Source organism: Triticum urartu, chromosome 5 (assembly GCF_003073215.2).
Source record: "Triticum urartu cultivar G1812 chromosome 5, Tu2.1, whole genome shotgun sequence".
Lineage (NCBI taxonomy): Eukaryota > Viridiplantae > Streptophyta > Magnoliopsida > Poales > Poaceae > Triticum > Triticum urartu.
The window spans coordinates 331,272,245-331,344,333 of record NC_053026.1 but is presented as its reverse complement, the minus strand read 5'-3'; the positions used below and the strand labels follow the sequence as shown (position 1 = coordinate 331,344,333).

General features: G+C 45.7%; 1 protein-coding gene, 1 long non-coding RNA gene and 1 pseudogene across 23 annotated transcripts; 1 reads left to right on the top strand and 2 right to left on the bottom strand.

Moving 5' to 3' along the window:
- Positions 1–43,779: 43,779 nt before the first annotated feature.
- Positions 43,780–47,401, bottom strand: LOC125508869 (annotated as a pseudogene).
- Positions 47,402–50,347: 2,946 nt separating this feature from the next.
- LOC125508868 (polyadenylate-binding protein 8-like) lies at positions 50,348–54,993 on the bottom strand. Its single transcript, XM_048673663.1, has 9 exons — positions 54,606–54,993; positions 53,339–53,457; positions 52,586–53,242; positions 52,426–52,503; positions 52,236–52,325; positions 51,741–51,872; positions 51,188–51,358; positions 50,863–51,069; positions 50,348–50,772 (listed from the first exon to the last, which is right to left on the bottom strand). Exons 1-9 carry the CDS (start codon positions 54,859–54,861, stop codon positions 50,527–50,529), a joined length of 1,956 nt encoding a protein of 651 aa, XP_048529620.1. The 5' UTR covers positions 54,862–54,993; the 3' UTR covers positions 50,348–50,526.
- A 6,364-nt stretch (positions 54,994–61,357) lies between these two features.
- Positions 61,358–68,739, top strand: LOC125508866. Of its 22 annotated transcripts, XR_007283843.1 has the most exons (7): positions 61,363–64,637; positions 64,780–65,402; positions 65,476–66,896; positions 67,240–67,295; positions 67,384–67,413; positions 67,539–67,679; positions 68,217–68,739. It is a non-coding gene; the product is annotated as an uncharacterized LOC125508866 (long non-coding RNA). The 22 variants fall into 22 exon arrangements; XR_007283851.1 differs by having other exon boundaries at positions 61,361–64,637; positions 67,240–67,413; positions 67,571–67,679; XR_007283849.1 differs by having other exon boundaries at positions 61,362–64,637; positions 67,240–67,413; positions 68,250–68,739.
- Positions 68,740–72,089: the final 3,350 nt, after the last annotated feature.

The following is a 72,089-nucleotide window of genomic DNA, read 5'->3' as shown; positions in this document are numbered from 1 at the left end:
TATGATTTCATCAATATATGAGTGTTCTTGATCCTATCTTGCAAGTCTATAGTCACCTATTATGTGTTATGATCCGTTAACCCCGAAGTGACAATAATCGGGATACTTACCGGTGATGACCGTAGTTTGAGGAGTTCATGTATTCACTATGTGCTAATGCTTTGTTCCGGTTCTTTATTAAAAGGAGGCCATAATATCCCTTAGTTTCCATTAGGACCCCACTGCCACGGGAGGGTAGGACAAAAGATGTCATGCAAGTTCTTTTCCATCAGCACGTATGACTATGTTTGCAATACATGCCTACATTACATCAATGAACTGGAGCTAGTTCTGTGTCACCCTAGGTTATGACTGTTACATGATGAACCGCATCCGGCATAATTATCCATCACTGATCCAATGCCTACGAGCTTTCCATATACTGGTTTATGCTTATTTACTTTCCCGTTGCTATTGTTACAATCACTACATAATACCAAAAACATTACTTTGCTTTCGTTACCGTTACCATCACTATCATATTACTTTGCTACTAAATACTTTGCTGCATATATTAAGTTTCCAGGTGTGGTTGAATTGACAACTCAGCTGCTGAGAATATTCTTTGGCTCCCCTTGTGTCGAATCAATAAATTTGGGTTGAATACTCTACCCTCGAAAGCTGTTGCGATCCCCTATACTTGTGGGTTATCACCTGCGCTTGCCTCCTTTGCACCAAAGAGGAAACAAGGACATTGTGCACGCTGGCACCCGCCTGGTGTCGATCGTCATGTCTCATGTCACGAGAGCCTCGTGAGGTTCGCCTCGCCTCGGTATCTTTGCTCCTCGTGAGCCTCCCTGACTAGGCCGCTTGGGTGGAGGTCTTGCATCGTCCGCTTCGCGAGGGTCTTGGATGCTTTGTTGATGAAGATGGGCCGTACGGCTTGCTGGCTCAGCCACGCCATGGGCCGCAGGCAAGCAAGTCTGGGAACCCCCGTTCCTAGAACGCCGACAGTACCCCCAGGCCCAAGGTGCGCTCGGGCTTGGCTTCGCGGTGAAGCCGAGGGTCAAGTTCGGAGCACCGCGGGCCCCCAAAAGCCTGCGGCCTCGGTCGACACGTGGCGGTTGATTGGACGTGGGCGTATCTACTTCCCCATGCTGCCCTTGAATCCCCCTGGCTATGCGGCCCCAGCGGCCTACACAGTTATTTTTCCTTCGCCACGCCTGGTTCTTCCAATCTCCCTGCTTCCTCGACACCCTCCTCCGCCTTCCCAATCCGACCAACGCTCCGCCCGCTTCACCGCCATGGCGCCGAAGGAAGCCCAACAGGGGAAGAAACCTCTGTCCTCGCCTACTACGCCTCTATCCTTCGAGCCGGCGCTCGGCCGGCCTCGGGTGCTTAACAACGAGGCCATGGGTAAGGTGCGCCCCATGCTCGCTTCCAGCTTCAACGAATGGGGAGAGACGCTGGCCTGGCCTGCGTCTCGCTCCAGCATGGCTCGGGTAGTCACCGAGGTTCCGATCTTCATTGACGCCCTCTGGGCTAGCCTGCTTCCTCCCTTCTCCGCCTTCTTCAACGCGGTGCTTGAGCACTATCAGATCCACATGATCCATCTCAACCCTCAGTCTGTGACCCTTCTTGCCGTCTTTGCTTTCGTGTGTGAGGCCATGGTGGGCATCACCCCCTCCGTGGCACTCCTCCGCCACTTCTTCTCGCTGCATCTCACTGGTGCCCGGCAGAGCTCAGGGTGTGTGGGCTTCTAGACCGTGGCTGCGACAGTAGGCATGGGGATCGACTTCGAGCTCCCTTCATCCGCGAGCGAGTTCCGCACGCGATGGGTGTTTGTTGATGCCGGCGTGCTCAACCCTCTGCTCCAAGCTCCGGTGGGGCCTGCCATTCCAAACTCCGGCTGGGGCCATCAGAAGCTCACGAGCCCCTGCCTTGCCCCCGTCTGGGCTAGGCTGAGGTGGTTGAAGGACCTTGGCGTGACTGCGCCCATGGTGGTGAGGGAGTTCGTCAGGCGTCGAGTTGCTCCGCTTCAGCGCCATTCTCGCCCGGTGTGGGACTTGCTCAGCAGTCAGGACAACATGAGGGTTCAGGAGGAGGGACTTCCTCTCGCTGCATGGCAAACGGTGCTCATGGTCCTCTCTGGTGTCCCTCTGCCGGACGAGATGCCCAGGAAAAGCTGCATGTTGTACCGCTGCGAGAACAAGGTCACCTTTTCCGCGAACATGCCTTCCTTTGATGAGTGGGGGATGCGCCCAATTGGCTTGGTGGGGACCCGTGAGAATCCTGTCATCGCGGTCCCACTCTTCGCCGTCGGTGCCGAGCTCGCCCCAGGTGACGGTGCGGGGGGGGGGGGGCAGCGGCGACGGTGGCCGGCTGCTCAGATGTTGAGGAGCACATGCCAAGCAGTGATCCGGGGGCGTCGTCCTCGGGAGCTTGCGATGCCCCTCCTGAGGTGGCGGTCACTGATGAGATGCGGCATGAGGCTCCCGAGGCCGAGGCTCCAGGAGCCTCGGGAGGTCGCAACAAGAAGGAGCCGGGCTGTTCGCTACAGCCGGGCTCCCCTGAGGCTATCCCTCTTGGTTCTTCTTTGGCTCCGCTCCGCGCCGGCCGTCACGTCCAGCGCTTCGGTCGCCTTTGTGTGGACTTCGAGGAGCTCCGCAAGAGGAAGGGATCCCCCAGTGGCAGCAACATCTTCAGGCCGTTGAAGCGACGGAAGTACATCGCTATCGACGAGTAAGCACCTTATCTTGGAGATCTTCTATGTGCCGCCTTCCTTTCCTGACGATTGTCCCCTCAGGTCCCCTTCTGCTAAGGCCGCGAAATCTCCAGAGAAGCAGCTCCCTCTCGTACCATCACGCCCGCCAAGCTCCTGCGCTACAGGCTCGGACACTGCCCACGGCATGGGGTAAGCCAAGGGAGTTGGTCCGTCATCAAGGCGCCTCGAGCTTGTGCCTTCGCCGTCCTTTCTTCATGGCCTTGCTCGGAGCGCACCAGGCGTGCCAATGGCTCCTCCCTTGGTTACGGTTGGCAGCTGGCTAGTCTCGATCCTGGGGTATTCTTCAAGCAGCGGGCCTTATTCGGTTCGGGCCCCTCGCGAGGGTCAGTTGGCGCCTGGGGCCGTGCCAGCCCCCAGCCCCCAACCGGGAGGTGGTGTGATACGTCTCCGTCGTATCTACTTTTCCAAACACTTTTGCCCTTGTTTTGGACTCTAACTTGTATGATTTGAATGGAACTAACCCGGACTGACACTGTTTTCAGTAGAATTTCCATGGTGTTATTTTATGTGCAGAAAACAAATATTCTCGGAATGACCTGAAACTCCACGGAACATCTTAGAAAAAATAATAAAAAATCCTTGCCAAAGATGGAGACCAGGGGGCCCACACCCATCTCACGAGGGTGGGGAGTGCCCCCCCCTAGGGCGCGCCCCCTACCTCGTGGGCCCCCTGGAAACCCTCCGACGCCAACTCCAACTCTATATATTCGCTTTTGGAGAGAAAAAATAAAGGAGAAGAAATCATCGCGTTTTATGATACGAAGCCACCGCCAAGCCCTAAAACCTCTCGGGAGGGCTGATCTGGAGTCCGTTCGGGGCTCCGGAGAGGGGGACTCGTCGCCGTCGTCATCATCAACCATCCTCCATCACCAATTTCATGATGCTCACCGCCATGCGTGAGTAATTCCATCGTAGGCTTGCTGGACGGTGATGGGTTGGATGAGATTTATCATGTAATCGAGTTAGTTTTGTTAGGGTTTGATCCCTAGTATCCATTATGTTCTGAGATTGATGTTGCTATGACTTTGCTATGCCTAATGCTTGTCACTAGGGCCCGAGTGCCATGATTTCAGATCTGAACCTATTATGTTTTCATGAATATATGTGAGTTCTTGATCCTATCTTGCAAGTCTATAGTCACCTACTATGTGTTATGATCCGGCAACCCCGAAGTGACAATAATCGGGACCACTCCCGATGATGACCATGGTTTGAGGAGTTCATGTATTCACTATGTGCTAATGCTTTGTTCCGGTTCTCTATTAAATGGAGACCTTAATATCCCTAAGTTTCCAATAGGACCCCGCTGCCATGGGAGGGTAGGACAAAAGATGCCATCCAAGTTCTTTTCCATAAGCACGTATGACTATATACGGAATACATGCCTACATTACATTGATGAATTGGAGCTAGTTCTGTGTCACTCTATGTTATGACTGATACATGATGAACCGCATCCAGCATAATTATCCATCACTCATCCGGTGCCTACGAGTTTTCCATATACTGGTTCTCGCTTATTTACTTTCCCGCTGCTACTGTTACAATCACTACAAAATACCAAAAACGATACTTTTGCTGTCTTTACTTTTGTTGCCGTTACCACTACTATCATATTACTTTGCTACTAAACACTTTGCTGCAGATACTAAGTTTCCAGGTGTGGTTGAATTGACAACTCAGCTGCTAATACTTGAGAATATTCTTTGGCTCCCCTTGTGTCGAATCAATAAATTTGGGTTAAATACTCTACCCTCGAAAGCTGTTGCGATCCCCTATACTTGTGGGTTATCAAGACTAATTTCTGGCGCCGTTGCCGGGGAGCATAGCTCTATTCTTTGAGTCACTTGGGATTTATATCTGCTTATCATTATGAAGAATTTGAGATCCAAAAACCAAGATCTATCCCTCAACTACGAGGGGAGGTAAGGAACTGCCATCTAGCTCTGCACTTGATTCACCTTCTGTTATGAGTAAGCTAGCGACACCTACACCTGCTTCTGCTATTCGTTCTGATATGTCGCATGTTATTGATGATGCCACTTCTGGTATGCATGATACTTATGATGAAACTGCTTCTATGCCTGATACTACTGTGCCCCTTGGTGAATTTCTTGATGAACAAATTGCTAGGGCTAGAGAAAAAGAAATTATTGAATTTGAATACGATGATGATAGTGATGATGAAAATATGCATGTTATTCCTGAGGGCTATCTTTTTGATATGGAATCTTCTGCCGCTATTTTTGCTTGCAAAGATAGATATGAGCTGAAGAGGTTATTAATTAAATGGAACAAAGAATCACTTAGAGATAAAATGAGACCCGACCCTGCTTTTTCTACTTCACCTATATGTGTTCCTGGTAAGGATTATGAATTCTATGTTGATCCTGATATAATCACTTTGGTTGAATCTGATCCGTTTTATGGCTATGAATCTGAAACTGTTGTGGCACATCTTAGTAAGTTAAATGATATAGCTGCCCTGTTTACTAATGATGAGAGATCGCGTTACTTTTATATACTCAAAATATTTCCGTTCTCATTAAAGGGTGATGCTAAGATATGGTTTAATTCTCTTGATCCTGGTTGTGTGCGTAGTCCCCAGGATATGATTTATTACTTCTCTTCTAAATATTTCCCTGCTCGTAAGAAACAAGCTGCTTTGAGGGAAATATACAACTTTGTGCAAATTAAAGAAGAGAGTCTCCCACAAGCTTGGGGGAGGCTTCTCAAGTTACTTAATGCTTTGCCTGATCATCCTCTTAAGAAACCCGAAATACTTGATATCTTTTATAATGGACTAACCGATGCTTCCAGAGATTACCTGGACAGTTGTGCTGGTTCTCTTTTCAGGGAAAGAACACCGGATGAAGCTGAAATCTTATTGAATAATATGTTGACAAATGAAAATAATTGGGCACCTCCTGAGCCAGCTCCTGAGCCAGCTCCTGCTCCAATTACTGAGTCTATTCCTAAATCAACTCTGAAGAAGAGAGGTGTTCTATTTCTCAGTCCTGAAGATATGCAAGAGGCAAAGAAATCTATGAAAGAGAAAGGTATTAAAGCTGAAGACGTTAAGAATTTACCTCCTATTGAAGAAATACATGGTCTTAATGTATCGCCTGTTGAAGAAACATATGATCTCAATTCTTTATTTATTGAAGAACCTCCTGACCCCGATATCCTGACACAGGTAGTAATGGTAAATTCTCTCTATAGATATGATAAAGATGAAGTTCCTCCTACTAAAATTGCTAGTCAGTGCTTGGATGAGTTTGATAACTTTATGTATAAACAAGATGACTTCAATGCTTATTTTGGTAGACAATTAAAATAAAATGCTTATATGATTAGACGCTTGGGTGATTATATGGCTAATATTAAAGATGAACTTAAACTTGTTAGCAAACATGCTTCTATGGTTACCACTCAAGTAGAAAAAGTGCTTAAATCTCAAAAAGAAGTGCTTGATGAAATGAATAGTAAGAAAAATGATTATGCTGTTAGAGTGGCTACTAGAACTGGTAGAATGACTCAGGAACCTTTGTATCCTGAAGGCCACCCTAAGAGAATCGAGCAAGATTCTCAGAGAAATAATATTGATGTTCCTAGTTCTTCTAAAAAGAAGAAAAAGAAAAATGATAGAACTGTGCAAACTTCTAGTGAACCTATTGCTGAACCACCTGATAATCCAAATGATATATCTATGTCTGATGCTGAAACACAATCTGGTAATGAACATGAACCTAATGAAAATGTTAATAATGATGTTCATGATGATGCTCAACCTAGTAATGACAATGATGTAGAAATTGAACCTGCTGTTGATCTTGATAACCCACAATCAAAGAATCAACGTTATGATAAAGGAGACTTTGTTGCTAGGAAACATGGTAAAGAAAGGGAACCTTGGGTTCATAAACCCATGCCTTTTCCTCCAAAACCATCCAAGAAAAAGGATGATGAGGATTTTGAGCGCTTTGCTGAAATGATTAGGCCTATCTTTTTGCGTATGCGATTAACTGATGTGCTCAAAACAAATCCTTATGCTAAATATATGAGAGATATCATTACTAATAAAAGAAAGATACCGGAAGCTGAGATTTCCACCATGCTTGCTAATTATACTTTTAAGGGTGGAATACCAAAGAAACTTGGAGATCCCGGAGTACCTACTATACCTTGCTTCATTAAAACAAATTATATTAAAACTGCTTTATGTGATCTTGGAGCCGGTGTTAGTGTTATGCCTCTCTCTTTATATCGTAGACTTGACTTGAATAAGCTGACACCTACCGAAATATCTTTGCAAATGGCTGATAAATCAACTGCTATACCTGTCGGTATTTGTGAGGATGTGCCTGTTGTGGTTGCAAACGTTGCTATTTTAACGGACTTTGTTATTCTTGATATTCCCGAGGACGATAGTATGTCTATTATTCTTGGAAGACCTTTTCTTAATACTACAGGGGCTGTTATTGATTGCACTAAAGGCAATGCCACTTTTCATGTTAATGGTAATGAGCATACGGTACACTTTCCGAGGAAACAACCTCAAGTTCATAGTATCAATTCTATCAGAAAAATTCCATCGATTATATTTGGAGGTTTTGAATTTCCTCTTCCTACTGTCAAGAAGAAATATGATATACTTATTGTTGGGGATGTGCATATCCCCGTTGAGGTAACCTAGTGTTATTCGAAATTTCTCCAGTTTCATGTTAATCGGAATGAGTTTGTTAACAAGACTTGATCAACCTTGTTAGTGGATTCCTTTTGATGAGCATGAGATGGATGAAACTAGAAGCACAACCTTCTATACCCTCTCTATACTTTCTGTTAATTGTAGAAATAAAGTAAAAATAGTATTTATCTGTCTGTTTCCTAGCTTATCCGTGCAATATAAAAATATCCCGAAAATAAAAGTCCTTAGAATAACATGCCAATTTAATATGATTTTTTCGGGAATATTTGAGGATTTATTGTGCACAAATTACCGCAGGAGGAGCTGCCACCTGACCACGAGGGTGGTGGGCGCCCCCCTCTAGGGCGCGCCCCCTGCCTCGTGGGCCCACGGTGGCCCTCCTCCACTTATCCCAGCACCCATCTTCTTCCTCTATCTCACACAAACCCGAAAAACCAACTCAAGCACGAGTTCCAGCCACTTTTGCTGTGATTTTCGATCTCCCTACTCAAAGCACCTCTCGCAAAACTGCTTGGGGAGATTGTTCCTTGGTATGTGACTCCTCTATTGGTCCAATTAGTTTTTGTTCTAGTGCTTTATTCTTTGCAAATTTGTGTTGCATAGGTGACCATGTTCTTGAGCTTGCATGTCAAATTTATATGGTTCCAAGTAGTTCTAATGCTTGATATAGGCTCTAGGCACTTGTAGGAGTAGTTGCTATCAGTTTTATTGAAGTTGGTTCACTTTTGTTTGAAGTTACTAAAAATTTCAGAATATTTCAGAATATAATGAGGAGATTCTTGAGGGGCTCATCGAGCCAAAGCTCGAAGGAAAAGGCACCGAAGCCTAAGTATAATTTGCCACGCACCACGGAGATTCAGGCGTGTGAATGGCCCTCCGATGATTTCTTGGGAGCAGCCGGTATCTCTGAAGATTTTCATGAATTGGCTCACAATGCAGGCCTCACCTCTTTCCTCCATGACCAATGCGATCAGTATCTCTTACTCACAAATACCTTTGTGCAAAACTTTCATTTTCATTCTAGGAACTCACCACCCACGGTGGAGTTTTATTTATATGATGAGCATAAGGAGATGTCACTTTATGATTTCTGTCGGATTTGTTTAGTCCCTTTTGAGGGCAAGACAGAAGAACCACATCATGATGATGTGGAGGTATTTATTAATAATATCACTGTAGGAGAAACCAGGAAGGTTTCTGATGCACGAATCACTCGCATACATTTTCCTGTTTTACGTTACTTTGCATTATTTGCTAGTCGTTGTTTAATTGGACGCGGAAACTGTGGAAACCTTAGTATCCCTGACATAATTATTCTACTCCAAGGTTTATACAGTGATAACACTTCTAGTATGGGTGGTATTATTGCTAGACGGTTAAATATGAACCGTACTAAGGGCCCATCTTTGGAGGCATCTATGCTACACACCTAGCCGCGCATTTTAACATACCTATTAGGCATGCTGAGAAGGAAGAAAAGGTGCTACCCCGTGTTTATCTAGATCATAAAAGTATGGTGGCACATGATTTTATTGTTAAGAATTGGGCAAGAGAGCTTAAATATCAATTGTTCTTTAATAAACATCATCCTGAGACTATTACCTTGCCTGCTCCTTCTTTGTTTGATTTGACTGCACGCACGTACCTTGTTTCTTTGACGGCTATTCACGCCTACCGGAACCCTGCACCAGTCGAGGAGCCAGAACCAGAACCACAATTTGATCCTTCACGACAGTCTAACTATCAGTGGGATCAGGAGATGATTGCCAGGCAGTGGCAATCGGAGCCTTCTTCTTCCTCATCACAGTACGACCCCAACAACTATTATTATGGATATCCGCCAGGCCAGCCGTGGCCATAGACCAACTTAGGCCAAAAGCCTAAGCTTGGGGGGTACGTATTTCTCACCGACATTACATTTATGTTCACACACACTCATTACTAGATGTCGGTGCTCATACTTTTTCATTGTATCATCCATGCTAGTTTATTTCCCTTTTCCTGCTTTTTTCTTGTGTGTTTGTTAAACCTTAAGAAAAAAACAAAAAAAAATTAGTTGTAGCTTAATGTCTACTACACAACCTTCTTCTTGTAGACGATGTTGGGCCTCCAAGTGCAGAGGTTTGTAGGACAGTAGCAAATTTCCCTCAAGTGGATGACCTAAGGTTTATCAATCCGTAGGAGGCGTAGGATGAAGATGGTCTCTCTCAAGCAACCCTGCAACCAAATAACAAAGAGTCTCTTGTGTCCCCAACACACCCAATACAATGGTAAATTGTATAGGTGCACTAGTTCGGTGAAGAGATGGTGATACAAGTGGTATATGGATAGTAGATATGAGTATTTGTAATCTGAAATAATAAAAACAGCAAGGTAACAGTTGATAAAAGTGAGCGTAAACGGTATTGCAATGTGTGGAAATAAGTCCTAGGGTTCATACTTTCGCTAGTGTAAGTTCCCTCAACAATACTAACATAATTGGATCACATAACTATCCCTCAACGTGCAACAAAGAGTCACTCCAAAGTCACTAATAGCGGAGAACGAACGAAGAGATTATGGTAGGGTAAGAAACCACCTCAAAGTTATTCTTTCCAATCAATCCGTTGGGCTATTCCTGTAAGTGTCACAAACAGTCCTAGAGTTCGTACTAGAATAACACCTTAAGACACAAATCAACCAAAACCCTAATGTCACCTAGATATTCCATTGTCACCTCAAGTATCTGTGGGTATGATTATACGATATGCATCACACAATCTCAGATTCATCTATTCAACCAACACAAAGGACCTCAAAGAGTGCCCCAAAGTTTCTACCGGAGAATCACGACGAAAACGTGTGCCAACCCCTATGCATAGATTCATGAACCCGCAAGTTGGTCACCAAAACATACATCAAGTGGCACGTGGTATCCCATTGTCACCACAAATACGCACGGCAAGACATACATCAAGTGTTCTCAAATCTTTCAAGACTCAATCCGATAAGATAACTTCAAAGGGGAAACTCAATTCATTACAAGAGAGAAAAGGGGGAGGAGAAACATAAGATCCAACTATAATAGCAAAGCTCGCAATACATCAAGATCATGCCAAATCAAGAACACGAGAGAGAGAGGGATCAAACACATAGCTACTGGTACATACCCTCAGCCCCGAGGGAGAACTACTCCCTCCTTGTCATGGAGATCGTCGGGATGATGAAGATGGCCACCGGTGAGGGATCCTCCCTCCGGCAGGGTGCCGGAACAGGGTCCCGATTGACTTTTGGTGGCTACGGAGGCTTCTGGCGGTGGAACTCCCGATCTATGTTGCGTTCTGGAAGTTTTAGGGTACGTGGATATATATGGGTGCAGGAATGACGTCGGAGGAGCCACGGGGGCCCCATGAGACAGCGGGCGCGCCCTAGGGGGGGCGCGCCCCCCACCCTCGTGAGCACCTCGTGTCTCCCCTGACGTGGGGTCCAAGTCCATCACGTGTGTTTCCTTCCAAAAATAACTTCTCTAGTTGATTTTGTTCCGTTTCGACTCCGTCTGATATTCCTTTTCTTCAAAACATTGAAATAGGCATAAAACACAAAATCTGGGCTGGGCCTCCGGTTAATAGGTTAGTCCCAAAAATAATATAAAAGTGGATAATAAAGCCCAATATTGCCCAAAACAGTAGATAATATAGCATGGAGCAATCAAAAATTATAGATACGTTAGAGACGTATCAAGCATCCCCAAGCTTAATTCCTGCTCGTCCTCGAGTAGGTAAATGATAAAAAAGATATTTTTTGATGTGGAATGCTAGTTGGCATAATTTCAATGTAATTCTTCTTAATTGTGGCAAGAATATTCAGATCCATAAGATTCAAGACAAAAGTTCATATTGACATAGAAATAATAATACTTCAAGCATACTAACTAAGCAATTATGTCTTCTCAAAATAACATGGCCAAAGAAAGCTATCCCTACAAAATCATATAGTCTAGCTATGCTCCATCTTCACCACACAAAATATTTAAATCATGCACAACCCCGATGACAAGCCAAGCAATTGTTTCATACTTTAGTAATCTCAAACTTATAAACCTTCACGCAATACATGAGCGTGAGCCATGGATATAGCACTATGGGTGGAATAGAATAATGAGGGGGTTATGTGGAGAAAACAAAAAGGAGAAATTCTCACATCAACGAGGCTAATCAATGGGCTATGGAGATGCCCATCGCTTGATGTTAATGCAAGGAGTAGGGATTGCCATGCAACGGATGCACTAGAGCTGTAAATGTATGAAAGCTCAACAGAAGAAACTAATGGGTGTGCATCCAACTTGCTTGCTCACGAAGACCTAGGGCATTTGAGGAAGCCCATTGTTGGAATATACAAGCCAAGTTCTATAATGAAAATTCCCACTAGTATGTGAAAGTGATAACTCAAGAGACTCTCTATCATGAAGATCATGGTGCTACTTTGAAGCACAAGTGTGGAAAAAGGATAGTAGCATTGTCCCTTTTATTTTTTATTTATTTATTTATTTATTTATTTATTTGGCCTTTCTTCTTTTTTTGGCCTTTATATTTTTTTGGGACAATGCTCTATTGAATGATGATCATCACACTTCTATTTATTTACAACTCAATGATTACAACTCGATACTAGAACAAAGTATGACTCTATATGAATGCCTCCGGCGGTGTACCGGGATATGTAATGAATCAAGAGTGACATGTATGAAAGAATTATGAACGGTGGCTTTGCCAAAAATACGATGTCAACTACATGATCATGCAAAGCAATATGACAATGATGATGCGTGTCATGATCAACAGTAGCAATTTTGCATGGCAATATATCTCGGAATGGCTATGGAAATGCCATAATAGGTAGGTATGGTGGCTGTTTTGAGGAAGATATAAGGAGTTTTATGTGTGACAGAGCATATCATATCACGGGGTTTGGATGCACCAGCGAAGTTTGCACCAACTCTCAATGTGAGAAAGGGCAATGCACAGTACCGAAGAGGCTAGCAAGGATGGAAGGGTGAGAGTGCGTATAATCCATGGAATCAACATTAGTCATAAAGAAATCACATACTTATTGCAAAAATCTACAAGTCATCAAAAACCTTGGCACTACGGGCATGCTCCTAGGGGGGTAGATTGGTAGGAAAAGACCATCGCTCGTCCCCGACCGCCACTCATAAGGAAGACAATCAATAAATAAATCATGCCCCGACTTCATCACATAACGGTTCACCATACGTGCATGCTACGGGAATCACAAACTTCAACACAAGTATTTATCAAATTCATAATCGCTCAACTAGCATGACTCTAATATCACCATCTCCATATCTCAAAACAATCATCAAGTATCAAACTTCTCTTAGTATTCAACACACTCATAAGAGAATTTTATTATTCTTGAATACCTAGCATATTAGGATTTTAAGAAAATTAGCATGATATCAAGACTCTCAAAATAATATAAGTGAAGCATGAGAGTTCATCTATTTCTTCAAAATAAAACTACCACCATGCTCTAAAGGGTATAAGTGAAGCACTAGAGCAAACGACAAACTACTCCGAAAGATATAAGTGAAGATCAATGAGTAGTTCAATAATTATGCAACTATGTGAATACTCTATAACATTTAATAATTTCAGATCTTGGTATTTTATTCAAACATCAAGCAAAGCTAAAGAAAATAAAATGACGCTCCAAGCAAAACACATATCATGTGGCGAATAAAAATATAGCTCCAAGTAAAGTTACCGATGAACGAAGACGAAAGAGGGGATGCCTTCCGGGGCATCCCCAAGCTTAGGCTTTTGGTTGTCCTTGAATATTACCTTGGGGTGCCTTGGGAATACCCAAGCTTAGGCTCTTGCCACTCCTTATTCCATAGTCCATCGAATCCTTACCCAAAACTTGAAAACTTCACAACACAAAACTTAACAGAAAACTCGTGAGCTCCGTTAGCGAAAGAAAACAAAACACCACTTCAAGGTACTGTAATGAACTCATTCTTTATTTATATTGGTGTTAAACCTACTGTATTCCAACTTCTCTATGGTTTATAAACTATTTTACTAGCCATAGATTCATCAACATAAGCAAACAACACAATGAAAACAGAATCTGTCAAAAACAGAACAGTCTGTAGTAATATGGATCAAACGTATACTTCTGGGACTCATAAAATTCTCAAATAAATTGCTGGACCTGAGGAATTTATCTATTGATCATCTGCAAAAATAATTAACTAAATATCACTCTCCAAATAAAAATGGCAGCAATTCTCGTGAGCGCTAAAGTTTCTGTTTTTTACAGCATGATCAACAAGACTTTCCCAAAGTCTTCCCAAAGGTTCTACTTGGCACAAACACTAATTAAAAGCATAAAACCACATATAAACAGAGGCTAGATGAATTATTTATTACTAAACAGGAACAAAAATAAAATTGGGTTGCCTCCCAACAAGCGCTATCGTTTAACGCCCCTAGCTAGGCATGATGATTTCAATGATGCTCACATAAAAGATAAGAATTGTAACATAAAGAGAGCATCATGAAGAATATGACTAGCACATTTAAGTCTAACACTCTTCCTATGCATAGGTATTTTGTGAGCAAACAACTTACGGGAACAATAATCAACTAGCATAGGAAGGCATAACAAGTATAACTTCAAAACTTTAAGCACATAGAGAGGAAACTTGATATTATTGCAATTCCTACAAGCATATATTCCTCCCTCATAATAATTTTCAGTAGCATCATGCATGAATTCAACAATATAACCAGCACCTAAAGCATTCTTTTCATGATCTACAGCATAGAAATTTTATTACTCTCCACATAAGCAAAATTCTTCTCTTGAATAGTAGTGGGAGCAAACTCAACAAGGCAACTATCATGGGATTGAAAATTCAAATCAAGATGACAAGTTTCATTGTTATCATTATTTTTTAAAGCATACGTGTCATCACAATAATCATCATAGATAGGAGGCATGCTTTCATCATAATAAATTTGCTCATCAAAACTTGGGGGACAAAAAATATCATCTTCATCAAACATAGCTTCCCCAAGCTTGTGGCTTTGCATATCATTAGCATCATAGATATTCAAGGAATTCATACTAACAACAATGCAATCATGCTCATCATTCAAATACTTAGTGCCAAACATTTTATAGATTTCTTCTTCTAGCACTTGAGCACAATTATCCTTTCCATCATACTCACGAAAGATATTAAAAAGGTGAAGCGTATGAGACAAACTCAATTCCATTTTTTTATAGTTTTCTTTTATAAACTAAACTAGTGATAAAACAAGAAACTAAAAGACTCGATTGCAAGATCTAAAGATATACCTTCAAGCACTCACCTCCCCGGCAACGGCTCCAGAAAAGAGCTTGATGTCTACTACACAACCTTCTTCTTGTAGACGTTGTTGGGCCTCCAAGTGCAGAGATTTGTAGGATAGTAGCAAATTTCCCTCAAGTGGATGACCTAAGGTTTATCAATCCGTAGGAGGCGTAGGATGAAGATGGTCTCTCTCAAGCAACCCTGCAACCAAATAACAAAGAGTCTCTTGTGTCCCCAACACACCCAATACAATGGTAAATTGTATAGGTGCACTAGTTCGGCGAAGAGATGGTGATACAAGTGGTATATGGATAGTAGATATGAGTATTTGTAATCTGAAATAATAAAAACAGCAAGGTAACAAGTGATAAAAGTGAGCATAAACGGTATTGCAATGTGTGGAAATAAGGCCTAGGGTACATACTTTCGCTAGTGTAAGTTCCCTCAACAATACTAACATAATTGGATCACATAACTATCCCTCAACGTGCAACAAAGAGTCACTACAAAGTCACTAATAGCGGAGAACGAACGAAGAGATTATGGTAGGGTACGAAACCACTTCAAAGTTATTCTTTCCAATCAATCTGTTGGGCTATTCCTATAAGTGTCACAAACAGCCCTAGAGTTCGTACTAGAATAACACCTTAAGACACAAATCAACCAAAACCCTAATGTCACCTAGATACTCCATTGTCACCTCAAGTATCCGTGGGTATGATTATACGATATGCATCACACAATCTCAGATTCATCTATTCAACCAACACAAAGGACCTCAAAGAGTGCCCCAAAGTTTCTACCGGAGAATCACGACGAAAACGTGTGCCAACCCCTATGCATAGATTCATGAACCCACAAGTTGGTCACCAAAACATACATCAAGTGGCACGTGGTATCCCATTGTCACCACAGATACGCACGGCAAGACATACATCAAGTGTTCTCAAATCTTTCAAGACACAATCCGATAAGATAACTTCAAAGGGGAAACTCAATTCATTACAAGAGAGAAGAGGGGAGGAGAAACGTAAGATCCAACTATAATAGCAAAGCTCGCGATACATCAAGATCATGCCAAATCAAGAACACGAGAGAGAGAGAGAGAGAGAGAGAGAGAGAGAGATCAAGCACATAGCTACTGGTACATACCCTCAGCCCCGAGGGAGAACTACTCCCCCTCGTCATGGAGAGCGCCGGGATGATGAAGATGGCCACCGGTGAGGGATCCCCCCTCCGGCAGGGTGCCGGAACAGGGTCCCGATTGACTTTTGGTGGCTACGGAGGCTTCTGGCGGCGGAACTCCCGATCTATGTTCCGTTCTGGAAGTTTTAGGGTATGTGGATATATATGGGTGCAGGGAGGACGTCGGAGGTTGTCCTTATCTTCCGTGTTAGGCGGGTTATTCTCAAGAGGAGTGGACTCCGCTCCTCACTCACGAGAAAATGGCTGGTCACCGGGATGCCCAGTCCCATGCTTTATGCAAACCAAATCAAAATTAATTGCAAACAAAACTCCCCCTGGGACCTAATGTATGTTGGAGGCACTTGTTGTTTCGAGCAAGCCATGGATTGATGTTTTTTGGTGGAGGGGGAGTATAAACTTTACTATTCTGTTTGGGAACCTCCTATAATGTGTTTAGCATGGAAGATATCGCCATCTCTTAGTTGTTACGTTGACAATGAAAGTATACCGCTCATAATACAATTTATCTCTATTGCAAAACCGAGCTCTGGCACCTCTACAAATCCCTGCTTCCCTCTGCGAAGGGCCTATCAATTTACTTTTATGTTGAGTCATCACCCTCTTATTAAAAAGCACTAGCTGGAGAGCACAGCTGTCATTTGCATTCATCACTATTAATTTATGTTGGGTGTGACTATCATTGGATCTCTTTTACCATGAATTACAATGTCTAGTCAGTCCTTGATCTTTAAAGGTGCTCTGCATTTATGTTTTGCGGTCTCAGAAAGGGCTAGCGAGATACCATCTTGTTAGATCATATTATGATTGTTTTGAGAAAGTGTTGTCATCCGAGATTTATTATTATGACTTGCTAGTTGATTATGCTATTGATATGAGTAATTATGAGACCTGAGAATTATTGCAAATGTGGTTAGTTATGATCTATGCTGAAAACTTGAATGCTGGCTAGACATAGTTACAACAACAAGAGCAAACAGAGTTTGTAAAAGTTTTTCTTTCTTTCTTTCAGATTGTCAACTGAATTGCTTGAGGACAAGCAAGGGTTTAAGCTTGGGGGAGTTGATACGTCTCCGTCGTATCTACTTTTCCAAAACACTTTTGCCCTTGTTTTGGACTCTAACTTGTATGATTTGAATGGAACTAACCCGGACTGACGCTGTTTTCAGCAGAATTGCCATGGTGTTGTTTTATGTGCAGAAAACAAATATTCTCGGAATGACCTGAAACTCCACGGAACATCTTAGAAAAAATAATAAAAAAATCCTCACCAAAGATGAAGACCAGGGGGCCCACACCCTTCTCACGAGGGTGGGCGTGCCCCCCCCTAGGGCGCGCCCCCCTACCTCGTGGGCCCCCTGGAAACCCTCCGACGCCAACTCCAACTCTATATATTCGCTTTCGGAGAGAGAAAATAAAGGAGAAGAAATCATCGTGTTTTACGATACGGAGCCGCCGCCAAGCCCTAAAACCTCTCGGGAGGGCTGATCCGGAGTCCGTTCGGGGCTCCGGAGAGGGGGATTCATCGCCGTCATCATCATGAACCATCCTCCATCAGCAATTTCATGATGATGATGGGTTGGATGAGATTTATCATGTAATCGAGTTAGTTTTGTTAGGGTTTGATCCCTAGTATCCATTATGTTCTGAGATTGATGTTGCTATGACTTTGCTATGCCTAATGCTTGTCACTAGGGCCCGAGTGCCATGATTTCAGATCTGAACCTATTATGTTTTCATGAATATATGTGAGTTCTTGATCCTATCTTGCAAGTCTATAGTCACCTACTATGTGTTATGATCCGGCAACCCCGAAGTGACAATAATCGGGACCACTCCCGGTGATGACCGTGGTTTGAGGAGTTCATGTATTCACTACGTGCTAATGTTTTGTTCCGGTTCTCTATTAAAAGGAGGCCTTAATATCCCTAAGTTTCCAATAGGACCCCGCTGCCACGGGAGGGTAGGACAAAAGATGTCATGCAAGTTCTTTTCCATAAGCACGATGACTATATACGGAATACATGCCTACATTACATTGATGAATTGTAGCTAGTTCTGTGTCACCCTATGTTATGACTGATACATGATGAACCGCATCCGGCATAATTATCCATCACTGATCCGGTGCCTACGAGTTTTCCATATACTGGTTCTCGCTTATTTACTTTCCCGCTGCTACTGTTACAATCACTACAAAATACCAAAAACATTACTTTTGCTGTCTTTACTTTTGTTGCCGTTACCACTACTATCATATTACTTTGCTACTAAACACTTTGCTGCAGATACTAAGTTTCCAGGTACGGTTGAATTGACAACTCAGCTACTAATACTTGAGAATATTCTTTGGCTCGCATTGTGTCGAATCAATAAATTTGGGTTGAATACTCTACCCTCGAAAGCTGTTGCGATCCCCTATACTTGTGGGTTATCATGGTGCGCCACTTGATGCTCCACCCGCAGCCCCCGAGGTGGAGGACGAGGTGGACCGAGCGTTCGAGCTCGAGCGCGAGCACAGCGTGGTCCGCCACGAGCTCTTCCAGGAGGCGATGGGCGTGATGAACCGCCTTGGTGAAGAGCTTGCTGGTGTCGAGTCGCGTCTTGAGGCTGAAGGTCTTCGGTTGGTGGAGGAGCGGCGCAAGCTGCGAGTGGCCATCAACCTTGGTCGTTATCATCACGACCTCGAGAACGCGAAGGCTGAGGCGTCCCTCGAGATTGCCAATGAGGCCCGCTCGCGGGCCTTGGAGGAAGCTCACGAGGCCGATCTCCGCCACAAGGCTGCGGAGGAGCGCGCGTGGGAGCTCCAGGCCTGGGGCACGTCCCTTGAGCAACAGGTCAAGGCGCGTGGGGCCGTCCTTGCGTCGATGAGGGGGACGGCTGCGGAGGAAGAGGAGGTCCGGCAGCGCGAGGAGACGCTAGCCCTGGAAGCCGTGGAGCACAGCCTCGAGCTCGAGCAACTGGAGACGAGGGAGCGTCAAGTCGCTCAAGCTGAAGATGCCATCGGGGCCTGTGAGGCTAGAGTCAAGGAGAAGATCAACCGCCGGGTGGCCGTGGTTCGCGCAGATCTGGAGGGCAGGTACAACTTGAAGCTGAAGCTCGCCGGTCAGGAGGGTGCGGGCAGGGCCGCCGCCCTCAGGCCCAGGTTGGACGAGGCCGAGAGGCGTGCGGAAGCCACAATCGCCGCCCTGGTTACGGCGCAGGCGTACTTGGCCTCCGCCCGCGCCGAGCTGCTTTCCCTCCGGAGACGAATTGACGACGCCGAAGTCGTCGCTCGGCAAAACAGGGAGGAAGTTCTTCAACGCCAAATGCTGGAGCACGAGCATGCTCCTATGCTTCAAGACCTTCGGAACAAGGCCAACACCGCCCTGGGTTATATCTGCGACGAGAACGCACCGACCCCTCACTCAAGTGACTACGCCAGCCACCTGACCTTCTTCACCGAGGTGATGACGCGCCTGGAGGCTCAATCTGCCAGAGCTCGATGGCTCATGGAGGAGAGGGGTCGTGGCCTGCTTCAGTGCGCCTTCTCCCGTGTCTTCAGCCACCTTCTGAACGCCGACCCCAACTTCGACTTTGATGCCGCCATTGCCCCTGTACCCATGGCCGTTCGGGGCGACCTGGTGCGTTGGGTAGAGGACCATGTCGACACATTGGTCAGGGCCTTCACCTCGGATAACGATGCAGTGGTGGTCATCGCAGACGAAGGTGACGTGGTCAACGACGGCGGTGGGGGCGTCGCCGACGGTGGCGACGATTCTGACGAAGATGATGATGATGCGAGTGATGCGTCCATGGATGATGTAGCGAGCGATATCTCTGGCTGATCCCATATCCTCCTGTTGTTTTATTCTGCACGCAAAACTCGGGCGTGGCCCTTGGAAAACTTGTAAGAGCATTTTGAGAGGGGAAGCCCCTCGTGTAAGCAAATCGCAGTTTTTATTCTCCTATGCGATGTGGGTATGTGTCCTCGTGAGCCCATGAAGCTGGGGGTGAGTTTCCCGACGTGGTTTACCTTAGTCAGCGCCTACTTAGGGTTGGGTCATGAGGCGACGAGTTCCTGAGAATCCTGTGGAGCTTAACGCCCTGTTTGAGGGGGGGCGCAAGGGGTGAGCACCATGCGTAGTGCTAGCGCGTGTTTTGCGTGGTCTGGCTCGCGAGGAGCTTTGCGAGGGAAAGGCGATGGACGCGAGTCCCAAGCCAAACAAGATCCAGAAGGCGAGAAACGGCTCGAACGAGAAAAGGCACCCCCCGCGCGCATCGATAAAAAATCAGCTTCAACTTAAGTCCAGAATCAGAAAGCAAAGCCACAGAAAGAGAGATCCAAAGCAAAAGGCCGCGTCCGACACCTAGTCTAGTCTTCGGGTCTTCAAGTCTTCTCACCAGCGCGGAGCTAAGTGTTGTCCACTAGGCGTGGGAGGGAGCCCTAGGGCCTGAGGCCGGTGCTCCTGAGACTCTAGGGCGTGTACAACCCCAACTCATTATTACGTGAGAGTGTCACGGGCGGCGAGCTTCACAGGCACCGGGCCTTCTTCACAGGTACCGGCCTTGCTTCATATCGCCAGACGAGGGCCCCGCCTTGCGCCACCCTTGACCTCCTTTGAGCCAACCGAAGACCAGGACGACACAAAGGAGGGAAAGAGGACGCCAGCGATTCCCTCGGCGAGCACGGGTCCTCTGCCGGGGGAAGGGTTGTTGAAGCCACCCCGGCAGAGGGCCTACCTCCAGGTGTCCCCTAGTTTCGCGTGCCTTGGGGAGGGGCCTTGCTCCTGGCTCCCTCCAGGCGGCCCCTAGCGTGTCTCCCTTGTTGAAATGGGTGCCGCCGTGCCAGGGTCGCCGATCATTGTTGCAACCTGATTCATCTGCAGCCCATGGTTAGCATAAGCCTGTTCCTGAGAGGTTAGCGGTACCCTATAGTTGCCGTCACCGGCGCGATCGTTGTGGTTCTCCGCTGGCTCTTGGAAGGCCTCGACTCCTAGCGCCCCTTCTCCCCAATCTTCTCCAACGAATGAGCGGATGTCGTCCTCTGGCGCATACCCTTGGTCCATCATGCGGGGCACGTAGGCTTCCGGGGCCGTCACCCCGAACACCTCATCGTGGTGCCCCACGCTCCATGTTGCTCCGCCCATGATGGCATCCTGGGGGTGATAATATGGCATCCGGCCGGTACCGTGGGGGTGACGCTTGCGCTCGTGCTTGTCGAGGGCGGCATGGGGGGGTTGGAGCCCCTTACACCGCCGGCCGTACTGATGTTGACGAAGCCCCCAGGCGTAGTCGATGGCGCGCAGATGTGGTGAGGCTCGCCGTGCGACTTTGCAGTGGCCTGGGGGGAGTCGATAGCAGAAGGGTTGTGCTCCCGACGCCGCTACGTCCAGCAACTCAGCAACACGCTCAAGCAGCATGTCCCGGCCGCTCTCCATCAGCTTGCATCACAGCAGCTCCCTTGCCACTGTGAGTGCTACCCGCATGTTCTCTTGCTCCCGCCGTGAGTGCGGCGCTGTTGCTGCGGCGTGACTCGCTGCTCTCGCCGCGGCTCGTACTTGCCACGGGGTGAGGGTGGATGATGTCTGGTCACGCTGTCCACGCCTAGCGGAGCATGGTGGCGCCCGCGCCGCTTGGGTTGCGGGATCGAGACCTTCATGGACAGGCGGCGCCGTCCGGGCCGGCCAGGCCGCCCAGCGATCGGATCCGGCCCTTGGGTCGCCAGACATCATAGCCGGTGAACGTCGGAGAGCTGATTGGCGGAGAAGAAGCTTCGGCGCACCCCTACCTGACGCACCAAATGTCGGATGTGGGGTTCCGGCAAACCCTTAAGGTTTGAACACTGGGGTGCGTGCGAAGTCTTTCCTTCCTACCGATCTACGCTCTAGCTCGCTAAGATCTTGTGGACGAACTTGACGAACTCGCAACGCAGAAAGACACGGGGTTTATACTGGTTCTGGCCACCATTGTGGTGTAATACCCTACTCTAGTGTGGTGGTGGTGGATTGCCTCTCGGGCTGATGATGAACAATACAAGGAAGAACAGCCTCCTGAGGTTGAGGTGTTCTTGTGCGTATGGACTTGTAGTGTGTAGATTCCCTCAAGCTAAGATGAGATGCCCTTACTATGGTGGTGGCTAGTCCTATTTATAGAGGCCCTGGTCCTCTTCCCAAATATTGAGCGGGAAGGGAGCCAACAATGGCGGGCTAATTTGAAGGGGGGCAGCTAGTACAAGCCATCCTGACAAAAGGTACTCTGCGCCTGTGAAAGGCTCTGGGATGACGCCGTCTTGGGCTCCATGATGACCTTCGTCTTGCAGTCCATGGTCTTGGTCTTGTTGCACCGAAATGGCAACCTTTGCCTGAGGCCTCGGTACTCTCGCCTGCGCTTGCCTCCTTTGCACCAAAGAGGAAACAAGGACGTTGCGCGCGCTGGCGCCCGCCTGGTGTCGATCGTCATGGCTCACGTCACGAGAGCCTCGTGAGGTTCGCCTCACCTCGATATCTCTGCTCCTCGTGAGCCTGCCTGACTAGGCCACTCGGGAGGAGGTCTTGCGTCGTCCACCTCATGAGGCTTGGACCCTCGTGAGGGTCTTGGATGCTTTGTTGATGAAGATGGGCTGTACGGCCTGCTGGCTCAGCCACACCATGGGCCGCAGGCAGGCAGGTCTGGGGACCCCCGTTCCCAGAACACCGACAATATCCTTACCTGTTGTACTGATCCGGATTTTAATAGTATTGGCGCTCTAGGGACCATATCTCCACGAGGGCGCCCCCCACACAAGACCGTCGTTCAAAACAAAAAGGGACCGGGAGTACCGCGGAGACCTCACAATCTTCCAAGAGGTATGTATACTTTAATGCACGCTTGGGCATGAGTCTGGATTGTTAAGGGTCTCCCCCTTTTTGTCTTTTAATCTTTTAGGAGGAGTACGCGGCAAATGGTGGGAAAATTCCTGATTAGCCAAATGTCCACTAATCCAGTGCCGGACTCGTCAGCTAGGACACAAGCTGACGCCACGCCCGTTCCGCCTCCTCAAGAGGATTCGGATGACGTGTCGGTCACGGATTCCGAAGTGGAGAGCATGATGAATCATCGTCGATTAAAGGAAGCTATGCATGCTCCGGCCTTGTCCGAACAAGAATTCGCCGCACTGAGTTTGACAGATGCATATATCCGAGCCGCTCGAGACGGCCTTGGCGGAGTTATTCAGTTGTTCTCAAAGAATATACAGGTAAAATTTGACACAATTTTTGCATGGTCATATGCCAGTAGCCCCCAAGACTTGAAACGGTGAAGCAAACCGATTTAAGGATCGATAATTTTTGCAGGTTCTGCAAGAAAAGAACACTATGCTGGCTCAGGAGCTGAACACAAATCATACGCAACTGAGTGTAGTCACCGCCGAACTAGCGGATTTGAAAGAGACCGCAATGGGCGTGTCTAGGGAGAGAAAACTTGAAGAGGAAAAGGACAAACAGTACGAAGAGATAGAGAGATTGAAGGCTCGGCTATCAACCGCTCAGAAGGAAAATGAAAAATCTGAAGGGCGGCATGTTCGATATGTCTTCCCCTCTTATTTAGGACCACCATAGGTACTCACGTTTAGTCCATAATGTGGAATATCATGAATTTGTTGTGGCAGGTCTGTTAACTGGTCGACCAGAGGAGGAAGTGTCCGGGTTTCAAGGCGACGTGCTAAAGGAGTTGTCCGTCGTGCATGCTCAGGCCCGGAAAAACATGAGGAGTATGGTGAAGGCGTTATGGCCATATGATACCCCTCCAGAAAGTATGGAAGGCCTGGCAAACCTGTTCAAAGGTGCTCGGCGCCGGTTCGAGTTATGGAAGATGTCTGCCTACCGTGAAGGCGCACGAGAAGCATGGGCCATGGTGAAGACACGCTTCTCGAAATTGGATCCGAATCATATGGCCCGAGTAGGACCGCAGGGACCAGGTAGGAAGGAAATCCCTTTAAATTTAGTCTATGATCAAGTAATTATCGGTGCAAAATATTTGCAGGAAGACTGCAGATTAGACAGCCTTGTAGACGGCATAGAGAAGGAATGTGTTTTTAACTTAATGTATCAATGTACATTTATGATCAACCTTTGGTTTGATCCGAACGTGTGAGATGATTTTGTCATCGCAGGCTATCAGCTTTAACCTCTAGACCAATATTGGTGGAGTGTTTCCGGATATGTAGGACAAAAGGAAGTATCCTTCCGGAAACCAGGCAACCCAGTCATTGTGCACGAACAGACAAAAAATTCGAGTTCGGGATGTATGTTATATTACGTATGTAAGAAACATCTTCCAAGGAAAATATTTCCATTAAAGGTTCCTTTCCTTGGGTCGGCATGTTTTGATTACACGTGCCGGGGAATGTGGTATGTACTACGGAAAACCCGTCTTGAAGTTCTTAGAGATGATTGCAATACAGCAACAACCTGTCGTTTTAGTGCCGACCAATTATTCTCTTAAGAACGCTAGCTTTCGGCTTCAGTCGTCTGAGGTACATGTCCGGATGACCCGGTTGTAACAATCGCAGAGGTGCTCCCTTTATGCCCTAGCCGAACAATCGGGAACGTAGGGCATAAGCATAGGAGCGAGGTAACTCAGCTTGGCAAAAAACTTAAGTCATAGAGGTGCATATAATGGCAAGAAAGGATGTATATCCGCAAACGACACATGTATTGTGAGCTCTAGGCTTAATATAGTAATAAGCTTCTACTTACAGAAGCCCCCAGTCGTGGCGGGGTGTATACATTTAAGGATGCATACCCCTCAAGTGTTCGTCCTACTGAACACACCATGGGAAACGTATAAAAAAAGGAAAATTTTGAAAAAGAGACAAAAGAACGAATAAGAAGCATGGACGTACTTATGCGTAGAATCTTCGGAGCCGGGCAGCGTTCCAAGGGTTCGACTCTAAGCGATTATCCGATGCATTGCGAAGGTGGTAGGCTCCTCCCGTCAGAACTTCATCTATAATGAAGGGACCTTCCCATTTTGGTTTGAGTTTGTCCCTTTTCTTCTCTAGGAGGCGTAAAACGAGCTCACCGACGTTGTAAGTCTTTGCCTGCACTTCTCTGATTTGGTATCTTCGAGCTTGTTGTTGATAGAATGCGGAAGGGCTTTTGCGACATCGCACTCCTCCTCCAGGCCATCTAAGTCATCCTACCGATCGAGCTCGGACTCTCTCTCTCTCTTCATACATGCGCACTCGAGGTGAATCATGAATAATGCCGCAGGGTAAGACAGCCCCTGCGTCGTACACCATGAAGAATGGTGTGTATCCGATTGCGCGGTTGGGCGTGGTCTACAGCCCCAGAGTACGGAATTGAGTTCCTTGACCCAGTGTTTATTGGACTCCTTTAGGGATCGCACTAGTCTGGGTTCGATGCCGCTCATTATTAGGCCATTGGCCCGCTCGACTTGACCATTTGTTTGAGGGTGATATACGGAGGCGTAATTGAGCTTGATGCCCAGGTTAGCACACCAATTTTTTACCTCATCGGCTGTGAAGTTAGAGCAATTGTTAGTAATAATGTTGTGCGGGACACCATAATGGTGTACGACACCGGATGTAAAGTCTATCACTGGCCCGGCTTCAGTTGTTTTTACTGGTTTGGCCTCTATTCACTTAGTGAATTTATCCACCATGACCAGTAAATATTTCTTCTTATGGCTTCCCCCTTTAATGGGTCCGACCATGTCTAGCCCCCAGACCACAAAAGGCCAGGTAATGGGGATAGTTCTTAGGGAAGTGGGAGGCATATGGCTTTGATTGGCGAAGAGCTGGCATCCTATACATCGCTATACAAGGGCATGTGCATCTGCTTGGGCCATGGGCCAGAAGAAGCCTGTATGGAAGGCTTTGCTTACAAGGGCCCAAGCTGCGGCGTGATGGCCGCTGAGGCCAGCATGTATTTCGGCAAGAGCTGCTGCCCCTCCTCTTCGGAGATACATCTTTCAAGAACTCCAGTAGTGCTTTTCTTGTAGAGTTCTCCTTCGTGAACTTTGTAGGCCTTGGAGCGACGAACTATTGGACGGGCCTTGTTCTGATCATTAGGGAGCTCCTGCCTATTAAGGTAGGCCAAGAAGGGTTCGGTCCATGGAGCAATAACTGTCATGATTACATGAGTGAAAGGCGTTGGCTCGGTGCCCGAGCCCCTGATGATATCTGAATCGCGTTCGGCGTCCGGGGGTGTGATCGGCGCCGGACTGGTATTTCTGCTCTTGCCTTGCCATACCATAGATGGCTTGAAAAGCCTTTCCAAAAAGGTGTTAGGCAGGACGGGGTCGCGTTTAGCGCCCATTTGAGCAAGGATTTCTGCTTCTTGATTACTATCTCGAGCCACATGATGAAACTCGAGCCCCTCAAATCAAGCTGATATTCTAAGTAAGGCATTGCGATAGGCCGCCATCTTTGGATCTTTTGCGTTGAATTCTCCATTTATTCGAGATATCGCGAGGTTCGAATCCCCGCGCACCTCAAGTTGTTGTATGCCCATAGAAACGGCCATCCGGAGTCCATGCAGGAGCGCTTCATATTCGACTATGTTATTGGAGTCCGTGTACATGATTTGTAATACATAAAGGACTGTGTCCCCTGTAGGGGATGTTAGGATGACACCAGCCCCCAATCTGGCTAACATTTTGGAGCCATCGAAGTACATCACCCAGTTGGAGTATGTGCTGTACTCTTTAGGGAGTTTGGCTTCTATCCATTCAGCGACAAAGTCGGCCAACACCTAAGATTTAATAGCTCAGCGTGGCTTGTATGTTATTTCAAATGGCAAGAGCTCGATAGCCCATCTGGCAATGCAGCCGGTGGCGTATCGATTGTTTATGATGTCATTGAGTGGCACTTCAGAGGCCATCGTGATCGAGCACTTTTGAAAGTAGTGTCGCGGCTTTCGAGATGCCATGAAGACCGCATACACTATCTTTTGATAATGCGGGTATAGGGATTTGCATGGTGTAAGGACCGCCGATACGTAGTATACTGTTTTTTGGAGTGGGAATTTGTGTCCCTCTTCCTCTCGTTCGACAACGAGCACAACGCTCACTAACTGGTGAGTTGCTGATATGTACAGTAGCATAGGTTCGCCAACGTTTGGTGCGGCAAGGATTGGGTTGTTTGCTAACAAAGTTTTTATTTCTTCCAACCCGGCCGTTGCCGCATCCGTCCACTCGAAGTGATCGGTATGTCGGAGCAGGCGATAAAGTGGTAGTGTCTTTTCTCCCAATCTGGAGATAAAGTGGCTCAAGGCTGCCACGCACCCAGCTAGTTTTTGGACCTGCTTTAGGTCTGCTGGTGTTGCCAATTGCGACAAGGCTCGTATTTTGGCTGGATTTGCTTCGATTCCTCTATTGGAAACAATGAACCCGAGCAGCTTTCCGGCCGGGATGCCAAAAACGCATTTTTCCGGATTGAGTCGTATGTCATATGTTCGGAAGTTGTCGAATGTGAGGCGCAAGTCATCCACCAATGCTTCGACATGTTTAGTTTTGATGACTACATCATCTACATATGCCTCCGCCGTCTTGACAATTTGTTTTTCCAGGCATGTTTGAATCATGCGTTGGTAGGTGGCGCCGGTGTTTTTGAGTTCAAAAGGCATAGTGTTGAAGCAGAAAGGCCTGTATGGAGTGATGAATGTCGTTGTGGCTTGATCGGATTCCCTCATCTTAATTTGATGGTATCCGAAGTATGCATCGAGGAAGCACAGTGAATTGTGTCATGTAGTTGCATCAATGATTTGGTCAATGCGGGGCAATGGGAAGGGGTCCTTAGGTCAGGCCTTGTTTAGGTCTTTGAAATCGACACAAAGGCGCCAGGATTTGTCCTTCTTTGGCACCATGACCAGGTTTGCTAGCTAGTCCGGGTGTTTGATCTCTTTGATGAACCCGGCTTCAAGTAGTTTGGATAGCTCCTCCCCCATGGCTTGTTGCTTGGGTTCAGAAAATCGTCGCTTCGTTTGCTTGACTGGTTTAAAGCCTTTTATTATATTGAGGCTGTGTTCGGCCAGTCTGCGTGGGATTCCTGGCATATCCGAAGGATGCCAGGTAAAGATGTCCCAATTTTCGCGCAAAAACGCTCTTAAAGCGGCGTCGATCGTTGGATCCAGCTGTGCTCCAATGGCTGCAGTTTTATTAGGATCTGTTGGGTGTACTTGAAATTTAACTATTTCGTCTGCTGGTTTAAAGGAAGTGGATTTGGGCCTCTTGTCGAGGATTACATCGTCCTTGTCCACTGTAGAGTGCAGAGTGGTCAGTTCCTCGGCCGCAAGGGCCTTGGGTAGTGCCTCGAGGGCTAGGGATGCGGTTTTGTTTTCAGCATGAAGTGCTATATCCGGATCACTGGTGATAGTGATAACTCCGTTGGGCCCTGGCATTTTGAGCTTCATGTACCCGTAATGGGGTATGGCTTGAAAGCGTAGAATGCTTCTCGCCCTAACAGGGCATGATATCCGATGTGGAAAGGTGCCATGTGGAAGAGCAACTCTTCGGACCTATAGTTCTCCAGCGTGCCGAATACGACGTCGAGTTTGATCCTCCCCGAGCTTATTGCTTCTCAACTGGGGATGATGCCTCGGAAAGTGGTGCCACTTTGCTCAATGCGACTTTTGTCCATATGCATTTTTTGGAGCGTATATTCACAGATGAGGTTTAATCCGCTGCCACCGTCCATGAGTACTTTGGTGAGCCGAAAGCCATCTACTATTGGGTTTAAGACCAAAGCGGCTGGTGCTCAGACTGATTTGTCCCTTGGCTCATCATCGGCGGTGAAGGTTATCTCCATGTCATTCCAAGGATTTACTGCGGCTACTTGGTTGACTTCGGCAAGGTCGTGCAATGCCCTCTTGCGCCAGTTGTTGGAAGAGAAGGTCTCAAAGACCGTCAAAATGTTGAGATCGGCATATTCTGAAGAGTGCCTCTCTGAAGGAATGCTGGTGAGGATGGCCTCACCGCTCTTAGCCACCTACCGGAGTACCCAACATGCCCGAAGGCTATGTGTTGGTTCGGTATTCGGCATTGTGTGTATTTGACAAGGTTTATCGAGCAGGTCGTCAAGGACAGTTATGTGTCTCGTAAAGGGCTTCACTTTTTTGTCCATGGGATGATGATCAGGTGCCTTGTAAGGGTGCATCCTTTTTGTCCGTCCGGTGGGCTTCTTGAAGGCAGGAGGTTCCCACCGAGCTGTTTGTGCCTTCCAGGTGCTTTCCATTGCACTGTACTTATGTACGATGTGTGCCAGATCTGCAAAGTGCAGTATGCGGCGGCGTTTGAGGGCGTTAAGGATTCCCTTGCCCGTACAATTGCAAAAAAATATTGAAAACGCGTCGTCATCACGGCAGTCCTTGATCTTGTTTTTGACAAGGAGGAACCTAGCCCAAAAGTGGTGGACTGTTTCCTTAGGTTGCTGTCACACGTACATTAGGTCGCATACATCTGGAGGACTTGAATTGTTTGGGGAATATTGCGTATGGTGGGTGGGCGGGCTAAAATCCGAATCCTGACCCATTATTGCATCTGGAGTTTGAAGAATTTGCGAAGTCATCGACCCAGGGTCCGGAGCGTCCTGGCGGTCTTTGGGCTCAACGCCCGGTTCTATGTTCGGAAGATGGGTATACGGCTCATAGAACTCGGAAATCCGAACATAGCTTGTTCTTAACTTAGGGGGAGAAGTATCATCAGCTTGTTCCTCCACGACCGCTACTAGATGGGTGATCGGCGGGGACTCGATTTCCCTCTGATCGGGTTTAAGCCTGTAGGATCTTGAAGTAGATGTGTCTAGAGGGGGGTGATTAGACACTTAATGCTAAAGTTGCAATTTTTAAGCTTTTTCGGTTTAAGTGGAGTTTAGGCATAATTTCAACATTCACAATACATATCAAGCAAGCATGCAAAGAGTGTATAGGCAGCGGAAAATAAAGCATGCAACTTGCAAGAATGTAAAGGGAAGGGTTTGGAGAATTCAAACGCAATTGGAGACACGGATGTTTTTCCCGTGGTTCGGATAGGTGGTGCTATCCTACATCCACGTTGATGGAGACTTCAACCCACGAAGGGTAACGGTTGCGCGAGTCCACGGAGGGCTCCACCCACGAAGGGTAATGGTTGCGCAAGTCCACGGAGGGCTCCACCCACAAAGGGTCCACGAAGAAGCAACCTTGTCTATCCCACCATGGCCATCGCCCACGAAGGACTTGCCTCACTAGCGGTAGATCTTCACGAAGTAGGCGATCTCCTTGCCCTTACAAACTCCTTGGTTCAACTCCACAATCTTGTCGGAGTCTCCCAAGTGACACCTAGCCAATCTAGGAGACACCACTCTCCAAGAAGTAACAAATGGTGTGTTGATGATGAACTCCTTGCTCTTGTGCTTCAAATGATAGTCTCCCCAACACTCAACTCTCTCTCGTAGGATTTGGATTTTGTGGAAAGAAGATTTGAGTGGAAAGCAACTTGGGGAAGGCTAGAGATCAAGATTCATATGGTAGGAATGGAATATCTTGGTCTCAACACATGAGTAGGTGGTTCTCTCTCAGAACATATGAGTTGGAATTTGTGTATGTGTGTTCTGATGGCTCTCTCCATGAATGAAGAGGAGGTGGAGGGGTATATATAGCCCTCCACACAAAATCAAACCGTTACACACCAGTTTCCAAATCTCGGTGGGACGAATCAAAAACTCGGGTCCAGGCGAAAAGGTAAACCTAGTGACCGTTAGAGATTTTCGGTGGGACTGACATGCAACTCGGTAGGACCGATATGTTAGGGTTTGGGCATAACGTAATCTCGGTGAGACCGATTACACAAACTCGGTGAGACCGAATTTGGTAATACTAACCAGAGGGTTGGTCAGGAAAACTCGGTGGGACCGATTCGCTCTTTCGGTGAGACCGAAATGTACAAAAAGGAAACAAAGAGTTACATTGCATCTTGGGGACCGATCGCTCTTCGGTGAGACTGCGAAAGTTACGAAAGGAAACAGAGAGTTGCAATCCCATCTCGGTGAGACCGAGATCCCTATCGGTAGAACCGATTGCTAGGGTTTGGCAAGTGCTTATGACAAGTGAAACTCGGTGGCGCCGGATAGAAAGAATCGGTGGACCGAGTTTGGCTTAGGTTTAGGTCATATGTGGAAGTGGGAAAGTAGTTGAGGGTTTTGGAGCATATCATTAAGCACATGAAGCAAGAGGCTCATTAAGCAACACCTCATCCCTCCTTGATAGTATTGGCTTTTCCTATGGACTCAATGTGATCTTGGATCACTAAAATGTAAAATGAAGAGTCTTGAGCTTGAGCTTTAGCCAATCTTTGTCCTTAGCATCTTGAAGGAGTTCCCACAACCTTTAGTCCATGCCACTCCATTGTTGAACTTATCTGAAACATGCTAGATAGAAATGTTAGTCCAACAAGAGATATGTTGTCATCAATTATCAAAACCACCTAGGGAGCACTTGTGCTTTCAATCTCCCCCTTTTTGGTAATTGATGGCAACATACATCAAAGCTTTAGATAAAGATATAAAGAACAGCAAGTAAAGCTTTGGAAGGACATGTAACAAGCATAGGCTCCCCCTACATGTATGCACTCATGTAAATATGAAATATAGAGGCATGTGAGAGCATAACCATGACAGAGTAGGCAATGTGTTACATGTATCTTGGCCATATGCATCAGAGCAAAAGATTATCAAGGAAAATACCTTCATGCTCATGAGTCCTTCTTGCAAACAGTATGTACATAAGCAAGAACTCCTCATACTCATGATTTTGATGCATATACTTACCTTGTGGTCTTGAGTTGGCTTAGGATGGAATGAACCTGCACAAACAAAGTTAGATAACACAGGTACATCCACTAGCCAGAGCAAACAAAAGAAACCACAAGAATACCAAGACTGGGATGACATGTAGAGAGTGAGTACAAGGTACCACATTGGATTCAACATGTCCCCAAGAATAAAGATATGCAATGAATTTGACTGATTTCTTTCCCTTAGGTGTCTTGCTCCCCCTGAATCCTACATGGGATAATTGGAGAAGATAGGGAACAGAAAATCAGGAGCTGAAAGAGACAATATGGATAGAACTTAATGCAAATGAACATGTCTTTCCCCCAAAAAGATGTGACATCTCTCCTTGAACATCAAGCATCTGGATCCTTGAGTATTCTCTCCCCTGGAACTCTCTCTCCCCCTTAAATAACATCTGGGAAATCTCTCTCCCTGAACTTTGACTTGATCTCTCCCCCTTGAGCTTTGACATCAATTTCCAAGAAGGGCTTTCTGGAATCCGTCGTATAGGTTTGGTCCTTGAGATTCAGCACAAAGCAGAGGTTAAAACTGTGATGCTTGTAGAGGACAGGATTCATTTAGTGGAGCTGGATCAGAAGAAATGTAGAACAAGTGGCAATCTTGTTTTTATGATTGCAAAGTCGGTGGCACCGAGTGGCACATTTCGGTGGTACCGAAAGGATTCGGTTGGACCGAAAATGGCAAGTCGGTGAAACCGAGTTTACACAGAGAAAAACACTTGTCACCTCAGCTCACTAGACATGTAGGATCTCACAAAGATTTGCAATGAATTACCTGAAGGATTTGCAAGGAATTAATGCAGAAAATGCAGAACAAAAACAAAGAGAAAAGAGAAGAAACTGAAAGATCTAGATGGTTTTTTTTGAAAAAGAGAAAGAAAATAAACATGCATGAGACAAATGCAATAACACAGAAAAGAACACAAGAGAACTTCATCTAGAGTTGGGCGGTGACATAGTCACCTATGTTAGAGTATATTGACTTAGGAGTCAAGTGAGAACACTTGATCATAGGTCATACTCATCGTTTAAGCTCAAAATGGGGTTACCATTTTTCGTTTAAGCATCTTGATGTATTCACATCTTGTTGAGTTGCTTTGACTCATGTCTTGGAGTAAAGCTTCTCTAAGATGGAATAACATACCTTGGGTGGTGGTGTGGTTCTTGCTCATGTAGTTGAACTTGTGTGGGTGCTCAAGGTTGATGTAGCTCATCAAGAGTTGGGAGCACCACTTGGAGTTTGAGTTCATCTACCTACATGGGTTAGTTCTTGCAAGGAAGAGCACTTGTGTATCCAAAAATGACAATCATGAAGCTCAACATAGAATTTGTCAAAGGATATGTTTGAATGGTTTTGTGCTTCCTTGTCTTCAACCACCATTGTGTAGAGTCTTGGTGATGTAGAGATTGCTCAAGATGTGAGTGAGTCGCAATCTCATGGAATTAGATTCAACCAAGCACCTACATGGGTTAGACAACATGCAAGGTGCAAATATATCCAAGACATAAGATAGTTATCATAAGAGATATATCATGGATTAGTCATAAGCTCATGTCTTGCATGTATCCAATGGAGTTTCTACTCCAAGTTCGAAGCATCAATGATGTTTCAATCCTCTCAACCCTGCAAAACACTTTCTCATCAAGGTTTAGTAAATATATCCGCTAATTGCTTATCGGTGCGAACATGCTTAAGATCAATGTCACCCTTAGCAACATGATCTCGAATGAAATGATGACGAACTTCAATATGCTTAGTTCGAGAATGTTGTACAGGATTATGACCAATTTTGATAGCACTTTCATTGTCACAAAGTAGTGGAACATGTTTCACATAGATCCCATAATCTTTAAGAGTTTGGGTCATCCAAAGTAATTGAGCACAACATGAACCAGCGGCAATGTATTCCGCTTCGGCGGTGGATAAGGATACCGAGTTTTGTTTCTTGGAAGACCAAGACACAAGAGATCTACCAAGAAATTGACAAGTACCCGAAGTGGACTTTCTATCAACCTTGTCTCCGGCATAATCCGAGTCGGAATAGCCAACAAGATCAAAAGAAGACCTCTTAGGATACCAAATGCCAAAATTTGGTGTATGGATTAAATATCTCACTATCCTTTTCACAGCCTTAAGATGACATTCTTTAGGAGCAGCTTGATATCGTGCACACATGCACACACTTAGCATAATATCGGGACGTGAAGCACATAGGTATAACAATGAACCAATCATAGAGCGATAAACCTTTTGATCAACCGGTTCACCATCTTTGGTCAAATCATTATGTCCACTAGTAGGCATGGGTGTAGACATACCTTTGCATTCTTGCATATTGAACTTCTTGAATAAGTCCTTGGTGTACTTTGTTTGAGAGACAAATGTACCTTCCTTAGTTTGCTTGATTTGCAAACGAGAAAGAATTTGAGTTCACTCATCATAGACATCTCAAACTTCTCTGACATTAGCTTTCCAAACTTTTCACTAAAGAGAGGGTTAGTTGAACCAAATATGATATCATCAACATAAATTTGGCATACAAATAGTTCTCCATTAACCCTTTTAGTAAAAAGAGTAGAATCAATTTTACCAATTTCAAAACCACTTGTAGTAAGGAACTTGGTCAAGCATTTATACCATGCTCTAGGAGCTTGTTTAAGACCATAAAGAGCTTTGTGAAGTTTGTAAACATGATTTGGTTTCTTAGGATTGTAAAGCCGGGAGGTTGTTTGACATAAACTTCCTCCTCTATTTCACCATTTAGAAAAGCACTTTTAATGTCCATTTGGTACAAGGTGATATTATGGTGATTAGCATAGGCAAGTAAGATGCGAATGGACTCAAGTCTAGCAACGGGAGCATATGTCTCACCATAGTCCATACCTTCGACTTGTGTGTACCTTGGGCGACGAGACGTGCTTTGTTGCGAACCACTTGTCCATCTTCATCTTGCTTGTTGCGAAACACCCATTTGGTACCAATGATGTTGTGGTTGTTGTCGGGCTTCTCAACCAATGTCCAAACTTGGTTTCTCTCAAAATTGTGTAGCTCTTCATGCATAGCGTTTATCCAATCCGGATCTTCCAATGCTTCTTCAACCTTCATAGGTTCAATGCTAGAGATGAATGAATAGTTTTCACAAAAGTTAGCTAAACGAGTCTTTGAGCGAGTGATTCTCCCGGTTTGTATATCATTGAGGATTTGCTCAATGGGATGATCTTTGGCAATTCTTGCTCGAACTCGTGAGAGCTTTTGCTTGGGTCTTCGTTGAACATCTTCTTCATCTTGTTCTTCTTCTTCTTGGCCTTCTTCATTGTTGACGTCGTCGTTCTCTTGTCGTGGTGGAGAAAGAGGTTGTTGACGTTCGTCTTGATGCATTTCCTTGTCTTCTTCATCTTGGTGTGTCCCACTTGTGGATGCTTTCGTGTCAATTCTTGGTTCACCTTGTCGTGAAGTAGAAGCTTCCACTTGGACGGATGAAGTACTCTCCTTCACCTCCGTTGGACGAATTTTGCCAATGGACAAGTCTTGAATTGCTTCTGAAGGGTCTTTGTCTCCTACATCAATTGGCAATTGCTCTACTTGCGAGCCATTAGATTCATCAAACTTCACATCTACCGTCTCTTCAACCTTTCGGGTGAAATTGTTGTAGACACGGTAAGTGTGAGAGTTTGAGCCATAACCAAGTAGGAAACCTTCATGAGATTTAGGAGCAAACTTTGAACGACGATGCTTATCAAGAATGTAGCACTTTGAGCCGAATACTCGAAAGTATCCAACTTGGGGTTTGTTACCGGTGAGAAGCTCGTATGCCGTCTTGCCGAGTAGCTTGTGAAGATATAAGCGATTTGTTGCGTGACAAGCTGTCTCAACCGCTTCTGCCCAAAAGTGCTTCGGCGTCTTGTATTCATCAAGCATCGTTCTTGCCATTTCGATGAGCGTCCGGTTCTTCCTCTCAACAACTCCATTTTGTTGAGGTGTGTACGTAGCCGAGAACTCGTGTGAAATCCCTTCTTCATCAAGAAAGGTGTCCACATTTGCGTTCTTGAACTCCGTTCCGTTGTCACTCCGAACCTTCTTGATCTTCACGTCAAACTGATTTTGGGCCTTCCTAGCGAAGTTTCTGAAGATCTTCTGAACCTGCGACTTGTCATTAAGAAAGAACACCCACGTAAATCTTGAAAAATCATCAACTATAACTAGACCAAAAGAATTTCCACCGAGACTCTTGTAGGCGTTGGGACCAAAAAGATCCATATGAAGTAGCTCGAGTGGCCTCCTTGTGGTCATGATGTTCTTCACGGGATGTCTTCCTCCAACCTGTTTACCTGCTTGACAAGCACTGCAAAGTCTATCCTTATCAAATATGACATCGTTAACTCCAAGGATATGATTTCCTTTAATAAGCTTGTCAAGGTTTCTCATGCCAACGTGACCTAGTCGTCTATGCCACAACCAACCTTTTGAGGATTTAGCAATAAAGCAAGTTTTAGGTTGTGCCTTTTTAGAGAAATCGACAATGTAAAGATCACCTCTACGCATACCGGTAAAGACCAATTTATGATTGTCTCGATGAAATACTTGGCAATCTACCTCAGTAAATAGGACATTTAAACCGATATCAGCAAGTCTAGATACTGAAAGTAAGTTGTAGCCGAGAGATTCAACGAGCATGACATTTTTAATGGAACTATCATGTGAGATGGCCACCTTACCAAGGCCAACCACTTTACCCTTTGAATTATCACCAAAGGTGACATATTTTCGAGGGCCGTCATTTTCAGCAAGCTCACGGAACATCTCTTCATCTCCGGTCATATGATCAGTACATCCACTATCAAGAACCCATTCCTTTCCTCCTGATTCATATCCCCAAAGATTTGCCATAAGACCAAAATGTCTCATTGCATCATCAAGATCGAAGTCACTATCATCATCATCATCATAGTATCCATGTTCATCATGATCTTGTGACTCATCATTTCCTAGAGAGGGTAATTCATTAGATAAATGATCATCAAAGTGGTCACTTTTATGAATTCTTATAGCTTCGAATATGATATCACTAATGATTCCAACATCTCCTTTAGCATGCTTAAGATTGGTAAGTTCAAATAGACAATTACCAAAACTAGGATCACTAGAGTTCATCTTACTCAAGGCAATAGATTTATGGAGAATTTCATCCAAAGTTTTCAAGGAATGATCGGGAAATCGTTCCTCAAGAAATTTCCATATAGTATAGGCACAATTAAGAGTAGGCAAACTAGCAATCAAATTCTTGGGCAATCCTCTAATGATGAGCTCAATAGTTCTAAGATTGTGAATCATGTCAATATCTTCATCTAGTGTAGGATGCAAAGGATCAATATGAGGTGCACAAGGACTAGCAATATACTTGTTCAAATGATATTGATTGAAGATTACAAGCATCTCATTTTTCCACTCGTGAAAATACTCTCCATCAAGAATAGGCACTCTATGTCTAAGACTCCCTAAAGTAGACACATCCATCTTCCTCCAATGGTGATTAAACCAAGGCAATGGAGACCAAAGCTCTGATACCACTTGTAGGATCTTGAAGTAGATGTGTCTAGAGGGGGGTGATTAGACACTTAATGCTAAAGTTGCAATTTTTAAGCTTTTTCGGTTTAAGTGGAGTTTAGGCATAATTTCAACATTCACAATACATATCAAGCAAGCATGCAAAGAGTGTATAGGCACCGGAAAATAAAGCATGCAACTTGCAAGAATGTAAAGGGAAGGGTTTGGAGAATTCAAACGCAATTGGAGACACGGATGTTTTTCCCGTGGTTCGGATAGGTGGTGCTATCCTACATCCACGTTGATGGAGACTTCAACCCACGAAGGGTAACGGTTGCGCGAGTCCACGGAGGGCTCCACCCACGAAGGGTAATGGTTGCGCGAGTCCACAGAGGGCTCCACCCACAAAGGGTCCACGAAGAAGCAACCTTGTCTATCCCACCATGGCCATCGCCCACGAAGGACTTGCCTCACTAGCGGTAGATCTTCACGAAGTAGGCGATCTCCTTGCCCTTACAAACTCCTTGGTTCAACTCCACAATCTTGTCGGAGGCTCCCAAGTGACACCTAGCCAATCTAGGAGACACCACTCTCCAAGAAGTAACAAATGGTGTGTTGATGATGAACTCCTTGCTCTTGTGCTTCAAATGATAGTCTCCCCAACACTCAACTCTCTCTCATAGGATTTGGATTTTGTGGAAAGAAGATTTGAGTGGAAAGCAACTTGGGGAAGGCTAGAGATCAAGATTCATATGGTAGGAATGGAATATCTTGGTCTCAACACATGAGTAGGTGGTTCTCTCTCAGAACATATGAGTTGGAATTATGTATGTGTTCTGATGGCTCTCTCTATGAATGAAAAGGATGTGGAGGGGTATATATAGCCTCCACACAAAATCCAACCGTTACACACAGTTTTCCAATCTCGGTGGGACCGAATCAACAAACTCGGTCGGACCCGAAAAGGTAAACCTAGTGACCGTTAGAGATTTTCGGTGGGACTGACATGCAACTCGGTAGGACCGATATGGTTAGGGTTTGGGCATAACGTAATCTCGGTGAGACCGATTACACAAACTCGGTGAGACCGAATTTGGTAATTAGCTAACCAGAGAGTTGGTCAGGCAAACTCGGTGGGACCGATTTGCTCTTTCGGTGAGACCGAAAAGTTACAAAGGGGAAACACTGAGTTTACATTGCAATCTCGGTGGGACCGATTCGCTCTTTCGGTGGGACCGAAAAGTTACGAAAGGGAAACAGAGAGTTTGCAATCCCATCTCGGTGAGACCGAGATCCCTATCGGTAGAACCGAATTGCTAGGGTTTGGCAGTGGCTTATGACAAGTGAAACTCGGTGGCGCCGGATAGAAAGAATCGGTAGGACCGAGTTTGGCTTAGGGTTTAGGTCATATGTGGAAGTGGGAAAGTAGTTGAGGGTTTTGGAGCATATCACTAAGCACATGAAGCAAGAGGCTCATTAAGCAACACCTCATCCCTCCTTGATAGTATTGGCTTTTCCTATGGACTCAATGTGATCTTGGATCACTAAAATGTAAAATGAAGAGTCTTGAGCTTGAAGCTTTAGCCAATCCTTTGTCCTTAGCATCTTGAAGGAGTTCCCACAACCTTTAGTCCATGCCACTCCATTGTTGAACTTATCTGAAACATGCTAGATAGAAATGTTAGTCCAACAAGAGATATGTTGTCATCAATTATCAAAACCACCTAGGGAGCACTTGTGCTTTCAAAGCCCAATCCGATCATAGTCTGTTGCTACTCCCAGGGCGGTGATGCGATCAAGTAGCTCGTTTAGGGATGATACATCTGCTGGATCCATCTTTTTGGGGTGTTCAAGGCCGACGCAAAGACGATGTTTAGCGATCTCGAGGGCTGCCCTTGGCTTAAAGGCCGCACGGGCGCCCATGGTGAAACCGCCGAGTTGGAGGAGCTGTCCCGGAGCTAGGGTCTCTCCAGAGGTAATGTTGTTGTTAATGACAAGGCGAGCCATCGATCCCACCGTCGACGGCACAGTGGAACTCTCAATGAAAGCACCAATGTCGGTGTCAAAACCGGCCGATCTCGGGTAGGGGGTCCCGAACTATGCGTCTAGGGATCGAAGGTAACAGGAGACAAGGGGGACACGATGTTTACCCAGGTTCGGGCCCTCTTAATGGAGGTAAAACCCTACGTCATGCTTGATTGTATTTGATGAGTATAGGGGTTACAAGAGTTGATCTACCTCGAGATCGTAATAGCTAAACCCTAGATGTCTAGCCTATATGATTTGTGTTAGCCTCTACGGACCAAACTCTCCGGTTTATATAGACACCGGAGGGGCCTAGTGTTGTACAGAGTCAGTTTACAGAGAAAGGAAACTACACATCCGGGCGTTTAGCTTGCCATCCACGCAAAGGAGAGTCCCACCCGGACATGGGGGAAGGTCTTCTATCTTGTATCTTCATGGGCCATCAGTCCGGTCCATGCTACACAGCTCGGACACCCGAGGACCCCATAATCCAGGACTCCCTCACTTGGGATACCATAATCCAAGTGTTGGAGTGTGAGCTAGATATCTAAGAATATGTTTTACAGCCTTATGGTGTGATTCCTTTGGTGTAGCTTGAAAATGGGCACACATGCAAACACTAAGCATAATATCTGGCCTAGATACACGTAGATACAATAAAGAGCCAATCATGGAGTGGTATACCTTTTGATCGAAGTCTTTACCATTTTCATCGGTGCATAGATGGCCATTAGTGGGCATAGGGATTTTGACGCCTTTGCAATCTTGCATGCCGAATTTCCTAAGTACATCCTTGAGGTATTTCTCTTGAGAAATTAAGATGCCATTGCTTTGTTGACGAATTTGAGGACCTAAGAAGAATTTCAATTCTACCATCATAGACATTTGATATTCCTCACTCATCATATAGGCAAATTTGTCACTGTAACGTTGGTTAGTACAACCAAAGATAATATCATTAACATATATTTGGCACACGAATAATTCATCATCATAAGTTTTGGTGAAAAGAGTTGGGTCAAGTGAACCGGGTTTGAATCCTTTCTTCATGAGGAATTCCTTCAAAGTATCATACCACGCCCGAGGGGCCTGCTTGAGGCCATAGAGTGCCTTATTGAGTCTGAAGACTTTGTCAGAATACTTAGGATATTCAAAACCTGGTGGTTGAGCAACATATACTTCTTCCTCAAGCTTACCATTAAGGAATGACTTTTCACATCCATTTGATATAACATGATATTATGTTGGTTAGCATAAGCAAGAAATATGCTAATAGCCTCAAGTCTAGCAACAGGTGCAAAATTTTCATCAAAATCAATTCCTTCAACCTGTGTGTAGCCTTGAGCTACAAGACGAGCATTATTCCTCACCACTAGACCATTTTCGTATTGCTTGTTGCGGTAAATCCATTTGGTACCGATGATATTGTGCTTGCGTGGGTCTGGTCGCTTGAAAAGTTCCCATACATTGTTGAGCTCTAATTGATGTAATTCCTCTTGCATCGCTTGCATCCACTCGGGCTCCAGAAATGCCTCATCAACTTTGGTGGCCTCTGTGATAGAGACAAAAGCGAAGTGCCCACAAAAGTTAGACAGTGTGAAGCTTTTGAGCGTGTGAGAGGACCTGGTGTGTTGATGTCGTTGATGATTTTCTCAATCTGCACTTCGATGTGTTGATGTAATTCCTCTTGCATCGCTTGCATCCACTCGGGCTCCAGAAATGCCTCATCAACTTTGGTGGCCTCTGTGATAGAGACAAAAGCGAAGTGCCCACAAAAGTTAGACAGTGTGAAGCTTTTGAGCGTGTGAGAGGACCTGGTGTGTTGATGTCGTTGATGATTTTCTCAATCTGCACTTCATTTGCAACACGAGGATGCGCAGGTTGACGACGTTGATTGGGCTCAGTATTTTCTTCAGAGCCAGTTTCCTCAGAAGCACCAGCATGATTTTCTTCATGTTCTGGAATGACTTCTTCAGCAAATTCTTCAGTGGGTATGACATCCTCGGTAGCCTTGAACTTGATTGATTCGTCAGGAGACATTTCATCTAGCACAGGAGGTAGGTGCTCTCTTTTTGTGAGCCGTTAGTTTCATCGAACCGCACATCTACAGTTTCAACAACCTTGTGGTGATAGGTGTTGAAGACTCTGTAGGTGTGTGAGTCCTTTCTGTAACCAAGCATAAAACCCTCATGTGCTTTCGGTGCAAATTTAGAATTCTGATAAGGATCGATAATCCAACATTTAGCACTGAAGACTTTGAAATAACTCACATTGGGTTTCTTGTTAGTGAGGGGTTCATATGAGGACTTCTTGAAGAATTTGTGAAGATATGCCATGTTGATGATGTGGCACGCAGTATCAATAGCCTCAGGCCAGAAGTGACGAGGCGTCTTGTATTCATCAAGCATGGTGCGAGCCATCTCAACAAGAGTCCTGTTCTTGTGCTCCATGACGCCATTCTACTGAGGAGCGTATGGGGCAGATAACTCGTGAGTAATACCAAGTTCATCAAGATAGTCATCAAGACCAGTATTCTTGAACTCGGTCCCATTGTCACTCCGGATATGCTTGATCTTCATGCCAAAATTCGTCGAGGCCCTAGAGAAAAATTGTCTGAAGACTTCCTGCACTTCAGTTTTGTAAGTGATGATATGCACCCAGGTGTAACGAGAATAGGCATCAACAATAACAAAGCCATATAGAGATGTTGCATTTGTTAGTGTGGCATAATGAGTAGGGCCAAAGATATCCATCTGAAACAATTCAAAAGGATGAGTGGTAGTCATGATACTCTTTGAGGGGTGCTTGGACTTGGTCATCTTTCCAGCCTCACAAGCCCCGCAAATATGGTCTTTGAGGAATTTGACACCCTCGATGTCAATGACGTGCTTCTTCTTCGCGAGTGTATGTAAGTTCCTCATGCCAGCATGACCTAGTCATCAATGCCATAACCAGCCTTCTGAAGCTTTTGCAAGTAGACATGTGGCAGGCTGTGGTCCTGCAGAGAAATCTGGTCACCGCCTAGACGTTTTCTATCAGGGTGCGAAAGAGTCGAAAATCACTAGGACCTCCGACTACAAAGTTGTTGTTGATGTCATGCACATGCTGAACGACCGATCAGGCCAACTGTCGATGTCGTCGACGGTTGTCTGCCATCGCTTTCTCTCACACAATCATATTCTGCTCGAGTTGCACTAGACATGCCCGCTCAACCAAATTGGTCTCATGCGCCACCTCCAAGGCTTTGTCAGCCGGTGAATACCTAGAAATTGGGGTGTTGTGTACGTGCTTAGCGGCCTCCCACTCCTCGCGAGTGAGTTTTCTACCACCACGTTGCCCGTTACTCATCGTAGCATTTCCGGCCGCGGGAGATGGGTCGACTGGTGGAGCGCCATGAAGATTAGACTATAGGGCTGGTGTGCCAGCCATGAAAACTTATGCTACAAAACCCTAGGACCCACAACTATCCTCCTCCCCGTAGATCAACTAGGACCAACTAGAACTAGAACTATATAGAACTAAAGAAGGCTCCAAAACTTCTATGTAGAAAAATTGCCCAGACCTCTAGTATATATAGGTTGGAGGGGAGCGGAGGGGAGGGAAGAAAGCATACATTAACTCTCTGCGACGAGAATGTTGTGAGATGTGTGTCCTACGCTCCACCAAACACTGTTTGGTCACGTCGATGGGATGACGAGAGTGTCGGCCCTTCCATTTTCATCGGCGATGAATAGGTCACGGACTCCGACGAGGATGAGTAAGGCATCAGAGGCGGCGAGGCATTTTCCCAAGTGGGTCGGTCTGCCTCTCGTGTTCTACTCTTCCTTGCCGGTGACCGCACCTTCACTTCGTTGGTCTTATCGCCGCCACTCATGAAGACGGTGAGATGAGCCGGTGATTGCCAGAAGGAAACAACAAGGACTTGAACAAATAGGACAGATCACATGATCAGATGATTTTCATACCAAATGAAATTCATCACAATTAGGACGATTTTCATTTAAAAAATGAGGACCGGACCTAAACCTAGCCTACGGTTTGTATGAATGACTGCCTTTTGTATTCATGTTCACGGATTGGTCTTTCTGGTCCGTGGACGGATGGAGTGTCCGGTTTGCAAATCACCATTGAAGATGTGGTGTCCGATGCGCGACCAACCACTGCAGCGCCACCCACCTGCACCTGCACTGCTGCGATCCTTCCCTGTGCCCCATCTTTGCTGCTGGGAGACTCCAATCGCCGGCCCATTCTCTCCTTCCCCGCCGGCTCTGCTGATGAGGTAGTCCTTCCCCGCCGGCTCCTTCCTCGCCGCCGACGCCTACAACTGCTGCTACCCCCGCCGCCGACGCCTACTGATGCTGCTTCGACCACCTGCAGCTGGTCTTTCTGCTTTGACCACACGAACTCGCCCCACCTCTAGCCGGCCTCCTTATCTCGCCTCTGCTGCTGCTAGGTACGTACTCCTGCAAAATTGGAAATGTTAATTTGGAAACAATCAATCAGGAAATGGCAAGATTTTGTTAATTTTGAAAACATTCAATCATGTTAATTATGGAAACATTCAATCAGGAAATGGCAAGATTTTGTTAATTTTGGAAACATTCAATCGTGTTAATTTTGTAAACACTCAACCATTTTAACTTCAGAAACATTCAATTAGACAAGGATTTTGGCAATTGGAATTATTACGGCGTAGATTATGGACTCTCACCTAATCATCATCTATGGTCCTCTGGCTGAATTGCACAGATGCTTCAAGACAAGCCTCTACAAAAAAGCAATAAGAGTTGATTACTATGTTTTGCATAGTCACCAAAATGTCACAAAAGGGATAGGCTAGAGTTTAGACCTCCCAGCCTTTTGCATGTTTTGTTGTTCAAGGGATGCACCAGGAGATATGCAATTTGCATAGTCACCAAAATGTCACAAAAGGGATAGGCTAGAGTTCAGACCTCCCAGCCTTTTGCATGTTTTGTTGTTCAAGGGATGCACGAGGAGATCTGCACCGGGATACTCTAACGGGCTATTGCAACTAAAATAGACACGGTTAAATTAAAATGAGACTACCTTATGTTAAATGTCTAGTCCTCTAGTGAAATTAACAGGAGTATTTGTTTAGATGGTAGATTGATTAAGTTAAATGTCTACTCCTCTGGTGGAACAGTTTTGAGCCACTAACCGAAAATGTTCAGGTTCTAAAAATGTTTAGGTTTCAATTTATTTGGATTATTTGAATTTATTTGGAATTATTTTAATTTGTTGAAATTATTTGAATTTATTTGCATTAATCTGAATAATTTAGTCAAAGCCTTTGAATCTATTTGAATCTCCAAATTTGGTCTATCAAGGCCTTAGATGACCTGACAGAGAATGACAATAAATCCATGGGCAGAAATAGGAGTATGAATTAATGGGAAGAAATCCATTTGGCATCCAACAGATTATGCAGATGCACCAAATGTTTACTACTCTCCTATAGAACAACTAAAGTTTCACCATATAAGAACAGTGCAAACAAAATAATGACACATAATTTGGAGAGCAAAAAAAGTGAACATTTCATGCTCTATATTGTTGACAGTATCCAAAATCATGTGTACTCCAAATTAAAAGTTCAGCAGATTACAACATGCATAAATTATCCTTGAATTTACATTAACTTACCCTACAGAAAAAGTGCATGAAGAAAAATAAAAGGCAAGGTGGAATGGCCTGATACCTCACCACCAATAGCAAACTTACTAGTACCATTAGAACTGAATGACAAACATCGTTGAGGCTCAATTGATTGGAAGGAAAGGGTTCCATTTCTAATATCGGAAGCCTGAATCCTGAAGAATGTCACAATATATTCTCAGTACATATTGGAAGGAAAGCATGTACAAAAACAACAATAAGAGGACAAAGCATGTACAAGAAAGTAGCCAGATGAGATAGTTTATTCCAAACCTCACCACCATATGTCATGTGGTTTTGATGCAGTGGCAACTACTCCAGCAAACACAATGTTTTGGCTCCAGGATTACATTCAGTTTGAAGTTCCTAATAAAAACAATCCTTAAACAGAACCAAACATATGCAGATTACTGTTTGGTGTTTATTTAACAGCTACTACATTTCATATTGCATCTGTTTCATAGCTGCTACCATAATTGTTCCAGATGAAACAAACCAGGACCGAATCAAACATTTGCTACTCACTTCAGTTAAGTTCAGTTAACACGGTATTGTTCACAAAAAGACAGTTAAACAATTTTAAGTCAACTTGTGAGAGATAGCATTCAGAACTTGTGAGAGAGATATAACGAATCAGCCTAAAAATTTCATACAAAACATGGAATCTATCAGGGTTCATGCTTCAATTTATGATTCGTTGGAGGAGTAGGGCAGTTCATAATTGTCAGGTCAACAACACCTCTTATTTTGCGATTTCTAGATGAGGTCACTCTAATATGAAAATCCCTCCTTCTTTACTTCCAGATCAACCGAGCATGTTGTCCTATTGACGACCACAAAATTCATACAAAGCTTGTTGCTGCCATAATTAAATAGTTGAATGAGATACCCCCTCCATTTCATAATGTAGTGCGCCCACGCTTTTGGAGATTTAACTTTGATCATAAATTTAATCAACATGGGTGACTGCGGCAGGAGAATGACAGATACCTTTGAATTCGTATTCGAAAGAAGTTTTCAAAGGTATAAATTTTCAGTAAAATGATTTATGTATTATTTGTCTAATTTATGGTCAAAATTGAATCTCGAAAAGTATAGGCGCACTACATTATGAAATGAAGGGAGTATTATACATCATAGGGCCTCAACGAAGGGCCTTCTAGGGCAGAACCACGAATAGCCTAACCAGCCACTGTATTTGCTGCCGCCTTCCATGTGCTCTTGCGGGTGAGGAATTTGTTCCAAAGCGTTCGACCCCAAATCAAACACAATAACCCATTGCTCACGCTTTCTTGTATCATGCTCCACAAAGTAGACACAATTTCTCCTAATGGTAGGGAAGTCCTCTGCAGGGAGCGCGAGGCTGTCACCCCGGCCCAAGAAGAGCCAGTAGTCATCGAGATCCGTCACCTTCTCCCCCCCGGAAGTCGAGGCGCTCAGCGGCCCAATCCGGATGGTGCACCTCTACAAGGATCACGGGCCCGGGGTGTCCTTGTCCACGATACACCATAACGAGCAACAGCTGGTTGTTGCATGCCACCACGTGTGGCACCAGATCCCCGGGTAAGCGGCGGCTTGGATACCACGTTCGCAGAGGAGCATAGAGGGAGATACACCGCAGACGCATGGGAGGATGCTGCTGGAGGTCAAAGATGTCGAGCCTCATGCTCATCATGTTGGACATGTAGAACCTGCCTTGGTGGAAGGCTGCGCCGTCGATCCGGCCTATAGGGTGCTCGGGCTGCATCGTCCAGGCTGCGTCTCCAGGGCGCCAAAAGAAGAGCGTGTGCCCAATCTGTGCGCCCGGGATTTTCTGGCTCGTGATCGCCATCCAGCCCGCCGGTGACGCGAGCGGGTCGCCGGAGAGGAATAACTGGGCAACGGTTATGAAAGGCGGTAGACGAATCTCGGCTTGGGAGAGGGGCTCACAAAGGATTAGCCTGGTGGGGGTACGCAAGTCGTCCATTAGGGCGAGCCAGCCACGGGGCGTGCCGCGGCGGTAGGGGAGCCCGGCCGGGGCTAGGGCCCGGGAGTGAATCCTTTTTCCACCGCGGAGCAGCCAGAAGGAGTGGTCGCATACATGGTTAACGGCACTAACAGGGTTACGGTGGCGGTCGTGGGCGGCGACGATCCACAGACAGCAGGCTGCGAGCGGGGCAGTGGACGCGCGCCAGTGGGAGCATACCTGGTGGATGTGGATTTGGTCTACGTCAGCCTGCAGACGGTCTGATACTTCCTGGATAAGCTCCGCCGGCAGGGAGGTCCGGCCGCCGCCGTGTCCTCTGCCTCCGCATGCCATTGCAACAACCGACCGAGCGAGTCGGGGTTTTCGCTAGTTGTTTTTGTCTATTTATTATTGATGATGACGAGGCGAGTCGGCTTCCCTCCACAACCGAGCCGAGTAAATAAACTAGTAAGTATATTGATTTTGTGAGAGATACTAGACAGAACAATTTTAAGTTCACACAAAATCAATAAAGAACTTGGTCCCACACATAAGGAATTTTCACTAAATTTGCATGTTGCCTCAGCATCTAAACATATTTAGCGCCCTACATATACGTTTTGTTGTCCGTCAACTCTGCCTCGGATAGAGTTGCTCTCTTAGGGCATCTCCAACGAGAGGCGCTAAGGACCGATGCTAGGAAAAAGTTCCAGGCCGATCGGCAGTTGCAACGCCAATTCCTGGTGTATTCTTGCGCTCGGTGCCAGGGCGACGCAAAACAAGGCAGCGATGCTAGCCCTTTTTCTTCTCACGAGATGAGACATAAATCACTATTTTCAGCGATACTTAGCGCTGGTGCTGAACGGCTAGTGTTGGAAACTTGGAATAGATAAGCGCTGGTGCTGAACGGCTGCCTTTTGCATTTTTTTTCTCTATTTATTTTTTTCTATCTAAGCGCCTGCGTAAGCGCTCACCACTGTAAATGCCCTTAGAGAATCTCCATCCATTTGGCCCCCAACGCACCCAGCAAGGGGTTTTGGCGTTAGCGCCGACGGTTTTTTCAGCCTGGGGCGATTGAGTACCCAGGCGCGCTCCCAGATTTCAGCCCCTAATCGCATAAAAATTCAAAGTTAACTTTCCCGCTATCAAAAAATGACACAGATCGGTGATCATCATATCACAGGGTCAGCAATCATCATGCCACAGGGTCGGCGATCGGACATAGCCAAAGTCCGGTGATCAAATGGGTAGGAACAAATAGACATGGAGCTCATCAAGCGGCAGGCTCCTCTGCCACAGGGCTGGCTGAGGTCGGTGTCGGCGTGGGCGCAGTTTCAGTGTTCGGGCTCGGCGTCGGCGTGGGCGTAGGGGCGGCGGTCGCCGTCGGTCCCGACATCTGGTTCAAGATAAGGCCGTGTCCGCCAGGTACCACGGCTTCACCTGCTCGTCCATCATCGACGTGTCTGTCCCCATCAAGAACGTCAGGTCGGTGTTCCTCTTCTTCGTGACGATGTTGGTCCTGAGAAGGTCGAGCTTGACGTCCTGCTTCCTCATCAACACCGACCACCTCGCATCGGATTTCTCCTTCCCCTTGGCGGCGTTGCTCTTGGCGTCGGCGATGCTGCTCGATCGACGATTGCAGCCGTTCGGCAGTGGGTACCGCGCCCCTCGCCGCCTTGGCTGGTTTGTTGCCATCAGGGTGCCCTTCTGTCGCCGCCGGGGCAGGCGTGTCCGGGTTGTAGGCGTCCTTCGCTTTGGCGAGAGCGCGCCGGCACTCCGTCCATTTCTCGCACGACTCGATCCTGGTGAACACATGAAGGAACTTTAACTCTCGATCGTCGTTGTCCTGGCGAAACAAGTTGAACATCCGAACCATCTGCACAGCCAAAGATAAATGTGTCGGCAAAGTACACGGCAAAGAACTGGGCCGGCGAACGAAGGCCATACCTGACCCTCGATGTCGGCGCCGCTTTCCGGGCGAGCCGCGACCTCCTTTTGAATCTCATGCCACTTGTTGCAGGTCGTCTGGATGGTCGCCCAGTGGTTCGCCATGGCCTTCTCGTCGCGGTCCATGTGGATGTTGGCGAAGTCGGGGTCGACCAACTTATGCTCGTCGAACGTTGTCTTGATCCTTCTCCAGTACGTGTCGGCATTCTGATTCGAGCTGGTGATCGGGTCGATGCTGATGGTCTTCCATGCTTCGGCGAGGCACTCGTCTTTCTTGAACGTCCACTTGACGCGAGGCTCGGCCGGCTTGGCGTTGGCCGCCCGCTTCTTCGGTCCTCCTCCTCGGCGTCGTCAAGCCCGTGCTCCATGTCGACGGCGACGTCCAGAATTTTGTCTTGCGTGCAGAACCCGAGGCTCGAAGCGGCGGCGACCAAGCCGGTCGTGATGATCTCGTCCATGTCGGTGTCGGTGCTGGTGAATGATGGCGCCGAGCCGTGTGCGAAGGGTAGGGCGCCACGACGCAGAGGCGACGCAGGCGAACCTGAGTAAGTCGGCGACGAGTAGTTGTACTGGGTGTTGAGGCCGGTGGCTATGGCGATGGAGGGAGTGCGCGGGTCGTGGTTAAAGCCGGAAGGGGACGCGCACGGCACCGTGCCATGCGGAAAGGTGATGTTGGGATTGAAGCCGCCATGCACATCGCCGTCGGCGTAACCAGACGAGGGCGCATACCCCCACAGTAGTGGCAAGAAGTTGGCCGGCGACGCAACACTATGCTAGCTCCCTCACAGGACTTGTGGGACTGGACGGCCTGTTGATGAGGCGGAAGATTCACCATCCCCGCAGCCTCCTCCTGCTCCGTCGCCGCGTCACTGGCCTTCTTCATGATGAGCCTGTTCCCCCGATCAATGGTGACGGCCTCCCGACGGCCTTGCGTTCGACAAGCCGGGCGCCCTCGGCTTTGGCTGGACGAAATTGGTGGCTAAGCGAAGGGCCACATACTTCAACAGCATGGCATGTGGGTCTGAAAAGAGAATGGCAGGGGGGAAGGGGGGCGACACTCTAGGAAATGGAGGAAAAGAAAACGGCAGGAAATCGGCTGCTGTCGCCAACAAGGCCCACGCGCCTTTTAGCTTCAGCCAGCAGGTTCAGGTTGGGTTTGCCGGTTGTAATTTCGGCCCGAACCAACGATAAACAAGGATCTGGGGCACAGCTGGGCCATTTTTACATCATCGGCGCTAAAAAAGGCGCCCAGAGGGCCTGTTGGGGGGCGAGTGGAGATGCTCTTACTCGTGAAAGATAAGATCATAGGCACAAACCAAACAGTGCTCAGAGAACCACAAACGAGAAAGCAAGATAAATTCAGTGACAAGATGACGACAACTTAAACAAAACAACCAATCCATGCAAATAAAAGCCAATCCATGGGAAGCCTAAAAGACTAATTCAACTAACGGCAAAAGCTAAGTCTCCAATAATAAACCAAGTCATTTTCAGTCTAGATAAGTTTGATATGGTGCAAAAATTGTCGCCGTAGAGCTTAGGAAGAGATGAGGCCGTCATTCAGCGAGAGCGAAGCCAGCTGCTGCTCAGGGGACTGGTTGGTGTGCTGCTGAGCGCTGCGGAGAACCTCCATGGCTTCAGCAACCTTGGCCTTGAGAGCGTCTGGCGACTCAAGCAGGTGAAGCACCTCAGTCTGGTCCATCTCCAGAAGCATGCCGGTCACCTTGGCAGCCTGGTCGTGCTCCAGCTGATCAACAAGAGGGTACAAGTTCTCGCCAAGCATCTGCAGCAACAAACAAAACAAGGTCAAGATCAACAAACACATCTTTCCTAACAAAAACAATGCAATACCTAGAGAGCCTCGTCCACGTACCATTCTTTGCGTCTCTGGGGGTGAATTGGCAAGTGCAGAAGCCAATGCCCCAATTGGAACTGGCTGTGACGCACCGGCATCTCTCATAGGCATCCCTCCCATCTCATATGGGGATGTCATCACCCCCCCAACACCATGCATCGCAGGATCAGGCATGCCACGCCCGGTCGGATAGCGGTAACCACGACCACCACCCCTACCCATCATCTGCAATGTAGATAGATTTTAGAGCCTCCAAAACAAGACTGATTGTCGAATGGCTCAAAACCCACCTAGGAAAATATTGCATATGGAAGAGAAAAATAAAGCAATATCTGCAGGTTACCTGCTGCTGACCCATCTGCATGGATTGCTGCATTCCACCAGCACCAGCTCGCCTACCAGCTGGGCGTTGTGGTTGTTGTCCTTGCTGAACCATAGGCATCATAAAGTTTGGCATCGGAGCACCACCTGGCCTCATTCCCGGCATGAAAGGTTGCTGGAAGCCAAATCCAGGCTGCAAAAAGACCACACTTTGTCAATAAAGAATGATTGTACAAATATCATGCGTGATATTAAATCCAGAAATTCTAGATCTCCATGATGGAAAACCCAAAAGTGAATTGCGCTGTTTCCTGATGAAAACTTCGTTATACTAACAGAAGTATTTATGGCCAGGTTGCTGTATTTTACAACAAAATGATAAAAGTGCACCATGTAAAATGCCAAGAACAATGAGAAAATATTGGTAATGGCCTTTTGTGCTAAAGCAATGGTACAAGCTTGCTTGAGAAAATTTATATGCCTAACATAATAATGTTATGAGTGTAAGTTCAAATCTAGCAAGCTAACAACATAATAATGTTATAGACAATCAGAATTTTTTTGACTCAACTCACCTGTGGGTTAATAAACGCTGGTGGCTGGCCATAGAACATTTGCTGACCAACTGGAACACCAGGAGGTAACATTTGCATACGAGGACCAACAGTTTGAGCCATTGGAACAGGACGCATTTGTGAAAACTGTGCCTGCAACGAACAGCAGTTAGTGACAGAAAATTGAACTACAGCAGAAAAGCACCATGAATAACCAAATAAATTGCTCAGAAACCATGTGAGTGAAGTAAGTTTTCATAAAACACCACAATTCGAAGTGTTGACAGTCAAAACAGACTTTAAAATGCACATGATGGAACATTTAGCTGGTAATACTGAACTTAAGTATCATGAGAAAGTACTAGGTCCACAAATTGAATAATAAGTGCCATCAGATTGTCTAGGTGTTCATCTCAGTAGGTTTTGCTGAAAAACTAGGTGAGCAAATACTATACAAGCATATATATCAGGAACATCAATCATATAAAATACAATTTCACTCACAAAAGTTCTTACCTGCAGCCTAGCTTTCCTGTCTTCCTTGCGCTGTGCGAGTGCAACATAAAGTGGTTTATTGCCAACCATCTTGTTGTTCATTTCAGCAAGCTAACATGGGACATTGTAAGAAAGAATAAATAACTTCAGGAACCAAAAATAATGCACAAATTAGATCATACTTATTTACACAAGTACAGCTCAAGCTTACAGCTCGGGAAGCATCGTCAGCAGATTTAAAAGCGACAAATCCAGAACCTCTGCTAGCGCCGTTTGAATCACGCATAACCTGTGACAAAGAGTTTCAATTAGTAGCATATGTGGGAAGCATAGCATCATGTATAGATCAGCAGCTGAGAATTTAAACAAACCTTGCAGGAAGTAATAGTTCCGAAATCAGCAAAAAGTTCACGCAACTTTTCATCGTCAACAGTATCATCCAAGTTCTTCAGATACAAGTTGGTATTCTGATACTTATCCGCTGCCTCTTGAAGGTTCTTTTCAAACTTCTCTTTCAATTCCATCTCCCTTTCTGACTTTTTCTGCGCTCTTCCAACATACCATTCCTTGTCACTAAATTTCTTGCCATTCAAATCTTGAACAGCCAGAGCAGCTTCATCTGGACTTTCAAAATTCACAAATCCAAAACACTTGGATCTTCCATCCCCATCCCGCATTACAACAACACTTGTTATTGCTCCAAACTTCCCAAAGATTTCCTTCAAGTCATCTTCAGTGGTAGTCTCAGCTAGGTTCTTAACATAGACATTATTGAACTTGACATTGCCGGGAGAGTTATCTCTCTCCTGCTTACGAACGAAAGGCCCAACATACACCTTCTTGTCATTCATAAGCATCCCATTCAGTTTCTCGATAGCAGCATGAGCAGCCTCATCCCGCTCATACTGAACGAAGCCATAGCCCTTTGATTCCCCAGCAGGATCTGTTGCAACTTTACATGAAAGAATGTTTCCAAACACACAAAATGTGTCATACAAAGCTTTGTTGTCAATTGACTTGTCAAGATTCTGCAGAATATGGAAGGACAAGATAACAGGTTAGATAAATATAGTAGCGCCACAACAATAAGAGTCAATAATTGCATAACAAATATGTGCACGCACCTTAATAAATATATTTGCTGTGCCACTCTTGCGCAAGCTGGGGTCACGGTTAGAATACATTATCCTGATAGGCCGCCCATTGATAGGAGTGAAGTTGAGCATTTCAAGAGCCCGTGCAGCTGCAAGATATTTCAAAATCAGTATGAAACCACTAAAAGGCCTTGCAGATATACAACAAGAAAATATGCATGGAAGTGGTTCTATATATATATATCAAGGAGAGAGTGAACCATGGAAACATTTGATCAAATGTAGAAACTTCTCGAGGACAGCATCAGCTATTATTCCACAAACAGTTACCTAGCTTTAAATATCATCTTCGCAGGAGCAGAGCTACCAAACACAAGCATTCAGTAAACATAGTACAAGCTTAAATAAATGTATTTGTTACTTTAGTAAACTCAACCCAGGATTGTAGACACCACGTGTGTGGGATAAAACAGCAAAACCGCAAAAACAGTAGGATCAAAATCAACTATAGTCCTATTGGTCATATTCATAAACTACAGTCCAAACTTTCCAAACACGTGAGTAACAATTTTTGTACGCCGAATCAGTAACTACCTCAGAGGAAGACAAAATTGGCAAAGAAACCAGCCACCATGAACTAAAAGCCAAAACCACCATTCCAAAACCGCCTAAAAACCCTGGTGCAGCAACAAGACTTTGCCGCCGGCACCACTACATGCAGCAATCTCATCCTGCAGCTCCACCGCTCGCTCACACACTTTTCTCACTCTTCTTCCTCGCCCTTCACCATCCACCCTTTCTCCCTCACCCTTCATCCACAACCAGCCCTTCGCACTGCAGAGCCTTGTTCCAAGGACGAGGAACTAAAGAAACCTATATGCTGGCCACCAAGCTAGCACAGCACCTTATTTAACTTTTGATTCTATAATGTACGTACACTCCACAAATTTAGGTAAATAACCCCAGGATCGTGGACACCAACTGGCTGCGAGATCAGGATAAAATCCCAAAAGAGGAAAAGGAGAACATTTATACATAGTTCAGCAAAAAATATCCAAACTTCCAAATCAAGTGACACCGTGTTATAAGCTGTGAACCACCAACCGCCAAATCCCTAGCTGCCTCAGCCACCGCCTGAACTACCTAACAGAAACCACCAACGAACGCAACCGCATCGAAACAAAAACAAATCCGACAGCATCATGCAATGAACGCGAAGAAGACTAATTCGACCGGTAACCTAGCAGTGCAAAAAGCGCTAATCGCCGACGTGGGGAACGGGGGAGGGCCGGCTCACCGTCAGCCGGGGTGTTGTAGTTGACGTAGGCGTATCCGAGCGACTTCCGCGAGGTGACGTCCCTGCAGACGCGCACGGAGACGACGCCGCCGATCTGGGCGAAGACGTCGAAGAGCTGCGCGTCCTGCACGCTCACGTCGAGGTCGCCCACGTAAAGCGATGTCGCCGGGAACGACGATGCCGCCGCCGCAGCCGCAGCGGCCGCCGCGGCCGGGGAGCCGCCCTCCGACGCCGAGCTCGCCGCCTGCGCCGCCATCACCGATCGAAAGGTAGATTTTTTTTCGTGATTTTGCGGATTTTTTTGAGGTATTTTTTGGTTTTAGGGTTTGATAAGAGTTGGGGGCCTGGCTCCCAACTGCGGCGTGGCGAGAGAGGAGAGGGAGGAGGCGGCGGCGGAGGGGGAAGAAGGCTATTTGTACCCCCGCGGCAAAACCCTGGTGGCGCCTGGCCGTTGGATGGGGAGCGGGCAGACTTGGACGGCCGTGATCGTGGCGGGGGTCGCGCGTGCACGTGTCCGGGGCCGACGGTATTCAGGGTTCGATGAGCTCAGCTTCGGATAAAATCCATGTCCTGTGTTTTGCAAATGTTTTTCTGAAATAATTTCGAAATGAAAGTATGTCGTTACGTGTAAACGATTTCACCCCCTCTGTGAGTCTAAAACGTCTTATATTTGTCTACAGAGACAAGAGATATGTTTGCAATCCAATCATTTGTTGCGACGTTAACCATGCTGCTTTTGTTTACAGCAAACTGCGGAGTAACTTCTCTTGCTTCTTCCCCGCATTACTCTTGGCTTCTAAAGTGAAATATTTATCCAAAGTATACTGTGAGTGAATTCAGTTACGACCATTAACAAAAAAAATGCCTGGAAGTATTTCTTTTTTAAGTACTTTAAGGCCTCCTTTGGTTTGCAGGAATTTCATAGGATAGGATTTTTATAGGAATTTTTCCTTTAGAGCCCTTTGGTTCATAGGAATAGATTCCTATTCCTACACAGGATTGGTTCCTATCCTCCACATTTCATAGAAAAATAAAAAAGAACCTAGACTCAATGGAAAAATTCCTTTGATGTCAACCAAATGACATCTCCTTTCCTATTCCTACTCATAGGATTTGACATACATGTCATCTCATTTCCTACAAAATTCCTATTCCTACGATAATCCTATCCTATGAACCAAAAGAGGCCTTACAGTTTTTATGATATTTGGTGACTCGTGCTCCTGTGAATATGGTTTGACATTGATTATAGAAAACAACAAAATCGAGATGACTTGACTAACGATATATTACGATATGGTTGTTTTGCATTGAATAGTTGAATTGGAGTTATTTCCTTTCTCAGTTTTCCATAATGTGTAAACATGATAATTTGTTCCGAGCAATTTGCCAACATGTGATTTCATCATGGCTGGACTTTAGACACAAAATGTTGATTATGAGTGTTTATTTAATCATGCTAGATTCATAAATTGCTTTTCGGAACTGTGAGCACAACGAAAGCCACCTCGTATCACATATATTGGTTATATAGATTCGTGAACCTATTGGCGTAGATGATTAAATGAAATCACTTACTACCTTAAGCAACAATAATATAAAAAAGTGTGTGACATAATCGAGTAAACTTCACGTCTTCGTGCCTCCATACATGGTATACCATGTCTTGCATATGCGAATATGGATCCTTTCACGCAGTGGCGGAGCTACTGGAAGATCTCGGGGGTGGGAGCGGCAAACAAAAAATATGCATCTTGGGGGGGGGGGGGGGGGCAAATGACTAAGAGCATCTCCAGCCATTCGGCCCCCCAGGGTGCCGAAAAAGAGCCGCCTGGGAGCGAACCGGCGCTAGGTTGACGCGTGGGGGTGACTCCATTCCCAGTTGTTGGCCCCCAGGTCACAGCCGATATCGCGCGAGCTCGGCGACATTTCGTCCAAATTTGTTCAAACTCGACTATCTAGCACGAACTCAGCGAAATTTCATTGAAATTTGTAAAAAAAAAAAGATAAAACATGCAAACTACGCCTACTACTACGCCAAACTACGCCTAACCAGTGTGCCGCCGTCGCCATCTACATGCCGAGAAGCCTGTAGAAACGGGTGTAGTCGCCGCCGTCGTCGTCGTTGTCGCGCCCCGCCGGAGCCGCCACCGTCCCTGCTGCACCCCGGCCAGGGTCGCCGACGCGCGGTGAGGCGTTGGACGGCCCAACCTCGTCCTCCTCGTCGCTGTCGAGGCCGATGACGCTGCCCTCCTTGCGTCCGCGGCGCCGGGCCTGGAGCTCCGCGTATGCCCGGCGCTGGCGGCGCACCTGCTCGCGGAGGTAGTCCTTCTTCGCCCATTTCAGGGCAGCCTCGTCGTTGGGGGCCACCATGTCGACGTGCTCCGGCTTCACGGGGAGCAGGCCCGGCTCGGGCTTCGGCCGGACTAGACAGAGGGAACACAGGGAGGGCTGTGCACCCTCGTTGATGAGGGGGGCGCCGCTGCGGCTGCGGTGCCGGAGCGGCGTCTCCTCCGGCTTTGGCTTGACGGGGCGGAGTGCCGGTGAGCCGGAAGAGAGCAAGCAGGAGCCCGGCGACGAGGACGTACCCGGCTCCATTCGGCGCGGCGTCCAGGAGCTGCCACGGCGGCGAGAGAAGGATGGCTGCAGCGGGTACTCGAGGCGCGGCACGTTGTGGGTCTCGATGTGGTCGAGGACGGCCTCGAGGGTGCGGCCTGGCACGCCCACCACTCGCGCCGCCCGTCGGCGTTGAGGCGGCCGGGGGGGATGACGTCGTTGACGGAGGCGATCTGCTCTTGGCGACAGCGCTCGAAGTACATTGTCCACAGCATTTCACTGTCGGTGGCATACCTCGACTCGTTCCGCTGCTCCTCCGTCAGGGACGAGCGGATGCGGGCGATCTCGGCCCGCCGAGCCGCCCCTTCGGGCACAGGCGGCACCGAGACGCCGCTGGCGCTCAGCCTCCACGCCCCCGGCACACGCATGTTCGGGGGCGCTGGATACTCGGCCCCTTAGAGGAGGCGCGCCTCCGGCTCTTGGGGGCTGTTTGGATTGAGCCCCAGCTGGCCCTACCAATTCGTTGGCATGCCAAAATATTGGCGCACCATCCGGCCGCCCTGAGCTCGCCCATGAATTGGCAAGAAAATGAACTGCAGCAGCCCATGCAGTGTGGGCGTGCCAAATAGTTGGCCATCAACCAAATAGATGCCCAGCCTTCAGTCAACGCCAATATTTTGGCTAGGCGTCTGCGGGCTTCAATCCAAACAGCCCCTTGGATATGGCGGCGGCCGAAGCCATTCGCCGTCGCGCCGTCGCCTGGATACCTCTCGGCCATTTGCTCGTCGGCGGGAAGGGAGGGAGAGTGTTGCTTTTGTGCGGCGGATGCGAGGGGATGTGAGCAGTGGCGTTCATCGCCGAGGAGGTCGCCTTTTATAGCCGCAGCGGGGCGGCGAGAGGCTGCATGCCGGGCGACGCGTGGCGGGAGCGAGCGGGACGCGCACCGGTGGCGCCTTCATTGCGCCGCTCGTAAGGCATCAATGGGTTGACCGGCGCGGCAGCGCGGTAGCCTTGGCCAGCGTTGGCATTGATTCCCGCGGGAACCGAGGCGGGATGAGGACGACGAAGCGGCGTCTCGCTGACTCGGCGGGCCCATCCTTGTTCGCGTCAAAATTGCGTTCCCCAGCGCCCCAGCGCGCCGGGTTCGGCCTGGGTCCGCCGGCGCCAATTTCGGTCCAAATCAGCGAAAAACAGGCTCCTGGGGACGTGACTGGGCCGATTTTTGGGCGTTGGCGCGAAAAAAACGCCTGAAGGCCTGTTGAGAACGCGACTGGAGATGCTCTTGACACTCTTTAATTTAACCCTCTATAAATTTTTCCCTTCACTAATTAGACTACGGCCTACGGCAAGGGGCAGTGGCACCCCCAGAACTGCACGTAGCTCCGGTGCTACTTTCACACACACGACATGAGAGGAGGGGGTAGTCTCAGATCAGACAGTATAGAACAAGCATACATCTCTCCCTAATCTATCTATCACTATCTATCCCTAATAATAAAGCACGGATTGACTCCGTGGGTTCACCGTCATAATACGCTTCTTCCCGTAAATTTACGCTTTTAGTTTTTTTCACCTATATTATTTTCTACATCTGAGATGGTACTATTCATGTGATAAAGATCCGTCCGTAATTTTCGTCGGTCCGTCTCAAAAAACTTCATACGTCCGTTTCTCTTGGGCCTAAAAAATTCTTTCTCGATGTCTCGGAATCGGGCCATCTATCCCGACGGGTCAGACCGAGGCAAAAAGTGCATGAGTATAGAATCGAACAGGCAACCTCCTGTTGAGGAGTTAACGCCATGACCAACCGACCCAGCTTATGCTATGTGTTAAAGGAAGGCCAACTCACCTGTCAAATAATACCACATCGCCCCCTTAAGTATGATCCACCCAATTTATATACGTCAATGATTTTCCTGGGAGTTAGGAAGTCGTTTTGGGAATAAGAAAAGAGAGAAAGAAAGAGAGGCTAAGGAAGGACAGAGAGAGGGGCTAAAGAAGGAAAGATAGGCTGATTTCAGAAATAAGGAAGCAAGGAGAAACAGACGTGATTCACGTTCTATCAGAGGGCTAAGTAAGGACCCTAGAAAAGAGGGCTAAGTAAGGAAGGAAAGAGAGGGGCTTGTGATTTCAGAAATAAGGAAGCAAAGATAGGCTGATTTCAGAAATAAGGAAGCAAATAGAAATAGAAATAGACGTGATTCATGTTGCGTCAGGGGGGCTAAGGAAGGAAATGAGAGAGGCTTGTGATGATATCAGAAATATAAGGAAGCAAAGAACGTGATTGCCTGCTCTGCATATGCCGTGTACCCAAGAAAAAGACAACATACATCCGAAAAGCAAACGAACGGCCAATTTTTTTTAGAATCTTATAGTGTGTCTCGCTAAAATTAGTTCAACGGATTATTACGATGTCATTATGCATTGACATCCGATCTACAACTGAAGTTGGACGAAAAATGTGTGTATGCCATTGCTCTTGCTTCAATGTCATTTTTTTATTTCCTAAATTGCCTCTAGGAAAAACTGGACGCTCTATCAATACATCCACCAATGTTATATTTATGATGCAAAATCTATTCAGTTTCCTTTCTTAATTAACAATGGTGTATATACAATATAAAAAGCTCTCATGCAGGCAAGCGATTTGGATCACAATCTCGCATCATTGATACCAAGTAACAAAGAAGGAAAATGGATAGAGAACGGTATGCATGGATGACCAATGAAGAAAAATAGAAAAAACTAAAAAAGCATCGTGAAAACTATCGGCAAAATAAAATAAAAACTAAGATTCAACCCAGTTGCGAAATAAAACACAAGGGATGAAGAAATATTCAAACATGGAGCCAACACAAAAGAAAAAATGCTCACAAAAAAGGCAGAAATATGCAAAAATGCAGCAGATTTTTTATTTTATGTTTTGGTACTTTGAATTTTGTTATCTTTTGTATGTCTTTTTATTTCTATGCTTGAGTTTATTTTTTTCATCACAATCAGAGATGACTGTCTTTAACCAAACCAACAAATTGTACAACGCATAAGTTTACTAGCGGTTTGTAAAGATTGGTTGGCTGAAAACAAAATTCTCCTTCATGTTATTCCTCAACATACATTCCCATAGCCATGGATATTGAGTATAGGGGTGTGCGTTTTTCTTCCGTTGCAACGCACGGGCATGTTTACTAGTCATAATAAAGCACGGATTGACTCCGTGGGTTCACCGTCACAATACGCTTTCTTTTCATGTCATAATACGCTTTTACAATTTGTATGGACAAAATCGTAATATAAACAAGGTGGTACTAATTTGGGGGTACGCACTAAAGATCTTCCTCCGTACGTAAATTTGGTCGTCGCTTCTATCCGAGTTACACGCCCAGTGGGCTTCACAGCCCAACTTGGCGCTGTGGCCCAAGAAAGAAGGCCCACATAAGACAAGGTAAAAATATTTGCTCTTGTAGAGAATTGAACTTGTGACCTCCCTCTCACAGATCAATCGTTGCAACCAACTGAGCTATCCCAGTATTTTCTGTACATAAAATTGTTCTTTCTATTAAATAGTCCCACCTCGCCTTCTTTCGTCTAATCCACTCAATTTACATACGCCTTTGATCTTCGATGTATCAAGGAGCTATCCCGGGAATAAATAAACGAAGGAAAGAAAGAGGACGACATGCATATAAAAAAAGGAAGGAAATAAGAGGACGGCATGCATAGAAAGGAAGGAAGGAAATAAGATGCCCACGTGTGAGAGAAATAAGGAAAGAAAGGAATTGAGTTCTGAAGGAAAGAGCACGACATTGAAATAAAATGATTTCAATCCTCAATTTCGGCGGATAATAAGAAAGGAAGGAAGGAATTGCTTATAATATATATACAGCGGATATAATTGGATAGAATGTACGGAAGGGAAATAAGAAAAAATAATGATCAACTTTGATGCACGTTGTTGATTGGTGGTTGTGTATACTTGTCCCTCCGTCCGAAAATAGAGATGTATCTTCTCATTCCCAAACATCTCAGTGTTAACAGCTGATCAAAGTTTTGCTATCTTAAATTTTTTCTTAATATAGCCAAAATTTAGCTAGGATAGGCCACATAATTCGGCTTGTTCATTGCAACATTTTATTAGGTAGATATTTATCAGTTTACATGCATTTTGTTTTTTGAAGGACAGTGCAGGAATTTTTTTATTGCGACTAGAGGGGCTTGCGACGGATGTGATACCTCATCGGGTTGAATTTTATGAGGTTTGTCGTGAATAGGTGGACAATATGATCATGGTGTAAGACGGGTGGGTCGCTTGAAGCATGAGAGGATTTGCTTTCCCGTGGCAACGCACGGGCATATGTGCTATTTTTTTAATAATAAAGCACGGATTGACTCCGTAGATTCACCGTCACAATACGTTTCCTTCCTGTCAAAATACGTTTTTCTATCCGTCATGGGTTTTGCTATCCGAGGTGGTAGTATTATTGTATACGTTTCCACGTTTTGTTTTCTGTTTGTACTTTAAATTCGCACATAAATCCAATTTGGCCCAACAACGAATCCATCCAGCCCTGAGTTTCTTTCAGGGTACGCACCTCCTTCCCGTCCTTCCCTAAAAAAATAACTCCTCCCGTCCTGAAAAGGCACTAGCCGCCTCCCCAAGCCCAACTCGCCGAAACCCAGCCCCCATGACCCGATCGATCACCGATGGCGTTCGGCGAGGTCATGCCCTAGGCCTCATCCTCGGCCGCCCTGACAGCGGATCGAATCAGCGTAGTTGGCGCATGGGACGGCTCCCTGGAGGTGTACCTGGGCGCTTGGACGGGGCTGATGCTGCGCGTCGAGGTGGCGCGGTGGGCCGGGGTCCCAGCGCATGCCGTGGCGAGCTAATCTCAACCTGACTCTGGTCACCAGCGCGGCATCATGCCACCTGGCCGGCGCTGCAGCGACGTGGTTAAGAGGGAGGTGGATGAGGCAGAGTCTGCGCTCGGCGTCGCGGAGATCTGGAGGATACATGATTGTGTGGACACAGCGGCGGCGTGGCCGGGTGGGGCGGCATGTTGATTTTCTTGGGGGTAGGTTTTTGCTGCTGGTGACCTTTTAAGAAATTTAAGAGACCCAGTGCACGGAAAGATGCTATTGAGTTGGGAGACCAGGTGGATTTGAAGCTCATTGGTCAACGTTCAGTCAAATTTCATATTGAACAGGTATGTCCTTGATGATCTGGTGCTTCTAATCTTTTTTGCCTATAGTTCAGACCTTAAGCCTCTCTTACTTTGTCCAATATAGTTAGTCTGCATATGAGAACACACGTATGTCAATGGATAAGCAATTGACCTCTAATCAATCAAGGTTTGCAAACTCATCCAGATCTCAATCTTAATGGTTCAAGAATCAACATTTACACTTTAAAGTGTATTCATTGACCAATTCTTTTTGAAATATGCATCTGGGCCATCGAAGGCAAGATGCTTATGTTATGTTTTTATTCTGATGACAAATCATCTTCTTTGCCTGTTGGTAGCTGCTCATGAGAAACTAGGATATATTTTTACTGCTTTAGATGCAAGCATCTTCTTTTCCATGGGCCTGCAGCTATTTGTTTGGAAATTAAGTTGAAGTTAACGACATTTGTTATTCTGCATGGGCAGGGATGCAGAGTATTAAATATTTCTAGGACATAAAGTACATCGGCAATTTAAGTATTTAAGTAGTGTATCAATTTTCACTGTATTCTCAGTTTTAATCTTAGTGTAGCTTATGCCCAGATCTTTAGTATATGATTAATCTCATCTATTTCTTGTGAGATGCCGACTGAATAAGGAAACCAATAAAGTTTCCCGTTCTTAGATCTAATGCTTCCTCTCTCTCAATATGATAACCATCTAAATTGTTATTATTATTTACACTGTGATGCTAATCTTATTTGTTTTGAAAAAGATGAATCTACATGATAGATATGAACTCAATGAATAAAATTTGGGACTAACATTCAAGCACAATAATGTGAATACAACATATGCCTGCTGGTGTGCTGGAATTCATCAGTTGTATCAAGAAAACAAAAAGTAAAACAGGTATGCCAAATGAGTGAAATTTCTTATTCTACTCTTTACAGCTAAAAGCATAATCTGCCTTATTTTTCTACCAAGATACCTGAATAGTTATAGTCAATATATTGGTTTTCTTGGTTTTGACCCGGAAACTCGATGTAGTTGTAACCCCCGGTATGATTGAAAATCTAAAATTATAATTTCACATGACTAAATGTCCCCATTTAATTTATTTCTGTTGTCTCTAGAATTAACAGTGCTTCAGATGATAATTTCCAACTACCACTCTTAGATATTGGTTCATCGTTTGCACTCTTAAAATTACAATGTGTTTTGTCGGAGCTGGTTTGCCCTGATCTCACCAATCCAATAACTCATGAATTTTTTATCTATTTGAATTACATAATACAGGGTTAAATATGTAGACGTGTGATTCTTTGTTTTAGTTGTCTCCTGCTGAACATATATTCTTAGCTGCGTATTTTTTAGTTTTCTGCGGGTTGTTGGGAATGTTAATTCAATCAGTGCTCTACTTGACAGGTCTTGACTTCTTTATTACTTATTACTTGCTTAACAACCGTTTTTAAAAAATGCGTAGCAATCTGTTGTAGCTGTAATATATTGAGTCGACAAACTATGCTATAATCTTCTTAGCCTTTGCCATAATTTCAAGCAAGAATTTGGCGGGACTAACATTTATTTGCAGGCAAAAGAGAGAGTACAACTTTATCACGTGCGAGTGTGATGAAATGATAGCCCCAAATTTCAATACAGCGTTGAGGAGAAGTACTACATCATTGATGGTATATCTTGTTAATTTCTTAGTATCTTGGAACAGTGATGTGCCATGTTAACAAGTGATGGCTAATTTGTGTGTTGTTTGTAATCTTTGCAGTTTTAAGTACTGGTCTCACCTTCTTTGATTGATAATTTTTTTACTCTTTCACGTCATTTACTTCAAAGTTTGAGTTTTCCCTCATATATATACACATTGATATGGTTACGAGTAAGGGATGTGGATCAATTTGCACGTAGGGTAAGGGCATGTGATTTTTTTTCTCCCGTTGCAACGCACAGCAACTTTGCTATTCAAACCTATAGCCTATAATAAACCCCAGTTTTTTAATCAAGTTTAAACATTTCAGTTCCGTTTTTGGGTCGGAATTTCAGTGGCCATGTAAGACTGGAAATTGCTCATCATGTGTTCCTTAATGTATATTGTGCCAATAGCTATTAAACCTTCGATATGCTGGAGGGCGATGAGGTGGCATGGAGCTAAACATAGATTGAAGATTCTGTCATGGGTTCCTCAGAGAAGATGGAACAAATGAGTATGGAGATCCAGCTGTTGAAGATACCGAGGGACAAGAACATTCAGAAGTTTTTCGCCTAACAAGAATACATTTAACATCATCACAGATTGCTTTAGGTAAGCTTTACTCAGGTTGCTACTCATGTCATAGTGTCTATAATTTAGCTAGAGTCAGGTTCAGAGTTGACTGATTTTTTTTGGCACAACCATCAAGCAACCTGAGTAAAGCTGACCTAAGCCAATGATTTTGTTCTTTTAGCTAGAGCCAGGTTCAGAGTTGTTCACTCGGGATTTTTTGGGCACGGACATCAAGCAAGCTAGCACGTATTGTTTAACTGAAGGAAAGGGCAACTAAGCTTTGAATGCTACATTCTTTGTTCTGAACAAATGTAGCTACTATTTGTATTCGATGCTGGACTCCTGGTAACAATTTATTACTGTACATGTTATTTCTTTTTTTGGTGAGTCTTTTCTAGGATTATGGAGTTAACGGGTGTTACTTTTGACCTGCTAATACAGTTGTGTTAAACTTTTTGCTCTTCGAAAGCAACTATGTAAGTCTGACGCTAACATAGTGTTTACTGCTAAAATACTTTAGTTTAACTTAAGAGTCAGGAGCACAAGTAGAATTTCATAGAAATCTGTCTAGCTCCTGTAGATGAAAGACTTCCTGCAAGTGAGCTCTTGAATAACTCATACCTCCAGGAAGATGAGGTCTATCCCAGCGCCTCCAGTTTCAGTCTCTCTGGTCTCAAGTGTGACTGAAGATAGGTGGCAATCTGCAAGTTTCGTGCTTTGGAAGGGTGAATTCTTACTGGAAAAAAAACCATATGTATCTTACCGACCATATTAATTTATTGCTAAGGTTTCCTCAAAACAGTGGTAAATATAGCACTGAAGAAACTTCTAAATCAAACTTTACTTCAGTCTATAATGACACTACAAATTATTTCAGGCTGTTTAAAGAATGCTGAGTTGTCAAGCGAGGTGCTGCAGTGGCTGGCGTTGCCGGGCATGGGATAACGTCCCTAGGCTCCTGCTTGAGGCAAGCCTCTCCGACCTCCTCGGATGCCCTCTAGGAACTGGCACTGCGTATGATGGCCTCCTCACCTAGAACCTAGGTTGACCTAGCCACCGCCATCGAAGCGGAGAGTTGACAACATATGTATGATTGTTCGACGGTGTCAGTCCTGCCATTGGAATGTTCAAAACTATGAATTGAGTGATTACAAATATGCTTTGATCAATGAAATGAAACGAAGTTTTGCTACATCTTGTTGTGCAGATATAGGGCTTGAATTATTTTCGGTCGTATCATCTTGGCCCTATAATAAAAAAGCGAGTGCGGGAGGACGCGACCAGTTGCTACCAGTATCAAGGTGCACTTGATGTGTAGTATTCAGTCAATGAGAACCATAGAAAAATGGAGGCACCGACTCTAGGAGTATATATCCGCTCCCAAAAAAAGTGTGCTATATATTGAATGGTTCAATATAGGTTAGTGAGTTTGAGGCAGCAAAAGGCTTTAGAGCTAAAATCAATAGGAAATGGTATTTGTTTCTTAAGAAGTTTTTTGATAAATGTAAAAAAGAAAATGAATTAGTTAGTTACTAATAAGAGAGAAAAGGAGACCATGACTTGTTTCTCTATTTATCCTTGCTCCACACATGTTGTGATTAGAGGACACTGTGTAATCGCTGGCAGTGAGGGACTAAGATAAGTGGTGACATGGTGTCGGCGGTGGACTAAGATAAGTGGTGACACAGGTGGGACACCATGTTAAAATAGAGGACGTTGAATTGTGGGGGTCTTGAGCCGTATTTATCGGCCCGTTGCAACGTACGGGCATGTTTACTAGTTAGTAATAAAGCACGGATTGAGTCTCCGGATTCACCATCGCGGCGCTTTTGCAAAAACGTTTCAATCTTGCAAAAAGACCATGTAGTTTTTTGGTATTCAACCCACGCTTCTTTTTGAAGTGGCAGCACACACGAGCATATGCGTGCTCTCCTCGATGCATACAGGCGGCGCCGCCGCGGGCGCTCCTCGATCCATACGGGCGGCGCCACCGCCACCTGCGGCTGGTCTTCTTCTCCAGCCATCTGCCGCCCTTCTCCCCTCCCCATTCGTTGCCCTCCTCTACCCTCCCGCCCCTAATCTTCTCTGGCACTACCCCCAGCCTCCTGCTGCCGTGCCTCGATCCATACGGGCGTCACCGCCGGCGGGGGGCGGTCTTCTTCTCCGGCCATCCACCGCCCTCCTCCCCCCCCTCCCTCCTAATCTTCTTCTTCTTCTCCGGCCATCCGTCGCCCTCCTCAAATCCCGCGGAGTTCGCCGGAGGAAGAACATCCGCCGTCCGAACGTGCTACACCAGAGGTATGTATCGGCTTTTCCCAAATTAGTTCAATGGTGTTGGATTTTGCTTGGATATTTTACTTGAATCAATATCAATTTGTGCAACCTGGGCGTGTACGAATGTTGCTACTTTTTTCCTCTTTAATCTGAGCGTTCAATCTCTGTAAGCTAGGTGCTGGGTGATGCCTGTACATTACATTAGTCCAATGTTTGCCAAACTATGACAAATTCATGTGCCATGTGTGTTGGTTTAGATACTTCAAGTTTAATTTGAGACATCAGTAGTTAATCCACTGTTTATTTCCCTTTCTAGATCAGGGACAAATTGCTCAATCATAATTGTTTGTTCTTCTTTCTGTTACAGGGAAGCACCGGAAAGTGGATGTTTCTATGCAGCATCACCCAAAAGTTTAATTTGAGGTATTCCATCAAGCGTATGTTCCATAGCCTCCATCATGTAGTTTATTTCCTTTGCTTCAGGTTGTACAGAGGATTTCCTTTGTTTCAGGTTGTACAGAGGAGCTCAACGACAACTGAGGTGCTGCTAGAATTACATCAGCTACTAACTTACATACATATAAAAATAAACTGCAGCTTTAGCTCCATGTAGTAATGACTAAGTATATTCTAATGCTCATAGGGACTGATTACTATTTTTTACAGGTTAATTTAATCAATTCCTTGGCGTACTTTAGGAAACGAGGATATATTGGGTGGTCTCCGACAGCCCGACGACAATACAGAGTCGTCGTAGTTGGGTTGTGTTCATGTAACACTGAAACTTGACATAGTTAGTATAAGAAGGTTTGGTTTACTTCCACTATGTTACTGTTCAGTCTATTTTATAAACATGTTGATTAGCCATTCTGGCAAAGAGGCATCTTCAATATTTCAGAAATCTCTTTTCCAGAAACTCCAATTCTCCTCATAGGAATTGAGATGCCCAATATTTCTCAATTTGCTGACAAGGTTGTAATATAATCACGTTTTGCTATTGACGTAATGATATATTCCTTGACTGAAAGCAAACCCTTTAATTGCATCTGTACTAAGCATTCTTTCCGTCTATATCCTGTCATGATTTTTTTACTAGCTGTAGTGGTGTTCTTATTATTGTCATTTCACAGATGGTATAAACCTTGTTCATGGCTAACTTATAGAATAGCAAACCTGGTTCATGGCTAACTTATAGAATAGCAAACCTTGTTCATGGCTAACTTATACAATAGCAGTAACTGATTTGAAACCATCAATCTCAGGAACACTCTGACCATGTATTTGATTCTGTTAAAGACCCAATATGTCATGTGGTCCTGCATCTCCTGATGTTGGTATTTCCAGTAAATTTTATTGACAGGCACTTTGGTGTCTCAGCAACCAGGTCGCCACCGACCACCACGGTGGCTCGCAGCGATGCCCTCCCGCCACCGTATGTACGACCAGCGGCGAGATGGGGGGGAACTCTTTGGCATGCCGGCACACAGGAACGACACATGCCGTACAACCTGAAGGTCACGTTCGTCAGGCTTGACTTGACCCTCACCGACGCCACCTTGCCACCTCTGTTGCCGGAGATCAGCCGAAGACTTAGCTTGTTGCCGCTTTGCTTCAATGGTTGCTTTAATGCTTAACATCAGAGTATTTTTTAGTTACAGATTTGGCAATACCCAGGACATTATGTTTCTCCAGTTCAACTATTGGCTTTCAAGGTGGCAGTGTCAGCCATTGCTGCTATCACAGGATCATGTGACTGTATATTTGGTTTTTGTCAGAATATGAGGAAGATGACTCTTTTGTAGTGAGATGTGACTGCTGAAGGAAATATGCCCTAGAGGCAATAATAAAGTTATTATTTATTTCCTTATTTCATGATAAATGTTTATTATTCATGCTAGAATTGTATTAACCGGAAACATAATACATGTGTGAATACATAGACAAACAGAGTGTCACTAGTATGCCTCTACTTGACTAGCTCGTTGATCGAAGATGGTTATGTTTCTTAGCCATAGACATGAGTTGTCATTTGATTAACGGGATCACATCATTAGGAGAATGATGTGATTGACTTGACCCATTCCATTAGCTTAGCACTTGATCGTTTAGTTTGTTGCTATTGCTTTCTTCATAACTTATACATGTTCCTATGACTATGAGATTATGCAACTCCCGTTTACCGGAGGAACACTTTGTGTGTTACCAAACGTCACAACGTAACTGGGTGATTATAAAGGTGCTCTACAGGTGTCTCCGAAGGTACTTGTTGGGTTGGCGTATTTCGATATTAGGATTTGTCACTCCAATTGTTGGAGAGGTATCTCTGGGCCCTCTCGGTAATGCACATCACTTAAGCCTTGCAAGCATTGCAACTAATGAGTTAGTTGCGGGATGATGTATTACGGAACGAGTAAAGAGACTTGCCGGTAACGAGATTGAACTAGGTATTGAGATACCGACGATCGAATCTCGGGCAAGTAACATACCGATGACAAAGGGAACAACGTATGTTGTTATGCGGTCTGACTGATAAAGATCTTCGTAGAATATGTGGGAGCCAATATGAGCATCCAGGTTCCGCTATTGGTTATTGACCGGAGACATGTCTCGGTCATGTCTACATAGTTCTCGAACCCGTAGGGTCCGCACGCTTAAAGTTTCGGTGACGATTGTATTATGAGTTTATGTGATTTGATGTACCGAAGGTAGTTCGGAGTCCCGGATGAGATCGGGGACATGACGAGAAGTCTCAAAATGGTCGATACATAAAGATCGATATATTGGATGACTATATTCGGACATCGGAAAGGTTCTGAGTGATTCGGGTATTTTCGGGGGTACCAGGGAGTTACGGGAATACGAGGAAGAAGTAATGGGCCTCATGGGCCAAGTGGTGGAAGAGAGGAGGCAGGACGCGCGGCCCCCTAGCCCAAACCGAATTGGACTAGGGGGCCGATCCCCCTTTCCTCTTTTTCCTCCTTCTCCTTCCTTCTCGTTCTCCTCCTTCCTTTCCTCCTCCTCCTGGCGTGCCCATAGAGGGCCGGCCGGCCTCCCCCCTTGCTCCTTTATATACAGGGGTAGGGGGGCACCTCTAGACACACAAGTTGATCAGTTGATCTCTCCCAGCCGTGTGCGGTGCCCCCCTCCACCATATTCCACCTCGGTCATATCATAGCGGTGCTTAGGTGAAGCCCTGCGTCGGTAGCAACATCATCACCGTCACCACGCCGTCGTGATGACGGAACTCTCCGTGAAAGCTCTGCTGGATCGAGTTCGCGGGACGTCATCGAGCTGAACGTGTGCTGAACTCGGAGGTGCCGTGCGTTCGGTACTTGGATCGGTCGGATCGTTGAAGACGTACGACTACATCAACCGTGTTGTGCTAACGCTTCTGCTTTCGGTCTACGAGGGTACGTGGACAACACTCTCCCTTGTCGTTGCTATGCATCACCATGATCTTGCGTGTGCGTAGGAATTTTTTTGAAATTACTACGTTCCCCAACAGTGGCATCCGAGCCTAGGTTTTATGCGTTGATGTTATGCACGAGTAGAACACAAGTGAGTTGTGGGCGATATAAGTCATACTGCTTACCAGCATGTCATACTTTGGTTCGGCGGTATTGTTGGATGAAGCGGCCCGGACCGACATTACGCGTACGCTTACGCGAGACTGGTTTACCGGCCGTGCTATGCACACAGGTGACTAGCGGGTGTCAGTTTCTCCAACTTTAGTTGAACCGAGTGTGGCTACGCCCGGTCCTTGTGAAGGTTAAAACAACACCAACTTGACAAACTATCGTTGTGGTTTTGATGCGTAGGTAAGAACGATTCTTGCTAAGCCCGTAGCAGCCACGTAAAACTTGCAACAACAAAGTAGAAGACGTCTAACTTGTTTTTGCAGGGCATGTTGTGATGTGATATGGTCAAGACATGATGCTAAATTTTATTGTATGAGATGATCATGTTTTGTAACCGAGTTATCGGCAACTGGCAAGAGCCATATGGTTGTCGCTTTATTGTATGCAATGCAATTGCGCTGTAATGCTTTACTTTATCACTAAGCGGTAGCGATAGTTGTGGAAGCATAAGATTGGCGAGACGACAAAGTTGCTACGATGGAGATCAAGGTGTCGCATCGGTGACGATGGTGATCATGACGGTGCTTCGGAGATGGAGATCACAAGCACAAGATGATGATGGCCATATCATATCACTTATATTGATTGCATGTGATGTTTATCTTTTATGCATCTTATCTTGCTTTGATTGACGGTAGCATTATAAGATGATCTCTCACTAAATTTCAAGATAAAAGTGTTCTCCCTGAGTATGCACCGTTGCCAAAGTTCGTCGTGCCCAGACACCACGTGATGATCGGGTGTGATAAGCTCTACGTCCATCTACAATGGGTGCAAGCCAGTTTTGCACACGCAGAATACTCAGGTTAAACTTGACGAGCCTAGCATATGCAGATATGGCCTCGGAACACTGAGACCGAAAGGTCGAGCGTGAATCATATAGTAGATATGATCAACATAGTGATGTTCACCATTGAAAACTACTCCATTTCACGCGATGATCGGTTATGGTTTAGTTGATTTGGATCACGTGATCACTTAGAAGATTAGAGGGATGTCTTTCTAAGTGGGAGTTCTTAAGTAATATGATTAATTGAACTTTAATTTATCATGAACTTAGTCCTGATAGTATTTGCATATCTATGTTGTAGATCAATAGCTTGCGTTATTGTTTCCCTATGTTTTATATGTGTTCCTAGAGAAAACTAAGTTGAAAGATGATAGTAGCAATGATGCGGACTGGGTCCGTGATATGAGGTTTATCCTCATTGCTGCACAGAAGAATTATGTCTTTGATGCACCGCTAGGTGACTGACCTATTGCAGGAGTAGATGCAGACGTTATGAACGTTCGGCTAGCTCAATACGATGACTACTTGATAGTTTAGTGCACCATACTTAACAGCTTAGAATCGGGATTTCAAAGACGTTTTGAACGTCATGGACCATATGAGATGTTCCAGGAGTTGAAGTTAATATTTCAAGTAAATACCCGAGTTGAGAGATATGAAGTCTCCAACAAGTTCTATAGCTAAAAGATGGAGGAGAATAGCTCAAGCAGTGAGCATGTGTTCAGATTGTCTGGGTACTACAATCGCTTGAATCAAGTGGGAGTTAATCTTTCAGATAAAATAGTGATT

Excerpts from the sequence above, each read along its gene's own strand:
- LOC125508868 (XM_048673663.1), bottom strand. The coding sequence starts at position 54,861 with ATGGCGGCGCAGGCGGCGAGCTCGGCGTCGGAGGGCGGCTCCCCGGCC. Across the intron at positions 52,326-52,425 it reads CTGACGATGCTTCCCGAGCT|CTTGCTGAAATGAACAACAA; the intron begins GTAAGCTTGAGC and ends GTCCCATGTTAG. Across the intron at positions 50,773-50,862 it reads CCCCAGAGACGCAAAGAATG|ATGCTTGGCGAGAACTTGTA; the intron begins GTACGTGGACGA and ends TTGTTGCTGCAG.